This window comes from Bos taurus, chromosome 6, assembly GCF_002263795.3.
Source record: "Bos taurus isolate L1 Dominette 01449 registration number 42190680 breed Hereford chromosome 6, ARS-UCD2.0, whole genome shotgun sequence".
NCBI classification, from domain to species: domain Eukaryota; kingdom Metazoa; phylum Chordata; class Mammalia; order Artiodactyla; family Bovidae; genus Bos; species Bos taurus.
This window is the reverse complement of record NC_037333.1, coordinates 114,767,843-114,837,704: the sequence shown is the minus strand read 5'-3', so window position 1 is coordinate 114,837,704 and position 69,862 is coordinate 114,767,843. Positions and strand designations below refer to the sequence as shown.

At 57.6% G+C, this 69,862-nt stretch overlaps 2 protein-coding genes across 3 annotated transcripts; both read right to left on the bottom strand.

Moving 5' to 3' along the window:
• Positions 1-22,295: 22,295 nt before the first annotated feature.
• Positions 22,296-45,740, bottom strand: CPZ (carboxypeptidase Z). 2 transcript variants are annotated; one of them, NM_001083486.2, is given in 11 exon segments: positions 22,296-22,745; positions 23,405-23,504; positions 27,034-27,173; positions 28,893-29,028; positions 33,458-33,616; positions 33,923-34,084; positions 34,611-34,807; positions 36,816-37,028; positions 39,192-39,566; positions 40,692-40,724; positions 45,605-45,723. In NM_001083486.2, coding segments are annotated over 11 exon segments (1,935 nt in total). In that variant the 5' UTR covers positions 45,690-45,723; the 3' UTR covers positions 22,296-22,410.
• An 8,098-nt stretch (positions 45,741-53,838) lies between these two features.
• Positions 53,839-68,932, bottom strand: GPR78 (G protein-coupled receptor 78). Its single transcript, XM_059887900.1, is given in 4 exon segments — positions 53,839-54,364; positions 54,366-54,495; positions 65,020-65,226; positions 68,880-68,932. Coding segments are annotated over 4 exon segments (909 nt in total). The 3' UTR covers positions 53,839-53,845.
• Positions 68,933-69,862: the final 930 nt, after the last annotated feature.

The window sequence follows — 69,862 nt, the reverse complement described above, 5'->3', positions numbered from 1 at the left end:
CAGGCTCGGGTCCGGGGGGACACTGGGAACTAGAAGCATGAATGCCGCCACGTGGAATGACCTGAGGGAGCACATGGCTGAACGCTTCCCGAGACGGCCGTGGGCCAGGTGGGGTGACCTCCCACCTGCGCTGTTGGAGGCAAACCGGGGCCCAGGGTTTACTGAACCCTGACTCTGCGTCCCCCGCCAGACACCAGAACACATGCACTCAGGGCTCAGTGGCTTTGGGAACAGGAATTCTGACTCTGCATCTCCACTAAGATGGTATTGGTAAGGTGAGAGTCTGGAGACCTGTGCTATTATAAAGTGCTGTCATGAAACCATTCTTCCCTCACTCCCAACCCACCAGGAGCCCCCTCAGCCAGGTCCCCTGATTTAGAAAACCTCAAGGCTGGAGAAGGAAATGGTAACCCTCTCCAGTGTTCTTGCCTGGGAAGCGTCCAGGGACGGAGGAGCCTGGCAGGCTGCAGTCCATGGGGTTCCAGGACTGAGCACGCGTGCGTGAAGGTGGAGGGACATGAGTTGGTAGCAATAAACTGGTAGAACTAAATAAAAGAAAAAACCTCAGGGTAAAGGTCCAGGGTGGTCTCTGGTTTCCTCTGCGGCGGGTGGGAGGGAGGGGCATTCAGGAAGGCCCGCGGACGCGGGCAGGCGGTTGAGGTCTGTGCAGCACTTACCCTCCCCTGAAGACTGGCTATTTCTGGCAGGTGCCAGGAAAGGCGTGGGGAGCCCTGCAGCATGGTGGGCTGGCCCTTGGGGGGCCCGGGTGGATCTTGTGGTCCCTGTGTCTGGCTTTCCCTCCGTGTTGGGTTCATCCCACCCTGACCCCTGCCCAGGGCTTCCTCCGCCTGCCAGGCTCTGTCTGGAGTGTGAGCAGAGTGTGTTCATGAGCCATTGCCTGGCCAGGCTGGCTTGCTGAGATCCTGCCATGATTCCTGCATGCGTGTGCAGGGGGCTCGGGGTGTGGCTGAGGTTGGGTTTGGCCCTGGAATGTCTAATCAAGTCAGGGGTGGCACCTGCCGAGCTCACCCTAGCCAACGCACCAGGACACCCCAGTTGGAGGAGTAGCTGCGGGCCGGCTCTCCCGGCCTCTGCAGGTGGGATTCCTCGCCACATTAGAACCCCCTCGGGACAGCTTCCCTGGTGGCCCCAATGGTAAAGAATCCGCCTGCAGTGCAGGAGACCTGGGTTTGACCCCTGGGTCGGGAAGATCCCTGGAGGAGGGCACAGCAACCCACTCCAGTATTCTTACCTGGAGAATCCCATGGACAGAGGAGCCTGGTGGGCTACAGTCCACGGGGTCGCAGAGTCAGACACGACTGAAGCGACCGAGCAGACAGCGCTCACGGAACAGCTCTCGGGACTCTCTGGACGAGCCTCCTTGTGTCGGGGCTGGAACCAGGTCTGGTTCTGAGTGGTGCCAGCCTCGGGCCAGCCTTGGGCCCCGTGGGTCTGCACAGCCCCTGCCAGCCGGCTCCTCCCACCCCCACCTCCCTCGGATCCTGGGCCCCCGATTCCTGCATCAGACCTCCCCCCACCCCACAGAGAACCCTCTGTTTCCCAGGGCTGAGTTGACACGGAGGACTGTGGTCTATGCTGGTCATTGGATCATCAATAAATCTTCCCTGAGCCCCCATAAGTCTCTCCTTCAGAAATATTTATCACCACGAGCAGGTCCACTCAGGGGTCTCCCTTTGGAGGGATGCCTTCCTCTGATCAGTCACTTCAGCCAGGGTTCATTCAGCAGTCAGACAGCTCATCAAGCAGAAGGTCCATCCCAGGCAGGCAAGAAAACCCAAGATCAGCAGCTTCCTCTGCCTTCTCCCGTGTGTGGGTGTGTGTGGAGAGGCTGCTTTTTGCTTGCAGAGCTGACCACAGCACCACGAAACGTGCTCTGTATGACGCGTGCTTGCAGTGAGGAAAGAGCTGTCGACTTCACACCGAGAGCCTAGCCAGAGGTGGTGACGCTTCCGTGGGGCTTTGGAGGATGTGTAGGAGTTCACTGGAGGAAGCATATCCTAGGAACAAGAATGGCAGGGAAGCACACTGCCTCTTGGGTTAATTCTCTCCTATAACAAACAAGCTGCTATAACAAACCACCACAAGCTTGGTGGCTTACATTTCTTATGACAGTTCTGGGGGTGAGAAGTCTTCCCGGCCTAAAATCTAAGTGTCAGCAGGGCTGCTTCCCTCTAGAGACTCCGGGGGCAGAAGTGGCCCTTGTCTCTTCCAGCCTCTAGAGGCTGCTGACCTGCCCCGGCTCCTGGTCACATCCCTGCAACCTCTGCTTCCACCGTCAGGTATCCTACCTGTGCACGATAATCAGGCCTCCTTCTTGCTGCTGTTTTTCAGTCACTCATCATGTCTGACTCTTTGGGAACCCACGAACGTGTCCTTCAGTATCTCCCAGAGCTTGCTCAAACTCACGTCCCCTGAGTCGGTGATGCCACCCAACCATCTCATCCTCTGTGTCCCCTTCTCCTCCCACCTTCAATCTTTCGCACCATCAGGATTTTTACTAATGAGTCGACTCTTCCCACGTGGTGGCCAAAGTATTGGAATTTCAGCTTCCAGTGACTATTCAGGGTTGATTTCCTTTAGGAGTGACTGGTTTGATCTTCTTGCTGTTCAAGTGACTCTCAAGAGTCTTCTCTGGCCCCTCTTATAAGGACCCCTGTGACTGTTAGCTTTAGGATTCACTCGGATAACTTAGGACAGGGGTCCCCAATACCCAGGCCCCAGACTGCTACCCATCCTCGGCCTGCTAGGAACCAGGCTGCAGAGCAGGAGGCGAGCACTGGGCCACGGAGCAAAGCTCCATCTGTAGTCACAGCCCCTGCCCATCACTAGTGTACTGCCTGAGCTCTGCTTCCTGTCTGATCAGCAGCGGCATTAGACTCTCATAGGAGCGCGAACCCTGCTGGGAGCTGCACATGCGAGGGGCCTAGGTTGCATGCTCCCTTGAGAATCCAATGTCTGCTGGTCTGATTCTGCATGACGGTGAGCTGTATGATTCATTATATATCACAAGATAATAATAACAAAGCGCACAGTAAAGGCAATGCGCTCGAATCACCCCGAACCATCTCCCCTCCCAGCCAGTTATGGAAAAATCGTCTCCCACAAAACTGGTTCCTGGTGCAAGAAAGGCTGGGGACCACTGTGCCAGGATCATCTCCAAATCTCAAGGTCCTCGACTCCACCTGGGAAGCCCCCTTCTCCGCCGGGGTAACTCAGGTTTCAGGCACTGGGACCCGGCGTCTTTGATGGTCCTTATTCACCCCCCACGCCAGTTCAGGGGAAAGGGTGGGAGGGGCTGGGGTGGGAGAGAAGCCTGGCCAGGACGGGGCTTGGTCCAGGCTAAGCCTGCCCGAGGCTGGTGCTTCTACACAGCAGGGTCACAGCAGCTGCCTCCCCTCCCAGCTGGCGGGGAGGGGGGCAGTTCTTGCTTTACCAAAGCCCCCCAAGGTGACAAGCATCCTGGGACTCTTACCTCTTGTGGCGTCCAGAGTCTAGGGCTGGGGATCCTTGCTCTGCTTGGGCCGGTGGCCCCAGACCCAGCAAGAAGCCAAGTCAACTTCCAGATACAGAGGAGTCTCACCTACTGCTGCCAGGGCTTCCAACCTGCAAGAGTGAGCAGAGGAGGCTTGTCCTGCAAAAGGGGGACCATCCTACAGGGGCCTCTGCTCCCCTGCCGCCCGGGAGCTGGTGCCAGGGACGAGTCCACCTCTCTGCACCACACTGCCGGCAGGTCCGCCCCAGGCAGCTCTGCCCCTGTGACGTGTATGTTACTCCCAATCAGGACGATGATCCCAAGGGGGAGGAAAGGTCCCCTGGTGCTCACTCTGCACCACTTCCGGCTTGTGTGCATCAGCTCGTTAGTACTCTCAGCACAGGTAAGGTCAGAAACACAGAGAGGCTGAGCTCCTCTCCTGAGGTCACACAGGACTAACTCTTCTATTTGCCACTGTGAGGATAATGAGCTCCCAGACGGGGGCTCATCTTTCCACTCCAGATTTTTGGGAGCCACTTGTTAAATTGCCGCAATGGCCGTGTTGAGAGCGTTTACTCCATGAAAATCTGCAAGTATTGCCAATCAGAGTTGGCTTGTTTCGGTTTTCCTTTCTGGGGGGCAGGCAGGTTGTTAGGCGTCCCCATCACACCAGTGCACACACGCAGACCAGCCAGCCTGGCTCCCAGGGCCAGGCGCCCTCTTGGGGGCTGGCTTTGCACGTTGAGAATCATTCGTCCTCAGATCAGCACTTCCCAGCGTGTACCCGCATCACCCAGCCCGCTGCACAGAGCGGTAAGTGACTCTGCGGGCAGTGGACACAGCGGAGCCCAGAGCTGTGCCTGGCGGTCAGACTGCGGAGGGCGCGCTCTCAGCCACCACCCACCAGAGCTGTGCCTGGCGGTCAGACTGCGCAGGGCGCGCTCTCAGCCAGCACCCACCAGCTCTTCAAGGCAGCCTGCGGACCCCTGAGACAGCGGAGACCACAACTGCTCGCTCCAGGGGGGTCTAGCCCACGTCCCAGCCAGCATGGCCTCAGCTCACGTCACTTGAGGTCCACAGGCAGAGAGGACAGAAGTGAGAGGGCAGGAGGTCTGGCCTGCCTGCAGACGTCCCTCGGCAGACAGCCAGCAAGTGCGGTGGTTCTGGAAGGCTGGCTCAGGGGCCTGGCTCCCCAGCCCTGAGTCAGTCCTCCAGGGCTGCAGAGAGCATCAGTTCAGATCAGTCTCTCAACTGTGTCCGATTCTCTGAGACCCCATGGACTGCAGCACACCAGGCCTCCCTGTCCATCACCAACTCCCGGAGCTTGCTCAGACTCTTCCAGCGAGCCGGTGATACCATCCAACCATCTCATCCTCTGTCGTCCCCTTCTTCTCCCCCCCTCAATCTTTTCCAGCATCAGCATCTTTCCCAGAGAGCGTGGTGGGACGCAAAGCCCAGGTCCCATCTCTTCCCCAGTGCATGACTGGTGGAAAGTGAACTCAGCTCCCTGGCCTTGCCCTCCCTGTCTGCGGGAGCCATATTATCCACCTGAAGGTCAAGTGGAGCCCTGATACTGCGTGTCTGGCTCCCAGGAAATGCTACTTGGCTCTGGATGGGGCTGAGACCTCCGGGCTGAGCCTAAGCTTTGGAGTCTACTGCCCCATGGGTCGTGGGAATCTCAGGTCTCCTTGCAGACCAGCATTCTCCCCGCCTGATGCCCCGGAAAGAATTAGGTGCCTCCATCTTCTCCAGGAGGCTGGGTTTTATTTGTCTCCTCTCACCAAGAGCTGCCCTTTCAGGTTTTCATCCTGCTGGTCCAGACGTGCAGAGGAAGCCTGCTTTCTATTCTGGGGGTGCAGGAGCGAGCTGGAGGCTGAGGAGTGTTCTGGTCAGTGGTCAGGAGGTGTTTGTGCTCAGCCGCTCACAGCCTGGTGGGCAGATGGCTTTGATGTATGCTGGGCAGGGCCAGGCAGGACAGAGCATCAAGGTGGGGAAAGCTGTGAGTCAGGCTTCCTGGCCTTGACCGTCCACCTCCCTGGGCCTGGCCCCTCTCCTTCCTGCTCCCAACACCAATAGCACTTGGCCAAGGTCTCAGCCTTTTCATACTGTTCATGGGGTTCTCAAGGCAAGAATGCTGAAGTGGTTTGCCATTCCTTTCTCCTGATGCTGGGAAAGATTGAAGCAGGAGGAGAAGGGGACGACAGAGGAGGAGATGGTTGGATGGCATCACCAACTTGATGGACACGAGTTTGAGCAAGCTCCAGGAGTTGGTGATGGACAGGGAAGCCTGGCGTGCTGCAGTCCATGGGGTCGAAAAGAGTCAGACACAACTGAGCGACTGAACTGAACGGAAGGTCTCAGCACTTCCCGGGCACTGAGGTCTGGACTCCAGGCTCTGTCCGCCCCCTTTAACTCTCTCCAGCCCCTGAGAGTGGGTCAAGGAGTGACGGCTGGATGGCTCAGCTGCTGGGCACCCCTGCCAGTATCCAAACCCCAGAGCCAGGCCCCAGCCTCTCCCTGTGAGGGAGGGCTAGAGGAGCCGCGACTGTGGTTGAGAGTCATGTGATGACTGAGTCCCTGAGGCCGAGCACCCGTGTGTCTGTGCTCCCCATGGCTGGGGTGGTGATGCAGCCAGCCTCGATTTCCTGCAGCTTCCTGGGGGTCGTGTGCAGAAGGGGGCCCTGCTAGGTGAGAGTGAGCTGGTTTCCTTATGCAGGACTTCTCGTGAAGTCCTTGCACGTGATACCGTGCACCAGGGATCTGCAGGTTAAGCCCAGATTTACTGGACTGAGGGTCCCCCTCCCCAGGCCTGGGCTCCAGCTGACACAGTAGGGCCTGCACTCCACACCTCAGCAACTCCTCCACTTGCCCCTCGAGGAGCTCTGATTGTGCCTCTAAGATCCACTCTGGGCCTCTTCCTCTGGGAAGCCCTCCCGGAATAGCCCACCTGCCTCAGACACACCGAGGGGGTGCACACTGGACACAGAGGGGACAGGGCGGGGCAGAGGGGAGCAGAAAGCGCACAGCACGGAAGGGCCACCGAGGGAACCAGGAGGGGCCACGGTCAGGGCGTAGCTCATGGGCTTTTTCTTGGCAGGAGACCTGGATGCACATTTCTTTGGGAGGATGCTGGAATGAGTATATGATTTAAAAGCCTTTCTGGGACTTCCCTGGTGACCCAGTGGTTAGAACTCCGTGCTTCCACTGCAGGGACTATGGATTTGATCCCCAGGGAAGGAAACTAAGATCCCACATGCCACACAGCATGGCCAATAAATAAACTTAAAAAAGAAAAGCCTTCCTTTGTCTTGCCCATTTCCATTCCAAGTTAGCCCGTGTCTCTCGGTCCAGCAGGCAGACCTGGGCTGACTTTTGTCTGTGGGGTATTTCAAGGTGGTTTTGAGCAAGACTGAAGATGGTTATCGGAGAAGGCAATGGCAACCCACTCCAGTACTCTTGCCTGGAAAATCCCATGGACAGAGGAGCCTGGTAGGCTGCAGTCCATGGGGTCACTGAGGGTCGGACACGACTGAGCGGCTTCACTTTCACTTTTCACTTTCACGCATTGGAGAAGGAAATGGCAACCCACTCCAGTGTTCTTGCCTGGAGAATCCCAGGGATGGGGCAGCCTGGTGGGCTGCTGTCTATGGGGTCACACAGAGTCAGACACGACTGAAGCGACTTAGCAGCAGCAGCAGCAGCAGCAGAAGATGGTTATAAGCAGCTGCTGTTATACTAGTTATCCCCAAGGCTAAGACGCAAAGGTGAGGAACCAGGCTAATTTAAATTTTTATACAAATTGCAGGTTAAAAGGAGAGAATTCCGACAGGGGCCGCGATCACCTGGAGAAGGGGCTCCCATTCCGCCCCATCTGTGTTCATGGGCGAGCAAGCAGCGACCCCCTCCCAGGGTAAGTGGCTTGCCCAAGACCTCAGCTATGACACCCCGAGTCCCACCCAGGAGGCTCTGACCCCACATGGGAAACGGCCCCCTCAAAGGGGGAGCAGGAAGAACGCAGGGTTGTCACAGGGTACCACCATTCCCCAGAATTCTCTGTGAGGTAGCGAGCTCCCCGTCACGGGCTGGGGTTGGGGGCATCCTTCGGGACTTGGCCCCCCAGGACCCCACCTCCCGGCCCCTCCCCCTCCTCCTGGCCCCTGCCCTCCTCGTGGCCCCTCCCCCTCCTCGTGGCCCCTCCCCTCCCCCTGGCCGCTCCCCTGGCCCCTCCCCTCTCCCTGCCCTCCTCCTGGCCCCTCCCCCTCCCCTGCCCCCTCCCCCTTCCCTGCCCTACGTCCTGGCCCCTCCCCTTCCGCGAAAAGTCTGGAACTGGAGCCGGAGGGGTGAGGGGCTGTGGGCCCCCCGGGGGGCCAGGCGAGGAGCTGACACTGATGTGCTCGGGCAGCCGAGAGTCGGCCTCCCGGAGTAATGAGTCCACTCCGGCCGCCCTGCCTCCAGCCGCAGCCTGGGAGCCGCCAGCCCGTGGTCAGCCTGTCTGGCTGCACACGTTTGACCCCGGTCCCCCCACAATCTTTTCTCACACCTAAAGAGCAGACCTCTGACCTGGGCCGGCAGAACTTGATCAGCGCCTCCAGGGTCTGTTTATCTTACGTATTAATTCTGGCAACGTGGGCTCGGCCCGGAGACAGCCTGACCCCTAATTCTGGGGGCAGCAAGGGGCGGGGGTGGGGGAGATGGCAGGCCCTGCTTTTTGACCATCACTCAACCCAGGAGCCCTCTGGTCAAACCGGATGGGTCGGAACCAGCAGTTCTTTTCCTTCTTTCTACGGTTCACCACGAGTCCGAGGGATGCGGCTCTGGGCCAGCGGGTGCTGGCGGCTTGTGGGAGAAATTCTGCACGAAAGTGTCGAGGACTGAAGCCTCCAAAACCCAACTGCTCTGTCTCGCACATTCCATTCTTGACTTGAGCAGGATCAGATGGAGTGTTGGAATCCAGGTCAGGTCTGAGTCCCCTCCAGGATGACTTTTCCAAACTCTTTAGAGTCAGAAGCATTTGGATCAGAGAGAACGGGGAAGCCTCTCCCCTGGGTCGTTCGGGCTGGGGCCTTGTGCAGAAACACCGGTGGGACGGAACCTCCTCCAGTTCTCCCACCTGCCGTGAGGCTTGGCGCAGGAGACACGTCACCTGTCAGGTAAGACTGGCGATCTCTGCCAGGTAGGATGGTTGCAGCAAGGGTTAGAACGGCGGGTGGACGTGAACAGCACATGGACCACAGCATCCCTCCCATCCACACGCCATCCTGATAGCTCACAGCTTATCCCCAATGCCGGGCACATCAGAGGTCCTCGGTAAACATTTGCCTGATGCAGTCATTAATTACCTACTTTAGCCAGTTTCTTTAGCCAGTGTCTCTCAGACCCTGCTACGAGGATGCTGTATCTCTCCCCTGAATAATTGACATTTTAAATCTTGCGGACACGGAACCGGGCGATGATCCTATTCCCGTCTTTAGTTCCAAGTCCAGGTTTGAATTTCCAACACCCCTCAGGTGCACACGGGGGCTTCTGGCAGCATTTTGTGTGGTATCCTTACCTCTTGCTTCTTATTCTTCGGTTCATATTTTCCCTTTGTCCAGATTCCCTCATTGACCAGTTCCACCCTGCTTTATGATAGCGTTTCTATCAACGACCCCAGACATCTGGGGAGAGGTAACAGAAATCCTTTTTTATACGCATGGATACATCTTCAGTGGGCAGCTAGGTCTCCGTCATCAACTTGGATAAAGGGAAATAAACACGCAGCGGAGCGTCAGGTTCCTTCTCGGGCCCACGCTGGGCGGTCATGTTCCTGGGGGCCCAGCATGCTGACAACAGACCGTAGCTGCTCGGTTTTGAGGGTCTGCTGTGCGTCATGCTCTGGGTGACTCACCTCATGAGTGGACACTACGCCCGTTTGATGGGTCAGGAGCCTGAAGCCCAGAGATCTTGAGCACCTTCTCCAGGTTACCCCAAAAGGGAGCGGAGGGGTCGGGATCTGAACCAGAATCTCTCTCCTATGCCTGAATTCTCCTCCAGTGTCATCAATGTCTCTGAGGAAGACTGAAACCAGGGTGAGTCCCTAGCTTTGCAGGGGACAGACTGACCCACCATCCTGCTCACAGCTCCCACTCAGAAACAAGTTATTTTCCACATGAACTCAAGATAAACTAGTCATTCCTCCTGATGTGAACTAGAGTACACGTCTACCATAGAGGAAGGCTGAGCACCGAAGAATTGATGCTTTTGAACTGTGGTGTTGGAGAAGACGCTTGAGAGTCCCTTGTACTGCAAGGAGATCCAACCAGTCCATCCTAAAGGAAATCAGTCCTGAATATTCATTGGAAGGACTGATGTTGAAGCTCCAGTACTTTGGCCACCTGATTTCAAAGAGCTTACTCATTGGCAAAGACCCTGATGCTGGGAAAGACTGAAGGCAGAGGAGAAGGGACGACAGAGGATGAGATGGTTGGATGGCATCACCAACTCGATGGACATGAGTTTGAGCAAACTGTGGGAGTTGGTGATGGACAGGGAAGCCTGGCGTGCTATAGTCCACAGAGTTGCAAAGACTCACACTACTTAGCAACTGAACAACTGCCATAGAAAACTGGGAAAGTACTGGGAGCAGAGATGCACACGGTGAGCCTCACGCTTCCAAGCAGTGCTGGGAGAAGTGCCGGGGCCACGCCGCCGTGGGCCTTCTGACTTCGTTCTGTGCGTTTCACGTGGCCCCTTCGTGCTCTGCTGTCTTCTTGCAGAACAAGTGAAGAAGCTCTGCCTCGCATTTCTTCATGTGTTCCTTCTGGAAAACAGAGGAGCCCGCGTTTGATGGGCTCAGTGGCCAGCACGGAGGTGGGGCTGGATCAGAACCACAAAGAGCCTGTCCCATGCCCACCCCTCCCAGAAGGAGGAGTGCGCTGCACTGACCCACTCCCTGCCGTTCGCTGTCCTTGTCCTCTCTTGTCAACCGTGGCCTCTGGAGGTTTCCAAACCATTTCTGTTCTTTGAGAGCAGTGCCTGGTCCTGCCCCACGGCAGCGTCCTCTGTATCACCTCCCGCAATGGTGTCTGTCTGCCTGGAGCCCAGAGCCCAGGTCAGGCCAGTGTGTGTGAATGCTCCTGCTGCTCTGGGGCCTTGTCTGTGGCCTCAGCACGCACACACACACACACACACACGTGCTTGGCTGGGCTCAGGCCTGGACCAAGGATGCAGCAGCTCAGGAGAGCCTCCCCCCAGCGGGTGCGGGCCCCACGGCTCACGCCACCTGCTGCCCCCCAGAGGGCTTACCTGGCGCGGCCTGCCACCGCCCGCCCAGCCAGAGCCCACCCGTCCCATCCTCTAATGAGACAGCCTCCCCTCAGTGACGGCCTTTGTCTGCGTACAGATCAATTTGTCTCCACTGAGGGGAGAGAATTGCAAAGCAAACCAATTATGCACATTCCACTGCGCTCGGGGCACGCAGACTGAGGGGTCGGAGTGATTTGCTTCCTCCCATCTGAGCGGGATGACTGCTGACCACTGACCGCCCCGGGGAGAAACGTGATGTTCCAGGTCCTGGGGAAGAGCTGCCCAACTCCTCTTCCCTCGGATGGTCAGGTGGCCCCACTCGCAGATGCCGACAGAGGACCAGCCATGCCTCAGAAAGTGTCTGCATCATTTCCTGGGGTGGCCCTAACAGAGCACCGCAAACTGGACAGCAAAGAGGTCAAACCAGTCCATCCTAAAGGAGATCAACCCTGAATGTTCATTGGAAGGACTGGTGCTGACGCTGAAGCTCCAGTACTTTGGCCACTTGATGCGAAGAGCCAGTTCATTGGAAAAGACCCTGATGCTGGGCAAGACTGAAGGCAGGAGGAGAAGGGGATGACAGAAGATGAGACGGCTGGATGGTATCACCGGCTCGTTGGACATGAGTTTGAGCAAGCTCCGAGAGATGGTGACGGACAGGGAGGCCTGACATGCTGAGATCCATGGGGTCTCAAAGGGTCAGACACGACTGAGTGACTGAACAATGAACAAAGCCGACAGAAGCTCCTCTCCCTCAGGCTGGAAGCCAGGAGCCTGAGACCTGGGCGAAGGCAGGCTGGACCACCTCAGAGGCTGTCGGGAGAGGTCCTCCGAGGCTCCTCCAGCTCTGGGCCCCCAGGGTCCCTCGGTTCATGGCTGCCTCCCTCCCTCTCTGCCTCTTTCATCACGTGGCCTCTCCCCGTGCGTCTGTGTCTCTCTTCTTAGAAGGACACCAGTCACTGGACTAGGGCCCAGCCAGTCCTGCACGACCCCACCTTAACCTGACTACACCTGCAAGGACCCTTTTTCCAGATAAGTACCTGGGCTCAGATGTCCGCTAACTTCCGTTGGCGCACACTCCCACCACCCACGAGAGCCAGCACCCTGCCCCCGTGGACCCTCCATGGAGGGAGGCCAGGTGAACACTGGGGCCTCTCAGGCATCACCTCCGCTGGGCTCTCCAGGAGGGCCGTGTGACCAGGGGCACAGCCAGGCAGGGCACCCGGGGCCACAGGGAGACCTGCACAGCTGACTCCGAGCCCTCGGGCGCCTCCAGTGCCCTGCAGTCCTCGCTGCCACCGCTGCACAAGGCAGGGGCCCCTCGGGGCCCGGTAGCTGCCTGCAGCACTCAGCTGGGAGCCTGACGCGTGGGGGCTGCTGACAGCAGAGGTCGACACCAGAAGATGCGTTGGACACTGGGCCAACTGGAGCTCAGCTGGACACTGCGACTGGAGCCCAGGCCTGTTTCCCCCCACACACAGCCTGAGGGATGGAAAGGACCAGGTCTGAGGCCTCCCGACATCGCCGGCTCAGGGGGCCCCAGGCCTGGGCGGGAGCTCAACCCACGCCCTCACCCCCGCGCTGGGACTCCAGCTGATGAGGGCTCAGGCTGCCTGGTGGCCAGCTCTGCCCAGGTCCTAGTGAAAAAGACGTGCGCCTGACACTTGTGCATGCAGAGGCCATGAGGCCATAGGGGTTGGGGTGAGGGGTGGGGCTGTCCATGCTTTTCTCCATTTCGTCCCGGAACAGCCCATAAGGTCAGTGTTATCATCATCCTATTTTCTGGATGAGTAGGCGGAGGTGGAGAGTCCCTTGAGTCACTTGGCCCGGGGTGCTCGTCAGGGAGGCCATGGAGCTGGCCCGACTCTGGCATCAGAGTCCAACTGGAAGGCTGCAGACGCGAGACTCAGCAGCCTCTTCCACTGGTCTCGGAGTCTCTCCGTCAGTGGGAAGCTGGGAGCCCTGCGGGCCGCTCCACTCCAACACTGCACCGTGGCCTCAGCCGTGTCCCTGGAGACCCCACTCCAGGCATGCTCATCCTCGGAACCTCTCACGGAGCCTCCTTCTGGGGCTGGAGGCAGCTGACAAGAGGCCTCCCTCTGCTGCAGATGCCCAGCACAGAATCAGGCAGGAAGACACCTCTGCCCCCAGCCCCGCTCAGAATGCACATTATCAGATAGGTAATCAGCGGGGAAGGAGAAAGCTGCTCTGGCTAGGGTGGTGGTGAAGCTCCGGAAGGAGGCAGACTCTGCCCCCGGTCAGGGTTTCACAGGCTGCCCGCCCCCACCACAGCCCCATTTCTATTGACTATTCTTCAGGAGTCCTGATTGGGTGCAAACATAGCCAGCCTCAGACATCTCCTGGCCCTTGTCTACATCGTCCTCCTCCCCGAATCCTCCACCTGAGGGAAACCAGAGCGTGTTGTAAGCACCAGCTTTGGAGACTGAGCTTCAGACTCCCAACCTCCCATCCTTCACGCCTGCGGTTCGGTTCATCACCGCCAACCAGGCGGCGGAGCGGGGTCACAGGTCTTGGTGGCGCTCATGGCCCGCACCGTCCCGTGGGCTGGACGGAGCCTGGTCATCCCGACACAGCTGCCATCTTGGTAAGACGTCATGGTTCTGGCTCAGCTGGCAGAGATGCAGACTGGCTGAGACAGACTTTGATTCTCTTTATTGAATTGGGTGCTATTGGATTTATAAAACTCAACTTTCCGATGACAAAAAATATTATCTGTGTGTCCCACGGAGCTCAGAGCTTGCTGCAAAGGCAATTTCAGCCACTCATCCAGCTCAGGGGCTGTTATCGCCCCCGGGGATGGTGTCATCTGCAGGGTTGGGATATAAAGTGCCCTTTTGGATTTTTCTTAAGCTCACATTAGAAAATTGTGGATAAATTTAATCTCAGCTAAAAGGTAAAGATAGTCCACAGCCAAAGGGCAAGGCTGGAATCACACGGCAATTGCTGTGCTTTATGTCCAATCAGACGCAAACTGAGAGAGGAAAATAGGGTTCTCCAGACTAATCAATTACATTTGAGTAATTGATCGTATATTATTATTGATGAAAGCCCATAATATGTGAGTTAGAAGAAAGTAAGTTCTCAAAAGATTAGATTTGTATACGAAAATGGAAGGGAAAAAAATGACTCTCATAAAACCATTTGAGAGTGGTTTATGGTTTAATGCAGAGTGGGGCGTGGAGACTGGCCCCAGATTGCTCTCCCCTCTCCCCGCGGACTGCCCACCTGGGAAGGAGGGAGCTAAACGTTTAGCAGAGGGGAGGGTGGTGAGCCTGCAGGAGCGGCTGGGTGGTGGAAGTGTCCTCATGGGAAGATGTGACCCAAGAAATGGGTCCCCTTAGAGGAAGTGCTTTTTCATCATGAAAACATCAAGACAGCAATGGCCTTCCTGTAAGGGGGTGACTGTCCCACCCCTCAAGGTGTTAAAGCAGACATTGTAAGACTGGCGGTCGGAGATGCTGGATGGGAGGTTCTGCTTGAGTGGAGTTGTCTCTAGAAGACCCCCAAGGTCGTTTCCAATTGAGGGTCTAGGACTCTGTTCATGTAGCAGCCTGGATGGGGGGGGGTGGTCTGGGGGAGAATGGATACACGTGTGCGCATGACTGAGCCCCTCCACTGCTCAGCCAAAGCTACCACCACGCTGTTAATAGGCTATACCCCGGACAAAACTAGAAGTGTTAAAAAGGGGTCTGGGATTTAGAGTGGAGAAGAAATGGCAACCCACTCCAGTCTTCTTGCCTGGAGAATCCCTTGGACAGAGGAGCCTGGTGGGCTGCTGTCCATAGGGTCACACAGAGTTGGACATGACTGAAGCGACTTAGCATGCATTGGAGAAGGAATTGGCAACCCACTCCAGTATTCTTGCTGGAGAATCCCAGGAACAGAGGAGCATGGTGGGCTGCCATCTATGGGGTTGCACAAAGTCGGACACCCCTGGCATCAGTGAAGGGCCCCCCCCACAGCCCTGAACCTTGCTCAGCCCCTGCCCCTGTTCCCAGGGCGAGTCTCCCACACCCTCTCCTTCCCAGCGCCCCTCTCCCACTGACCCCACAGCTTCTCCTGCTTCACAAGGAAAATAGAGGCTCTGCCGTTCCCTGGGCTTGAGGCTGCCCCCCAGCACACACACACCTCCAAGCCTGGGTGGGACCACGAGCCCTCAGCACCCGCTGCCCCGATCCCTTGCCCTGCCTTTTCCCCTCCTCCTCCCAGTCCCTAAGACAGCAACCGACAGGCCCAGAGGGCTCCGGAGTCGCTCGGCGTGGAATCAGGCCACGTCTCCTCCTCCTCCGGGGAGACGAGGCCCCTCGGATGACCCTGCTCCGTCCTCTGGCGAGCGCCGGCATCCACCTAGGCGGCCCAGGGAAAGCCTGGCCAGTGCCCCAGGGCACCCCCAGCCCTGCCCCACCCCCGCCACTCCCCAGGCACGTCCGGCTTTCGTCCTGTTTCCCATTCACTCATCCCTTGTTCCACGAGCATCACGGATGTGCTGGCCTCTCCCAGGGGCCTGGGATGCAGAGCTCACGGTCCGCAGGCACCAGAGGACATGTGACGGGCATCATACAACCAAGGATGGGTGTGCCCCAGACCCCCTCCCACAGACCGTGAATCCCCTCAGCGCTCCACGCCCACCAGTGAGCACTGTCCACTGGCTGTCACTCCATCCCACAAGCCTTCTCTCTGCCCTTTGTGAAGAACAGAGGCAAAATTCAGATACCATCAAATTCACCATTTTAAAGTGTACGGTGGGCTTTACTACGTTCCCAGAGTCGTACAAGCATCACCACTGTCTACTTCCAGGACATTCGCATCAGTCCTGAAGACCATGCTCCTTAGCAGACCCCCACCTCCACCCCCCCAGCCCTTGGTCCCCGTGTTTCCATCTGCGCTCTCGTACATGATCTGTTCAAGTTATCGACGTCTTCTTAGGTTAAGTTTTATAATTTATACTTATTTTATTTTATATGTTCAATTTATATGTTTTCCAGGACATCACCTCTTTTTCTCCAGGTCAGTTTTATGGCCATCAAGTTACATGAAACTTCTGGTAAAAAAAAATATATATATATATATATATTTATTTATTTAATCTCTTCCAATTTTTTAGTTATTGTCTTTTTCTCACTTTCAATCATGTCTCTCTTACTCTGTATTTCTTAATCAGGTTTGTGAGAAATTTATGTGTTTTTATTGGTCTTTTTAAAGAATCTGCTCTGAAAAAAAAAAACAAGAATCCGTTCTGAGATTTGTGTATACCTTCTACTCTTCTGATTTCTTTTCTTTATCTTTTTTCTCTATCATTTTCTTCTTATATTCTGGGTTGTTTTTTTTTTTTTTTTTTTGATTATACATTCTTCACGTGATAAATTTATCCCTGTATTTTTAGTCTTTCCTATTCAAGGATCAATGTACTGAAAGCTTACATTTTTCTCAGCTCTGTGTCCCATTGATATGCTTTCCTTGTCCCCTCTCTTAGATGAGTTATGAATTTCAGTTTTCGTTTCCATTTTCCTCTAAGGATGTAGTACAGAGTCTAATAGTCTTCCAAAATTCTTCTTTCTATGGTAACAAAGCTCTCCGTTTTTACTGGACACATCCCCACCCAGGATAAAAACTACAGCTCCCAGCATTCCCTAGGCTAGGCAACCACGTGACTGGCTTCTGGCCAATGGGATGTGAGCGGAAGGGATGCGGAATTTTGGGGACCAGGCGGACGAGGGCAGCCCTTGGATGGCCGAGCATCAAGACTGTGGGGCCTGAGACAGAGTGGACTGTCCTGCTGTCTGACCACCACCCAGCCCAGACTTTCAAATGGCTCTTCTGTTGGTTCTCTGCTGTGCAGCTAAATCCATTCTCTAAGATAAAGCATAATTTGAGTGTGCTTCTTACTTTCCAAGGAATAAAGGGTTGGGATTTGTGGGGGCGGGGGGGGGGTGACAAAATTTTATAGATTATTTATAATTTTTCTAGAATATGGCTAGAGAAAATCTTAACTTTTCTAAAGGTTTCTAAAGGTTTACTCTGTGACTAAGTACATATCAATTTTCATAAATGGTCAGTGGCTCTTGAAAACAAAATATAATCTCTACGTTAAGCATGAAATGTTTTGTATACATCTGTTACATTGAGTTTGCTGATATTTGATTCCATTTCTCTAAAGCTTGGTTCCTTTTTTCATCATCTGCTAGCTTGGTCTGATTTTGAAATGGTGCACTGCAATTCCTATTGGAATTCATTACGTTGTCGTATTTTTAAATACCTTGGTTTATACAGTTAGCTGCTAAGTTGATGAGTGTAGAATACAGATTTGATTACTTTATCTTACTCGTAAATTGTTCTTTTAATCCTTCAAAATGTCTCTTTCCCATTTAATGTTTTTGATTTTCAGTTCCACCTGCCCTAGACTAAAAATGATGCCCTTGCTCTCCTTTTATCTGCATTTCTTGGAAGCCTTTCAACATCTCTTTATTCTCAAATATTCTTTACCACTCGCTTGAAAGATGCCTCTTTAACAGAATGTAATAGAAAAAGAATATATGTATGTACACATATGCATGACACTGAATCACTCTTCTGTACATCTGAAACTAACACAACATTTTAAGTCAACCATACTTCAATTAAAAAAAAAAAGTTTAAAGAATAAGCAAAATAAAGTACATGCGGCCTTTTTACAGCCGGGATTGGTGGCCTCTGCCCTTTAGCGGGAGCTTAGCCCGGGCGCAGTTTGGGGTCTGCGTGTCTCGCCGTTCGCTTCCTCTGCGCTGCCCTTTCCCTCCCTGTGAGCTGTTTTGCCTTTTCCTCTCTCTGCTGCTGTCCACCCCACATCCTCTTCCCACCAGGGGTCCCCTTCTTTCTCCTGCCTCCACATCGAACTCCTGGTTCTGCGTTAGCACACAGAACCAAGACCCGCCAACAGTAGCCCCAAACTGCCCGTTCGGCTGCCTTTGGAGCCTCTGCTGGGGCCCCAACCCCATGCAGGAGAGGCAGGACCAGGTCTCACGGCCAGGAGCTACCGAGTTAGCCCTGCAATGACTTTCTCAGGTCTCCTTTTTCTCACTGAAATCCCAGGTCCCCCTGGCGCTGACACGGGCTTCGGCCTCACGTGACCACGGCAGGAGGACCCCTGCTTTCAGTCTCCACTATGTCGGGGCTCTGTCTCAAGTGGGTGATGTGTTCCCTTGATCCTCTCCAGATCGGGGAAGCTCTCCTCTGTGACCCATGACTTCTATCTGCAGAGAATGTAAGACGGGCAAATAGCACAGGCTCATCCCAAGCCCTGGCTGCGTGCCTGTGGGTAAGTTACTTAACCTCTCTGGGCCTATAAAACAGGGATGATTCTAATACTCATCAGTGAGAGGTGACGAATTAAGCTCGTACACATAAGGCTGTTTGAGCATCACAGCACAGGGAAAGCTTTCTGTGGGCATCACTATTATTATGATCATTGATTACAAGTATCCATGTCGCATCATGGCACAAAGAGTGGGACATGACTGAGTACAATTATTCATTGTGGGGGAAATATCAACAACCTCAGACATGCAGATACCATCCTAAGGGCAAAAAGTGAACAGAAACCAAAGAGCCTCTTGGTGAAAATGAAAGAGGAGAGTGAAAAAGCTGGCTTAAAACTCAACATTCAAAAAATGAAGATCATGGCATCTGGTCCCATCACTTCATGGCAAATGGATGGGTGAAAAATGGAAACAGTGACAGACTTTATTTTCTTGGGCTCCAAAATCACTGCAGCCATGAACTAAAGAAGCTTTCTCCTTGGAAGAAAAGCGATGGCAAACCCAGACAGAGTATTAAAAAGCACAGACATCACTTTGCTGACAAAGGTCCATAGAGTCAAAGCTTTGGTTTTTCCAGTAGTCATGTATGGATGTGAGAGTTGGACCATAAAGAAGGCTGAGTGCCCAAGAACTGATGCTTTTGAACTGTGGTGTTGGAGAAGACTCTTGAGAGTCCCCTGGACTGCAAGGAGATCCAACCAGTCCATCCTAAAGGAGATCAGTCCTGGGTGTTCATTGGAAGGACTGATGCTGAAGCTGAAATTCTAATACTTTGGCCACCTGATGTGAAGAATTGACTCATTGGAAAAGATCCTGATGCTGGGAGAGGTTTACAGCAGGAGGAGAAGGGGACGACAGAGGCTGAGATGGTTGGATGGCATCACCGATTCAATGGACATTACTTTGAGCACACTCTGGGAGATGGTGAAGGACAGGGAGGCCTGACGTGCCGCAGTTCATGGGGTCGCAAAGAGTCTGACACGACTGAGCGACTGAACAACAACCCGGGTGGGAGTGCCGAGCGGAGTCCTCGCCGTTGAGCTCTCTGCAGACACTGGCCCACCGTCTTCTAGTGTCTCAGAGTGACGGATGAGAAGCCCAAGGGCAATCTGATGCCTTTTCTTTTTTTTTAATTTATATAGCGGCACCGTTCTTTTTTTTTTAATACGGCTTCGCTGGATCTTAGCTGTAGCATGTGGGACCTTTGCTGCCACGTGTGGGGTCTACGTTTCAGCATGCAGGATCTAATTCCCTGACCAGGAGTTGCATCCAAGCCCCCTGCACTGGGGGCACAGAATCGTAACCACTGGACCACCAGAGGAAGTCCCCGCCTTTTAAGACTTTTTTTTTCCTCTATAGAAGCTTGCAAGACTTTCACTTTTCCCTGAGAATTCAGACTTCATCTGACTATATCTGGCGTGTTTTCTCCACCAGTCTTGCCTTGAACCTACGAGCTCCTTCAATCTGCCGTCACGAATCCATCGTTCGCTCCATTTTTTCTCTACTCCTTGGTTTTCTCCCCTAGTATTTGCGCACGGGGCTGCTGGGTCTGTCCTCAACATCCCTTTTCCCTGCGGCTTTCTCTCGGTGATATATTTGTCCTTGGCCTTTCCAGACACTAATTCACAACCAAGGCTCCTGATCTCTCTCAGTTCAGCTTAAAGTTGTATTTTGGCTCACGAATCATGGCTTTAAGTTCCAGATACTTTGCCTGCCTCCTTGAGTCTCTGAGCCACGCCGCCCTCAGCCCCACCCTCCACATCCTTGGCTGAGTCTCCAGCAGACCAGTCTCCCGCCGTTTCAGAATCTGCCTGCCAGTCTCTGCTGGCCCTCAGCTGCATGGCCTCAGGATGAGTAAAAGCTAATAATCTGACCTTGTATCTTAACAGGTTATTTCCCAGCACAAAAGCAACAGAAAAAGAAGGAAAATCTCAAACTGTTTTCCGTCATCACATGGCCAGTGGAGCGGCGGTGTTGTCTGAGGTTAGTGTGTATGCATTTGGAATAAAGCACATGATTGATTATAACAAATACAGACTTGATCTCTCCCATCGCTGTGGAAACCAAGGGTTCTCGGGGTAGCACGGGGGGCCAAGTAATCCTGAACTTGGATTGGAGCCAAGCACATGAACCCATCCATGCTCCCCCTACAAAGGAACCCTGTTTCCAGCTCTGTCCTCTTCAGGGTCTGGAAGCTGTGATCCCGCCCCCATCCCCCATCCCCATCGTGGAGAAGAGGGCAGTGAGCACTCGGCTGCAGAGTTGACATTTTCCAAACACCGTTTCCCACATTAGAAACCAGGAGACTTGAAACGACGGGAGGGAACCTGGCTCAGGGCGAGGCCGAGGACTCCTGGGCTCTCTGAAAGGACAGAGGAGCCACTGTGGGGTCTCTGCTGTCCGCAGACAGTGTAGGCACCAGTTGGGGGCTGGGGCGTCTCTCAGAGGTCAGTCTCCCTGCCCTTGTCCTCACCTCCAGTGCCTGAAGCGTGAAATGGGCTCCAGGCAGAGCTGTCTCCGCCTCTCAGACCGACCCGGGAGTTGGCCGTGACCAGTGGAGCCGGTGAGAGACGTGGGGCGAGCAGGAACCCCACACGGGGTCCTGCAGGAGGGACTCAGCTGACACCACCCATACACCACAAGGTCCTGAACTCATCACAAAAGCTCTCTGGGTGGCACCCATATCTGTGCAGCAAGGATGGGGTGCCCGGTACACAGTGGGACCAAATACACGCTGCTCTTCGGGACTGCTGGCACAGGGGTGAATGTGGGGCAGAGGGACTCCACGAGCCGTGGTGTTTGACCAGAGCTCCGGATCACCCCCAGGACGCACACACGTGCCTTGGCTGCAAACCACGAAGCGCTGCGTGGGGCCCAGACTGTGTGACGGGAGGAGGCCCGCGCCCCCTCCTGCACCCCGCCACACACCGCCCTGCACCAGAAGCATGCCCCCTTCTGTCGGCTTTGGTCCAGGTTGGCAGGACGCGCTCCCACAATGCTGATGGGCAAGGGCAGCGGGGTGGGGGGCAGGCTGATATTCATGAAGTGAAGCCACTGCTCTGGCAAGATACACCCCCACTTCTGTATGGGTCAACCCTGCCCAGGCCTGGACTAGGGATGCAAGGGACCTCTAAGAACACAGCCAGGAGCCAGCAAGGAAACCATCGAGCTGTGGCCGGTCCTCCTCTTAGGGGTTGAATTGTGTCCCCCCAACCCCGCCACCCCCCACTCCCCAGAATTTATATGTTGGAGTCCTAAGCTCCAGTACCCGCGAACGCGACTGTATTTGGAGACCGCGGTGATCAAATCAAATGGGGCCCTCAGGGTGGGCCCCCATCCAATAAGACTTATATAAACAGAGGACACTGGGATAGAGAGACAGGCGTGGAGGGAGCAGGATGGGAAGACAGGGGGTCAGGACGGCCGTCTAGGACACAGGCCTGGAGCAGAAGGAGCCTGCAGACACCCTGACTCGGCCTCCCAGCCTCCAAGACCAGGGGACGAATGCGCGTGGTCTGCGGGGCTTTGCTATGCAGCCCTAGATGACTAGCACACCCTCTCTAGGGGCCTCCTCTGTTAGGCTTCCTCACTCCCCATCCGACAGATCCCAGGACGGACAGACGCACTGAACTTCAGAGGTGGACCAAGAGGGGGCCCTGAGGGGCCCTGAGATGCTTTCATCACAGGATGAGGAGGGGGCTGAGGAGGGAGACCCTTCCTCCTGGAGTCAGGCGCTTCTGAGGGTGACTGCTGGGCCATGCTTCTTGCCGGCTCACCTGCCCTAGAGACTATGATGACCTTGTCACCTGCTGGGGGCTCAGCCAATTCCCACTCCCCAACCAGGCTCCCCCCAGCTTCCCCCCACCTCCCACCTGCATCCACATCCTCCCAGACACACAGCCGTCAACCGCAGGACCCTCAGCCTCAAGTCCCAGCCCGGCATCACCCTCTCCGTGTGGCCTTGGGGCATCACGCCCCCTGCTGAACCTCGGCTTTCCGTCTATAACGTCGAGGCCCCTCTGGCTTCAAGGCCTCCCTTTCCGGGAATGGGCTGCGCACAGAAGGGTTGGCAGAGCCGCCCTGGGATGGCCGCCTGGGGGACAGAGGAGCCCATGCGAGGGACCCCGGAGGCGGGCAGGACAGGCAGGCCTCTCTCCTCCAGCAGCCACGCCGGCCCGCGCACACAGAGCCTCTCATCGCAGTGGGAGGGGAAGAGAAACACTTTAATGAGACGGAGACGGCTTCGTGGGACGCCTCTGGAAGACGGATCAAGAGCAGGAGACGACGTGGCCTGCGCGTCCGGCAGGGCCGGGGCACCTAGTACTTGAGCAGCCAGCGTGGCTGGTGCTGGCCCAGCGACGTGAAGTAGGACCACCACCAGGGCTTGCTGCCGCCGGTCGTGGGCTGTCTCCGGGCCCCCAGGGGCTCCTCGTCGGGCTCCTGGGGCTCCCCTCCGAGCCCACCCCTCCGGGACCCGGGAAGGAACTTCTGGGGTCCAGTCCTCAGTGGTTGGAGAATGAAGTCCACGCGGCCGGCCCTCTTCATCCGGGCAGGGATGATGACTTTCTTGATGACCTTGGAATAGCCAGGGGCTTGAGCGATGACGATGTGGGCCCCCGGGGGCAGGAGTCTCCAGTAGTCACCATCTGGGGCTGCAGACACATGGAAGGGGAATGGCTCTCGGAGCTGGGCCCACACAGCCTTGAGACAGTGGGCACTGGGGGTCGGGGGCGTTTGCCTGCAGGACAGCAGACTCCAAGGGTGCACTCGCCTCTGTGTGGGCCTGGAACGTCCTTCCCACCGCCTCCCTCTGTCAAACTCCTATTCATCCCGCAAAGCCCTGCCTAGCCACACCTCCTCTCTGAAGCCTTCACAGTCCATCCCACCCCACCCCACCCCACCCCTGTACACACACAGTTAACAAGCCCTCCTTTCTCTGGACTGTTTCCTCCAGGAGCACACGTCACAGGGTACGGTATTTTTCAAACCAGCTGTGAAATCCCTGAGGGCACCCAGAGCCCACAAGGACACACAGCTGGTCAGTGGGATAGAAGCTCTGGGACGTGAACCCACAGGCTCCGTCTATAATGGTGGTGTTCCTTCTTGAGGAACACAGGATCCACATCGATGGTCATCAGCAGTCAAGACCTGCATGTGTCCCCACCCGCTGGGCTCAGTGCTGCAGGAGATACAGCTCGAGGTGGACACAGACCCCCGGGGCTCCCCAGCCTCACCCTCCCCCGAGGCCAGCAGTGGACGGATGGAGCAGGGTCACACTCTGAGCACTGCAGGAGCCTCAGGAATTGCTCACCAGTGGTGATGTCGTGGCGGATGCCCTTGACTAAGATCCGGGCGTTCTTGACCGGCTTGCCAAACTTGTCCATCACCATGCCTTTGATGCCCCGGTGCACCTGAGGGGGCCAAGGACCGGGTGGGGATACGGTTTGTACCCGCTTGAGGGCCCGGCTATTTGTAAGGCCTCCCCAGACAGCCACTTTGCTTTTTGCATTTCTTTTCCATGGGGATGATCTTGATCCCTGTCTCCTGTACAATGTCACGAACCTCCGTCCATAGTTCCTCAGGCACTCTATCTATCAAATCTAGTCCCTTGAGAGTCCCTTGGACTTCAAGGAGATCCAACCAGTCCATTCTGAAGGAGATCAGCCCTGGGTGTTCTTTGGAAGGAATGATGCTAAAGCTGAAACTCCAGTACTTTGGCTACCTCATGCAAAGAGTTGACTCATTGGAAAAGACTCTGATGCTGGGAGGGATTGGGGGCAGGAGGAAAAGGGGACAATAGAGGATGAGATGGCTGGATGGCATCACCGACTCAATGGATGTGAGTTTAAGTGAACTCCGGGAGTTGGTGATGGACAGGGAGGCCTGGCGTGCTGCAATTCATGGGGTCGCAAAAAGTCGGACACGACTGAGCGACTGAACTGAACTGAACTGAACTGAGGGCCCGGCAGCCCACCCAGGCTGTCTCCAGGGAAACCCTCGTCTGTGAGGTGAGGGTGAGCAATGAGGAGCCCACCGCCGGGGTCCTCCCCCAGCAACAATCAACCCCATTCAGGGTTTCCAAATGGCCCACAGTGCCAGCTCAGGGGGTCAGGCCGACAACATCTCCTGAGCCCTGAGCGGCACCTGTGACCCCTTGTGCCCACCTGTGAACACATCTGAGCCCCCTGCCTGGGTAACTAGGGCCAGTGGGGCCGGGGTCCCGAAGGCAGTGGGGAGGCAGCAGGAGGACACAGGCCTGAGGGTTGGGACCCTGGTGTCAGTCCCAGCCGGGCACCAACCGGCTCTCTGACCTCAGGCAAGCCACCTGGGCATCTCGGCCCCTCTCCCCATCTGTAACAGAGGGTCACTGTGCCCGCCTCAGGGAATAAGAATCAGTACAGCCGAGCTGGAGGCAGGGCGGCCCCACCCTCTCCGTGGGCTGGTCCTAAGCACGGGCGGTGTCCGAGCAGATGCCCCACAGCTCACGCACACGTCACCATCAGGCCAGGAAGCCTTACACTTGGCAAAGAAAGCACCTCCCAGAGCCTCTGCACAGTTCTCCTAAAATGACGTGCAAGGCACAAGCTGAGCACCCTAGCTCCATCGGCAGGAAACAACCAGAGGTCGATCCTCCTCACGTCAGAGGAGGCCGGGACTCCGGGTGGGAATGGCAACTCAGCTTGGGGGCTGCTCTGTCCCTGAAGGCTGCCCCTCCCTCCTCCAGGGCCGCCCAGGACTGCCAGCCTCCACCCCGCCCTTCCTCTGCTCACAAGGCCTGACCTATCCCTCTCCCCTTTCCAGACACAGCTCACACTCCTCTTCCTCCAGGAAGCCCTCCCTGATGACTGGTCACACCGGGGGCCTCCTTGGGGAACTCACAGTCCTGGTTCCCTTCTTCCAGCTCTGACCTCACTGCGATGTCACCGTCTGCTTTTTCCCTGCCCCCTAACCCTAGAGCAGAGGCCAGACACACAGAAGGACCTCCAGCGAGCGCTTGGTCCATCCCTGCTCTCAGGCGGACGGTAATCATCCTGCAGAAGCAGGCACGTGGAGCTCTCAGGCAGAGGAGGAGAGATGGCCCCCGCCGCCACCTCAACCAGAGGGAGGTGGATGCCACCCCCCAGGCCTGGTCAGGATCACTTAGGGAAAGGCCTCAGTGGACATGACAGACAGATCCTTATCAGGAGGCCCGGGCAGCTGTCCTGGGGACCGTCCTGGGGGGCAGCCAGGCTCGGCCACAGGCTGCCCGGCCGATTGCAGTATTAAATCTTTATGCCCCAAGCCTTCACATGCAATATCCACAGAGCAATCCCAGCCCCGTTTAAGGCTCCTTAAAAGTCATTTCCACCAGACGGCCGTAAAGCGTGACGCGCGAGGAGGCCTGGCCATGAGCCATTATTGATGCTGCCCGGCCCCGAGCAGCAAGGTGGCTGGCACAGCCTCCAAGAAGGACCCCACGCTGACAATGTCCAGTTGTCATCCGGGGCCTTGCTCCTTCCCCACTGCTGCAGCTGCTGGCCCAGAGGCTCTGCTCGCTCCCCACCGGGAGGAAGTTCCTGATCTTTCTAGAAGGGAGGGGCTTCGACAGTGGAACTGGGGCTTGGGGCAGGCAGATCTGAGTTCGAGAGGCCGATGACATCGGACCAGCGCAGTCACTCTCTGACCCTCTCTGTCTCCTCCTCTGGCTATATCAGAGCCCCCGTGATCCTGGATGGGAGCCCAGGGTCCCCCAACTGGCACGATCCTTCCCCAGCACCCTCATTCTTCCAACTGAAAAATGCAGCAGCCCTGTCTCCCAGCCAGGCCTGGTGGCAGGATTCGAGGCCGTGTGGCTGGGGCTGGGGGCAGGGGGCACCAACTGTAAAGTTCTGCACGCTCACAGCCCCTTGCTGTCTCCCTCGGGCAATCCTGCTTCTCTCTTCGGACCTGCTCCTCACTGGCAGCAACATGCGATTTTTATGATTCTTAAAGATGCTCGGGAAAAAGGAAAAAGCAGAGGCTTCTCACAAAACCCCCGTTATCATGCTCCGTTTTGAGTTTCCGTGTCCCTCACATGAGCATTACCCTATTCAGAACAGCATCCCTTGGGAGGGGTGGGGGGCACGCTGCGGAGCCTGAGGGCTGGGGCAGGGCTGGAAGGGGTGGCGGGACCTCAGCACTGGGTCCCCACATGGTCACTGGACCACCGGGAGTCTCGGTTCTCTGGGTCCGGTGAGGGGTGACTTTAGACACGCTCTCTGAGGCCCCCCGCTCACGGTACGCTTATTTCTGGAGGCTCTTAGCCCACGATGAGGAGGTCACCCCTCAATCCTGTTGCCCTACTCCCACCCCAGCAGCCCGTGTCCTCCCCTCCGAGCCTAAGGGGAGGACAGGCCCTGCCTGACGACCCCGCACCCTGCTGCCAGCCATGCCCTGCAGGCGTGCTCCCAGCCAGGACTCACCTCTTCCCAGGGCCATGCCCCTCATTCTGGCCACGGGACCCTCGGTGGTCTAAACACCCCCACGCCACCCCCTCTGCCAGAGGGTCCCTGTCCTGTGGCATGACCCCTACTTCCACTTCAAGACACATCCCAGGTGCCTCCTTCCTCCAAGAAGACACCTGGCCTCCAAGGCTGGGTCAGGGGCTGCCCTGGGCTGCACTGCCCCCTGCACTCCCCTCACAGAGACCCCTGCTGCACTGGGGACCCTGATGTGTGCCCCCCTGGCATCCCCAGCCACCCCGAGGCTGGGCCTAGGGGAGGAGAGACGTCTGGTGAGCCTTCACTCATGAACACAGATGGTTAACGAAGAAGCAAGTGCAGAATGACTACGTGACCGCGTGGACGCCGAGCCCCGCCGTCCGGTGTCCCGTCCGGGGGTCGCCCGCCGCGGGGCCCGGGTCTGGGCGCCCCTCCGCATGCCAGGTCCCGGGCGGGGTCGGGCACAGCACGCAGAGCTCACCATCTCCATGAAGTTTAGCAGCGGCTCCTTGTTGTGCTGCCAGATCGTGTAGAGTGCCTCCTCCGGGGGGAACTTCATGCAGCCCAGCTCCACCGTGATCTCAAAGCAGTTGCTGTGCAGGTAGTTGAAGTCGGACATGCCTGCAGCACGGTGGGGGTGGGGGCAGCTGAGCGAGCGGCCCTCAACACCAGCCCCCGCGGGCCCGGGCTGGAGAGCTGGGAGAGGCCAGTCCTATCCCGGCCTCCCAGCCAGACAGATGGAGGCAGACGGCTCCCACCCAAGGTCCCAGGGGAGGGGGAACTGGGCTGGGGAACAAGTGGTCTGGCGCCCCTGTCCACAGACTCCCCTACCATCTGTGCGGCCTTCGGGGGAGCAGGAGCAAGTCCACCTCCAGCAGAGAAGCTGGGCTCACGCTGGGCCCACAGGTGCCCCTGCCCCAGTGCGGTCACTGATAACAGTGTCCATTTACAGGACAGTCCTGAGAACGATTCAGAGAGGAAGGTCCTACAAACTCCATCTCTGGGGGAGCCCAGCTCAGGGGGGCTGACAGCCGGCCTGGGAGGCCACAGAGCCTTTGGAGCAGGTCGGGCTGACCACCGCTCCCTGAGCCTGCCCTCCACCCCAACTGCTTGGGAGGTCTTGTCCAGCAGAAGCTTCTAGGTGGCTCTGGGGCCTGGACCTTCAGAGCTTCAGGGCCTCCTCCAAGCCCTGGCAGCCAGCAGCCACCCTTCATGAGTTACCGTTCAAGTCCGCAGTGAGGCCACACCCTCCACACACAGATGGCCCCTTGTCCCTGGCCATGGCCCCTAACCCTCCTGAACTCATGCCCGGTGGGTGGGGAGCTCGGCTCACCTCTCCCAGGCTCAGCACCCCAGTGGGCTCTTTACAGACCCCACTGAAGGGTCATGATTGAGACTCGAAGCCCTCCCCCCGAGGGTCAGGGGACCCATGTGTCTGGGTCCTGGCGAGACAGAAGCTGCACTGCCCCCTCCGGGGAAAGACCACATGTGCCACCGTGGGCAGCAGGGGCGCTGAGCAGAGGAGAACACGTCTCTGGAACAGGAGCTGAGGGGCCGCCCTGTCCACCTCCCAGGAGAAGTCGGGGGACAGGCAGGGTGAGTCTCAGCTCTGCCACAGGCTCAGGCCCTCGAGCTGGCCCTTTCCTTATCTGAGTCCAATTTCCTTATCTGTCAAGGGACATGAACATTCAGCGTCATGCCAGCGTGGAGGGGTGGCCAGCAGCGCGTGGAGGCCTGTGGGCTCAGCCTCGGGGCCCCAGTGACACAGGGAGTCACCTGCTCCCGCATTTCAGAGAAATAATGAATATAGTTTTAGTGTAAGAACATCCCACATGTTTGGAGTTAGTATTTATATAGTACTCAACACCCTTCCTCACTTCTCTAAAACTCCGGCTTCACTGACAATCCTGTACTCCATCAGGCAACCCTACAAAACCCCCAAAAGGCGAACTGGTCATGGGTCGGATCATGAGATGGTAAGTGACCATTAAATAAACCGCAGAAAAGGCAACAGGAAGTCTAGCCCTTCCCGGATATAGGAACTTTCCCTCCCTCCAGCCCCAGTTCAGCTCGGACCCGAGCCTAGCCCTTCCCCTGCCCAGCTGCGCCCTCCCCCAGCCCCGGCCGGGCTTCGGGCCCCGCCCCGCCCCAGGACCCGCCCCGGACTCTGGCCCGCCCGGTCCCCGCCCCCACCCCAGACCGCGCCCCGCCCCCAGCCCACCCTGTTCCCAACCAAAGCCCCGCCCCAAGCCCAGCCCCCACGCAAGGCCCCGCCCCCACCCCGGGCTCCAGCCCGCCCCCGGCCCCGCCCCCCAACACCCCCTCTACCGGCCCGCGCACCTCCGGTGAAGCTGTACCAGTCAGCCCCATTGATGATGCTGCCCCTCTTCAGGAAGTTGCCCCCACACCTGTTCTCCGACCTGTCCATCATCATAGGGTGCACGTCGGCGTAGGCTCGGGCCAGCAACTTGAACATCTGGAAGGGAGACGGAGAGGTCCCCACGAGGGCTGTGGTGGGCGCCCTGCTGGACGCCCTCTGAGCTGGGGGCAGAGGGTGAGGCGGGAGGTGCCTCGTGGGCGGGGCTGCCTCAGGGAACGCCTGCAGCTCAGGTGGGAGGGGGGCAGTGTCTTTATAGCGGGCCCAGCATGTGCAGAGGAACGGAGGTGGGTACACGGGCACGTCAGGGAGCCCTGCACACCTGGCTAGGTGGTGTGGGCTTCCCCTCGAGAAGGGGGCGTTCCGGAGGTAGGTCGGCATGAAGCATTTCTTGCTATTGAGCAGAGGGCAGGCCTTGGGGGGAAACAGGTGGGGGGGGATGGGGGCTGGGATGGTCCCATTTTTACTGCCTTCATCTCTCACGTGAACGTCCATGGTATTCACCACTTTATGTGCCCAGGAACACCAGCCGCTGCAGGAGCCCACCCGCCTGCTGCCATAACCTGTCCCCAGTTTCCACTGCGTCTGGTGGTCCCACACAGGACGCAGCTCAGGGTCTGCCACCCCCTCGGAGGGGGGGAGCCTGGGGGCAGGGCCTGGAGGGTGGCCCCAATTCCTAGGTGGTGCAGAGCCCCTCCCCCACTGGCCTCCCCCAGCCCAGAGCTCCCCTCATGACACCCCTCACCCCTGCAGGCCCCAGGTCCTCCTCCCAGACTGGACTCAGCCACCTGTGTGTCCCAGGACCGGACACAGGTCTGACCCAGAGTGGAGGCTCCAAGCAAGGTCCAGATGGATGAGGGGTGCGCCTGCCCTGGGCCTGTTCAGGGGCCCCGGGCCCCAGGAGAGGGTGTCCCTGCATGAGGGCCCTTCTTTAAGAAAAGGGGAGGTGGACAGGTGGGGCCAGCAATGAGCGGCTGCTCCAGGCCAGAGTGAGGTCTCTCCTGACGACTCAGACCCAGGACCTGTGGTTTGGAGAAGGATGCGTCCAGTTTCTCAGGGTAAGGCTGCAGTTTCAACTTGGTCCCACAGACACAGCCCAAGTCCCCAAATACAAATCCATGGGTGTCCTGCAGTCACCAAGGTCAGCAGTCAAGGACCGCTATCCTGCCAGCAGCCGCCGCCACCTGTGGTCAGCATCAGCCCTTTCAGGCAGGCATCCAGGTGCTGACGGGGTTGTTTCTGGAACTCTGCCTGGGTCCCCACCTCTCTGGTACCCACCACCCATCTGAAGAGTGGGACCTAGGCTGGTTAGGCCCAGAAGGTTAGGCTAGCCCCTCTCCAAGGTGTGCCCCCCCCAAATCCTCTCTCCTGGTCTCTCTCCATCCTGCCCTGGGGCCGCCTCCTGTCACCTGTCAGTCAGCCCCTCAGGAGAGCAGAGAAAGTCCCCACCACCCCAGGGTGCTCGAGCCCCAGGCTGGCTGGGATCAGGCCTGCCCTGGGGGCGGGAGGTCTGCCCAGGTGCCGGGTGTGGGTGGGTGGGGAAGACACAGGGATCATGACCACTCCCAGAGAAACAAGGTGGGGTGTGGTGGGCTGCTAGGAGGCGCAGACGTGGACTGGCTGCAGCCCAGGAGCACGGGCCAGGGTCAGAGGGAAGGGCCAGCCGGCCAGGGGCCTGCATAAACTAGCTCCTTCCCACTGGGGGCTGGGCCGGGCCAGGGAGGGCCTGGACAGCAGGACGGAGCTGGAGCCGAGCTGGGAGCAGGATTTTGGCAGAAGGGGCAGGTGTGTAGGGGGACAGAGGGGCGAGGCAGGCAGCCCTGGCTGGCCTAGGAGCCTTGAATGCTGCCCTGAGGCACTGTGGCACCATGGAAGTCTGGGGGTGTGGCTTGGACACCCTGCTCAGGCCCTCCTCCTGCTGCCCCACTCCCCAAGCCTCTCCTGGGACCCTGGTTTCCACAGAGACCACCGCTGGCTGCAGGTCTGAAGGATGATCGATCGGTGATTGATGGCTGGTGGGGAAGGCACTCGGTGTTCTGACTCTGTGGGGACTCGTTGAGGTGAACTTCCCCCCTCGAGGCATCTTCACGCATCTGCCCCTGAGAGCCAGAGAGTCTGAGCCTGGTGCCCAGGGGCTTCACCCAGATGCTGACTTTGCCCTCTGATGGCACAGCCACAGCGGGCACAGGCCATGCACAGGGGAGACACCCAGCCACTCCAGAAGCACTTGCAGAGCCCCAAGCATAGAAGCCAGCACCTCTCTGGGTCCCAGGCATGTGCTGGTTGTAGGAGTCAGTGAGTGAGTGAGTGACTGAGTAAGGGAGTGAATGAGGGAGGGAGGGAATGAATGAACGAGTGAATAAATGGGTGAGTGGGTGAATTAATGAGTGAATGAGTGATGAATGAGTGAGGAAATGAATGACTGAGCGATGGATGAGTGAGTGAATGAATGAGTGAGCAAATAAGTGAGTGAATTAGTGAGTGGATGAATGGGTATGTGATGAGTGAGTGAATAAGCGACTGAGTGACTGAATGAATGACTAAGTGCGGGAATCATTGAGGGAGGGAGGAAATGAATGAGTGGATGGTTGATAAATGACTGAGTGGGTGAATTAATGAATGAGTGAGTGATGAGTGAATGGCTGAGCGAGTGGGTGACTGGGTGGGTGGCTGAGTGACTAGGTGGGTGGCTGAGTGGGGATGTGCTGAGTGAGGGAGGCAGTGGGCACCAGAACGAACGAGGGCAGGGCCAGTCAGCGGGGACACACAGGTGACGTCCGGATGGTGCAGCTCCCGGCGCTGCAGGGGGCGGGCTCAGCCCGTGCCCGCTGGGCCCCCCAGCTCCCACTGCCCACAGCCCTGAACCTCACTCCTGGGAGCCTGGGGGAGTCCCCACCTGATCCTCCGGCTCCACGGTGGGGCTGGCCCTGGAGGACGCCCTTTTCAAAGTCCACCCTCAGGCTGCGGTCCACACACACACAGACACGCACGCACCCCACCCCTGCTCGTCCCCGGCCTCCCGGGCAGCTCCCTGCCCTGGCCGAGGCCGCACCTCCTCGTCCTTGCTCGAGTCTGACTCCGTCTCCCCCATAGACGAGGGCCCGCAGCTCAGGGCCCTGTCCTCGTCACGGCGGTAGGGGGAGACCTGCCGTGGGGAGGTGAGGAGGGGGTGCTGGGTGAGGCAGGGGGACCCCTGAGGGACCACAGAACAAGACGGGGGCCGGCCCGGGCACTTGTCCATCCGGGACCCGCCCCACGCTCTCTGCCCTGCCCCCAGTACCAGGGGAAGGTCTGAGAAGGCGGCAGCGGCCAGGCCCGGCCCTCCGCCCGAGTCTGGGCCTCCAGGGGGCCCGCTTAGTGCCCAGGCCTTAGTGACCCGGTCAGACCCTCCGGAGCCTCCCCGTGCTGGTCAGGGGAAGTCCTGCAAGCTGCGGCCTCCTGCGAGGGTGGGAAACTCCTGCTCCTGGCGGGGCACAAACGGCCCTGGGGGATGGGGGCCATCAGGGCAGTTTGCGCAGCTCAACTCCAGGGGGTGACCCAGCAAAGCTCACCCCCACTCCCTGGCCTTGGTCTCCTCAGCTCCCATGCCCTTCCAGAAGGCCAGCTCTGGTGTCCATCAGGGCAGGGGTGCCCCCGGAGAAGGGAAGAATGCAGCCAGAGAAGGGTCCGGCCAGCATCCCGGGTCTTATCCCCTGCTGCTCTGACCAGTGGGGAAAACGGGCCTCCTCTGGGCCCAGGTGACCAGAACTCCTAGTTGGACCCCACTGCTTCCCAGGGCACCTGAGAAGTGAAAGAAGTCGCTCAGTCGTGTCCGACTCTCTGCCACCCTGTGGGCTGTCCATGGGATTCTCCAGGCCACAATACTGGAGTGGGGAGCCGTTCCCTTCTCCAGGGGATCTTCCCAACCCAGGGCCCAAACCCGGGGCCTCCCGCATTGCAGGCAGATTCTTTACCAGCTGAGCCACCAGGGAAGCCCAAGAAGATGGAGGAGTGGGTACCCTTTCCCTTCTCCAGTAATTCTCTGGGATTCTCCAGGCCAGAATACTGGAGTGGGGAGCCTTTCCCTTCTCCAGGGGATCTTCCCAACCCAGGGATGGAACCCAGGTCTCCCACATTGCAGGCAGATTCTTTACCAGCTGAGCCACCAGGGAAGGACCTGACCTTTAGCAAGCCCGCCCTGCCCACAACCGGGGAGGCGCCAGGAGCCGCCGGGCGCCATGCGGAACGCAGCACTGCCCTCTGCTGGCACCGCCCGGGGCCGCGCCCTCCCCTGGGGTGGCCTGTGTGGGGAAGGCACTCAGCCAGGGTGCCCACCCCAGGAGCTCCCAGAGGAGACACTGATGGAAGGTGGGGTGGCCAGAGAAGGGAGGGGCGGAGCTGGCTGGAGGGCTTCCTGGAGGAGGGGGTTTGGAGCTGGGTCTGGAAGGCTCCGAATGGTTCAGAAGGCTGGAAGGCACTCGCCTCAGGACCTGAAGGACTTCAGGCCCCCCGAGGGCACCACCCACAGCAAACCCGCCCAGCCTCTCACCTTATCGTCGGGCGTGGGAGAAAACATCTTCTCCTCCTGGGGATGCTTGGAGAAGTCGAAGGGATAGGACACCACCAGGTCACCCCCGTGGAGGCTGGCTGAGAGCACGAAGGGAATGGTTCGCATCCACTTCATTATTGCCTTCGTCTCGGGGGCCACCTGCCCAGGGTGGGTCGGGGGGGAGGAGGAGACGGTCCTCAGGGCCAGGCGCATCCCTGCTGATCACTCAGCCCCACGCCTAAGCTTTAGGATTCCGCCCCGGCCCCACCCCACCGGGTGCCCCCAAGTGCCCATCCTGGGCCTGGAACTCTCCTCCCCCACCTCCTGTGGACGCCACCTCCTCCAGGCAGCCCTCCCACGCACCGTCACCAGGCACCTGCCAGGCTCTGGGTGCTTTCAGTAGGGGCAGGACCCCCCAAGGGTCCCGGAATAACCGGAGCCCTCGGTGCGGCAGCGGGCTCCTACCTTACCCCACCAGTAGTGCTGGGGGATGGCGATGTGGTCGCTGCGCGCGCCGCGGACCGAGGCCAGGCGGTAGTACTCGGACGTCAGGTCGGGGAAGTTTCGGTTCAGGTCCAGGTTTTGCGCGTTCTGCCTGCCGCTGGTCCACCCGTTGTAGCCGGCGCCCTGAACCACAGGATGGCCCCCAGCCGGGGGTCAGCACGCCCACCCTGATCCCCCTGGTGGGAGGCCCAAGGCTGGGCTGAGAGTCACGGCGGGCGGGGTTCTCTCTGGTTTCATGAGATGAACTCTGGAGCTCATCCGCCACCTCCCAGACCTCCGGGCTGACCCTCCAACCTCCAGGCCCCGAGCCAGCCGGCTGTGCCCTGCCTGGGGTGCCCCACGTCAAGGATGCACAGCTCACTGCCCACCCGCTGAAGGCCCTGCTCAGTCACCTCCTCCAAGAGGCCCTCCGCTCCTGGCTCCGCCACCCACCCCCATTTCATCCTGTCTCCACAGCGCACGTCACCTTTTAAGCCACCACAGCATTACCAGCGTTGGTCCCCACACCAAGCAGGGCTTTGCCCGTATGGGTGCCCGCTGAGTCCCCATTACCCAGGACGGCAGGGGCACAGACCCTCCACAACCGCTGGTGGCTGAGCGGACGGGGCGTGTGGAAGGCAGCAGCCGTGGGGCGGCATGGGGCCCTCACCTCTGCGGCCGCCACCTCGTAGCCGTCGGGGTTCATGGAGGGCAGCAGGTGGATGCGGGTGGTATTAAGCAGACGCTGGATTCGGGGGCTGCCCAGCAGGTACTCGGAGCACAGGTACTGCGCCAGGTAGATGAGCATCTCTCGGCCCGCGACCTCGTTACCATGGATGTTACCGATGAGCTTCACCTCCGGCTCCACTGTGGGGGAGGGGACACAGTGACCTGGGGGTCGCCTCCGGGGTCCCGGAAACCTGAGGGCCCACGTGGCAAGGGCAGGCTGTTGTTACGGAACCTATTCACGCTGGTTCTGGCCCAAGTGTCTCTGTGATTAACGAGGTCTCATCAAGGCCACCACTTCCGCTGAGCTCGTCGGTGATGTAGAGCCTTAAATACCAGCGTGATGGATCCATGATAACTGATTAATAATCCTAGGCACTATCGTCGGTCTGTGTGAATTTCATTCACGGCCACTCCCCGTGCTTGTGCGGTGGAGGAGAGCGGACACTGGTGCTGAGACGGGAAGACAGGGGAGTGAAAGGATGGATAGATGGAGCGATGGGTAGGTGGAAGGAAGGAAGACAGGTGGAAGGATGCATGGGTGGCTGAGGGCCTGGATGGAGGGAAGGTGGGTGGTGGAAGGATCGCTAGGTGGAAGGAGGGAAGCAACGAAGGAAGAGAGAAGGACGGAAGAAAGGAAAGAAAGAAGGAATGAAGGTGGCTGGAAGGGTACACGGATGGAAGAATGGGTGGCTGCATGGACGGGTGGATGCGTGCAAGAGTGGACCAGGAGCCCAGCGGTCTTCCTAACATGGACCCTGCACGAGTCGCCTCTCCTCTCTGAGCCCCGCACTGCTCACATGGAAAACGGCATCTCCCTCCCAGGCTGTGTGCAGCCCCGTCCCTCCCACAGCCCCAGCACACAGATGCCCCTGAGGCTGTCACAGCAGTCACTGCCCATGGCCCCTCACAAAGGACATGGCCCGCCCCCGTGTTCCTCAGCTGCGCCCCCTCAACCTGAAAGCGGGAGTCCCGCCTTCAGCCCAGAGCTGGAGGGGGAGCCGGGCAGGGTGGGCCCTGGAGGCAGGGGCGAGGCTCAGTGACCTCCGACCCCCGATGGGAGACAGGGCTTTGGGCACGTGAAGTCCACGCTGCAGAAGCCACCCGGACGGAAACCAGGCTGAGCGCAGCTAGACCAGCAACGGGGGCCAGAGCCGCTTGGCCAAGACGAGGGCCACGTTTGAGTACTTGGTAAGGACCAAGGCCAAATGGGATCCAGACGGATCCTGTCCGACTCGCAGGGTCTCAGGCACAGACGAGCTGAGGGGCTGGGGAGAAGGCCTGGGACCCTCTGCCCAGCTGCTCTCAGTGCCCCGGAGCCAGGCTGGTGCTCATCTTCGCCTCGCTACCCAGGAAACAGGCCGTCCAGCCAGGGTGCTGAGTCTTTGTCAGAACATCGGGGTTCTGGGGCCAGACCCCCACGCCCCAGCCCCGGAGCCCAGCACCTTTTCCTTGACCTGCCCCTGACATGGCTTCACAGTCATTTTTCCAGCATCTGCGCTCCAGGCCGGAAGGGCCTTCCCCGTCACGGCAGGTGAACCAGGACTGGGGCAGGGCCCGACCGCCGCTGAGCCCTGCAAGAGCGCGGCTGCAGGCACAGTGAGATCCAGCGCTTCCCACGTGGGGCCCCAGCTCCAAACAGGACGTAGCCTCCTAGGAGCTGAAATGGACTTGGGTTTTAAATAAATGGGAAGACGCTCTGGGAATCACACTCAAAGGAGGAGCTGTCAGGGTCCAGGACCCAGCGCCCACACACCTGCCTGGCGTCCAGGTGCACCAGGGCAAGGCTGCAGCAACAACACAGTTAGGGTTTTCACTAGAGACGCACAGGTCTGACGGGCCTGTGGTCACCGTGCACCCCTCACCTCAAGGCCCACGACGTCTGCAGCCCCCAGGGCCGTAACCCTCCTGGCCGCCTCCTCCCCAACTCCCAGCGTGGCTGTGACGGTGGGCGCACATGCCTGGTGGGAGGTGGCCAGCACCCCAGTGCCCCCAGCACGCCCCAAATCCCCACCCACCCCGTCCCCCAAACACGGGGGCTTTGATTAAGACCGAGGACCTGCTCGTGTACCCCAAGGCCAAGCGGGCCGGTGCCTTTTCCCAGCCCAGACCGCTCACCCCGCCTCCCCCGATGGCGGCAGTGGCTTACTCAGCTCGTGCTGGCCAGGCCGGCTCGAGAACTCGATGACCAGCAGGTCCCGGCCGTCGAAGCTGCGCCCGATGCTGTAGGTCTTGGAGATGTGGGCACAGCGGGCCGCCGTCCGCCTCAGCACGCGCACCATCTGGGCGTAGGAGTGATGGGTGAACTGAATGAAGGTGGGCGGGTGGCCTGAGGGCAGTGCCTCCTCGATGTCCAGGCCTCCTGGGGGTGGCGGGTGGGTGGACACGGGCACCAGGAGTCAGCTCGGGGCTGCCGCTGCCCTCGCCCCAACTCCCAGCCCCGCCCTGGGGAGCCCGGGATGTCGGGACCCACACGGGCCCCTCGGATGGCTCCCCAGACATGACTGCGTTTGTAAGTAAAGTTCCCTTTGTGAAACCTGACGTGGACAGCTAATCACAGCCCCCGACAGGTGTACACAGCAATGCAGCTCCTAGCGTCAATGAAGAACAGGCGTATGGGGTTTGTTTGGAAATTTTGTAACATACAGAGCAGCAGAATACAAAACAGACGCACGTGGACAGGATCCTCAAAGAAAACCGTGGTCTGGCTGCCTTCTGACTTAGGATGACTGTGTCCCCAGGCATCAGCGGTGACGGGGTAGGGAGGGGGGAGGGACGGGGGAGCAGAAGGTATGCTTTTAGCCCAAATTTGCAAAGCTTCCTCAGGAGACAGTCTGGGCTTCCAGGCATAGGTAGGCCGTCTACCACGGCCATCCCCAGACCAGCTGGCGGGCCCCTCCCACTCACAGGAGCACCCCAAGGCCAGCCCAGGGGCTCCCAGACCGCCTCCCGTGGTGTCTCTGCACGGGAAGACGCAGGTCCCAGTAGGCTGGTCTTGGAGAGCAGGGGCACTAACAGTGCACGCTTTTCCCAAGCGTCTCACTTGCCTTGTGGTTTCATTTCTGCTCAAAATGGTTTCTGAGGGAGAAGAAAGCAGACGGAACCAGCAATTTGGTGGCAGACTGGCCCAAAATAAACTCCCTCCAGCCCACTCTGCGGGCTTCCCCGGGGCCGGCGGGCCTGGTCCCACAGAGATGTCGGGTTCCTTTCCTCTGTCTCTCGGCCCCCACCCAGCCACGCTTCCTGCCTCTTCCCTGGCGGATGGCTCCCGTCTGCCTGCAAAGTGCAGCCCATGGGCCTCTGAGTCACAAAGAAGCTGCAGGTAGACGGCACCCTCATCTCCCTCCCAGATTCAGCTCCAGGATCAGCCCTGAGCTCTGCACAGCCAGTGACTGGCGGAGCGGGAAGCCAGGGCTCGCTGGGGGCCAACCCAAGGCACCCCTGGTTGCTACCTACCACCTCCTTGGTTCCCAGCTGGGAGCCGTGGACACAGCGGGCACCTGAGGGCCATCAGGCACGTGGACTGATCGACCCATCCGTCAGTGGCCGGCCTGGCTCACACCAGCCCCCACCCTGCTGCTGGTGGCCTTCCCAGAGCCTCCAGTCGGTCACCTGTGAAATGGCTGCACCCGTATTCAGGGTCACTGTGGGGTCTTAACGAGACAACACGTGTGTGACACTTGACCCCAGATCACGTGGACCTCCCTGTGACCTTTGTGACGTCCGCACATGAGACGCCGGAAGCCACCGTCCCGCACCGACCGGTGTCACGCACACTGGCCACGGGTGGCTATTTGCATTTAGGCTCAAATTCATTACAATCAAGGAAAATCAAAACTTCAGTCCCCAGTCACCTGAGCCATGCGCCCAGCTCTCAGGAGCCACGTGTGACGCGGGGGCTGTGGTCTGGACCAGATTAGAGGGCTCTCCTCACAGGCCACCAAGGGTCCCAGGGTCACTGGGACCACCCGTCTCACTCACTCTGGAAGCCTGGCTGGGGGGCAGGGAGGCCTGCAGAGGTGCTCGTCACCCATCGCCCCACCTCACAGCCATGTGGCCCCCAGAAGCGCCTCACACACCCCCTGAGACGGGGGGCTCACTATCACTCGGGACTGCCCATTCCAGCTCCACTCATTTGTCTGCATGAGGAACCAAAGCCCATCTCCACAGCCCCTCTGGGTGGCTTCCCTGAGCCCATGGGGTTCCACGGACCCCACTCTGAGGCATCTGGCTGCCGCTCCAGTCAATATGCCACGTGTGATCTTTCAGGAGCGGCCACAGGCGATCACAGGCTTTGCCAGGCAGGCCTCAAGAGAGACAGGCTCCTCACACCAGCACCCTGCAGTTCTCTGATGGGCGAGGGGAGTGCCATCCAGGACTCAGGCCCCCACACCTCTGCCCTCCCAGCCTGGCCCCTGCACCCAGGGCCTCCGGCTTGGCCAAGGCACTGCCCTCCCAACGCATGTCCTGTTGGCCCGCCCGGTCATCCAGCCGCTCACCACAGCGGGGCCCCCCTGGAGCCCACCTCGCAGCTTCTCCAGGGGGTCATAGCAGCCTTCCTCCGGGCCCGAGAAGTAGCGGCCGCAATCGAGGAAGTAGGGCCAGGCCATGTCGATGGCATCGAAGGCAGGCTGGCAGGCCTCGCGCAGCGCCCCGCAGACGTGGCGGCAGGGTCTCCGCACACGGCCGCCCTCGCAGCGCGGGGCCAGCACGGCGCAGCCCAGCAGGCGCAGGTCGGGGTTGCACTGGCCCTCCAGGAGGTGGTGCAGCACGCTCAGGAGGATGTACTCGGAGCTGGACTCCACGGCCTCCCGGGACCGGTGTTGCAGCAGCGTGGGGAAGGCCGTCCGGTTGTAGGTGACGTCACTGCAGGTCTGCAGCTGCAGGTCCACGCACATGGCTGAGGGCGGGGGGGGGACGGTGGGGTCACCAGGGCACTCCCTCCCACGATGACCCCCAGGACGTGCTCAGACGCCTGCCTACTAAGTGCCGCTCTGCCCAAGCTGACCCCACTAAGGACCACAGCCAGCAGGGACGGGCGGCACGGAGAGGCCCGGACAAGGCCCCCGGCAGAGGGAGCCAGAGCCTTCGGGAGGACCAGCGACGGCCCCCGGGCTGACCCGTGAGAGGGCCCAGCAGCTTCCACATCCGCAGACTGGGCCCAGGAAAGCCAACCTGGCCAAGGAGTTGCCTCGTTAAGGCATATGGTTGACTTCTGTTTGGCAAAAATATTGTCCTACTTAAAAAAAATAATAATTCTTTACCAGCTTCCCTTGTGGCTCAGCTGGTAAAGAATCTGCCTGCAATGCTGGAGACCTGGGTTCTATTTCTGGGTTGGGAAGATCCCCTGGAGAAGGGAAAGGCTACCCACTCCAGTATTCTGGCCTGGAGAATTCCACAGACTGTATAGTCCATGGGGTCGCAGAGAGTTGGACACAACTGAGCGACTTTCACTTAAAAAAAAAATCCAGTGCTTCTGCTCAGAATACCCCAATGCCCAAATCTGGCAGGAGGAGCCTTGAAGAAATGCCTGCTCTGAGCGCCTCCGATACACCAGATCCACGTCCTCTCCAGCATCACCCCCAGGAGTTCAGTGCTCCCTTCCTCACTTTAGAGACAGGAACTCGGGGCCAGGCGGGGAGGGGCTTGTCCCAGCCCCAGACTCAGCAGGTGCCAAGAACACACGGGGTGCAGAGCCAGCCAGCGCGGCACATGCACACCTCAAGTCAGACCCCAGACCTCCTCGAGCCCGCCTGGGGGGCCGCGGAGAGGGAGGGATGGAAGAGACCCCCGCAGAAGCCCAGGGCAGAGCCAGGGGTGGGAGCCCAGCTGCACAGAGGGAAGGGCCTCCCTCTCTTGTTTTGCCTGATTTCTAGCTCTTTTAATTAGGTCTGGATTTGATCGATGGGCCCTCTTAATCATCACCCATCGCAGAACCCCGGGTTCCTCCCCCTAAAAGGCTTTGAGAGCGTGGAGGGCCTGTGTTCACTCCCACAAAACAAAACCGGGCGGTCCGGGTACGTACCGCTGTCTGCAGCTGCAGACCTGGGGCATCCACCTGCAGAGAGAGGGGGCAACGCCATCAGGGGCGGGGACCCCTGCCCATCCCCAAATCCCGCTGCTCCTCATGGGGCCGGTCCCCCAGCCCCTCCCACCCTCCCCGCCACAGCCGCCCTCTGACATCCACGTGGCCGAGACCCCCATTCCCCGGGCGGGAAGACTGAGTCTGAGGTCACACAGCTTCCCTAATAGAAGGCAGAGCACTGACTCGGAGTGCTGGCCGAAAGCCATGGTGTGAATACATCCACTGGCCGGTTCCAGCTTTGGCTGGGGGATGGAAGCGCAGGAAACAAGAAATCAGGAAGTGGGCGCTGGGAGGGGGCCGGAGAGAGACAGGCAGAGCTGGACGAGCTGGGACCAGAGGGGAAGTGTCCTAACCCCAGATCTTCATCTGGAACCCAGGCCTGGACCACGGTCTGACGAGGATGGAGGCTGCTTCTAGGGATTCACCTTACAGCCTGGGGTCACGGAAGCCTACCTGAGCATACGCGAGCCCCCCAGAGGGGGGATATGGGTGGGGGGTCCTGTTAGGCTAGCTGAGCAGCCCCCTGTACACACAGTACCCCCGACATGGACCATGGTTCCCCCACTGAGGACTGGGCAGCCACAGCCCCTGACCCCCATGGGCCAGCTCCCTAAGCTGTCATGGGAAGGAGACATTCAAGGCGCCCTCTTGCCAAGGACTACAGGCATCCCAGCCGGCTGGAACCACTCGGGCAACGTAAGGGGCAGGAAGATAATCTTCCTGAAGCATCCAGGCAACAGGGCTGCCCCTCAACACAACAGAGAGGGCTGCAGCTGCCCGCCGCCACGCCCTGCACGCTGGGACGGGCTGGCAGTGGGTGAGAACTCCAGGTGCCCTGAGCCACCTTCTCTCAGCCTGGCAATTTCCAAGCACGTGCCCGGCTCCCACCGCCTGACCCCATCACCCGACTCCAAGCCCTTCTGGTCTGAGCTGTTTGCAGGTTGTGCCCACTGCCCTCTGCCGCACGAGGAGGTGTGAGGACAAACCAAAACGTGGGACTAAGGGAAGGGCGGGAAACCGCCCCAGGCTCTGCTCGGTCGCTGCGCTATCCGCCCATCTGCGTTCGGAGAACAGACAAATGGATTCACTCGGAGCAGGACCCCCCCACCCCCAGGAGCATCTGTGCCCAGCGCTCACACTCAGAATTCACACTCACCGACCCGTGAGATGCCACACCCATCAGCTCAGGAGCCCCAGGGCTCCCCGGTCCAATGGCTCCCGCCAAGGCCCCTTCCTCCCCACACCTGTGTCCCAACGCCAAGCCTGTGCCTGCCGCGTGCCGGCCCAGAGCCGAGCCAGGGCAGAGCTGAAGATGCACTCAGACTTGGTGAGCAGAACTCCCACTGGCCCTGGTGCCTCTGCTGGCCTCAGGAAAATGCGGGCGGAGGAGGCCAGAACACAGCAGTTACCCCCATGCCAGCTCCTTCTAAGCATCAGACCTACTCAGCTGCCTGGACTTGAGTGGATTTGACAAGCGGATCCCTCCTGGTTGCAGGCGGCTCCAAGCCTCCCCAAGTCACAGATGAGAAAGCTGAAGCTCGGGAATTAAGCGCCTCTCTGGGCCTCGGTTTCCCTGTCTGTAAAATGGGGGTGAGAACAGTAGTGCGCACTGTTGCCCCCAGGTGGCGCTAGTGGTAAAGAATCCGCCCGCCAGTGCGGGAGCCGTGAGAGACGCGGGTCCCGTCCCTGGGTCGGGCAGATCCCCAGGAGGAGGAAATGGCAACCCACTCTCGCCTGGAGAATCCCATGGACAGAGGAGCCTGGCGGGCTACAGTCCAAGGGCTCACAAAGAGATGGACACGACTGGGCGGCTTGGCACCATTGCTGGGGGGTCCCACGAGCTGGTGCTGACACGAGGCTCGGGTGGCACAGGAAGGAGGGGGCCGGGCCCCTTGTGACCCGCCCACAAGATGGCAGTGCCCGTCGCGATGGACAGGAGGGCGGCATCTACTGACGTGGACCGATGCTTCCAGCGTGGCTACCAGGAGCAAGAGAGAGACGGCGGACTCACCTCCCGGGACGGCTGTAAGGAAGACCCACAGGTTGGTGTAACAGGCCTTGATCCTCTCCCGGTTCTGAAGGCCAGACGCCCAAAACCAAGCTGCTGGCGGGCCACACCCCTCCGCAGGATCAGGGAAGAGTCCTCCTGGGCTCCCAGCAACCCGCAGCTGCGGCCACGTCACCCCAGTCCCTGCCTCCGTTACCCCGTGTTCCTTCTGGTGTGCTGTGCCCAAATCCCCACCTTCTTCCAAAGACACCAGTCACGGGATTCAGAGCCCAGCCTGAGCCAGTGCGCCTTCGTCCTAACGCAGCCAAACCGGCAAAGGTCCCGGGTCCCGATCAAGCCACAGTCAGAGGCATGGGGGAGGGTGCCTAGGACTTCAACGTATCTTTGGGGGACACAAAACAACAGGCCAGCCCCAGTGGGGGCCTTCGGGGAGCTTGGGCTGGGGTGGGGTCGAGAGGACACACCGTCCAGGGTGGTGCCCACCAGCCACGTGCGGGCACTGAGCACCTGAAATGCTGCGACTTGAAAAGGATGTGTGTTTCGGGTATAAAGTACCAACTTGCAGCTAAGCTGCTAAGTCACTACAGTCGTGTCCGACTCTGTGCGACCCCATAGACGGCAGCCCACCAGGCTCCACCATCCCTGGGATTCTCCAGGCGAGAACACTGGAGTGGGTTGCCGTGCCCTCCTCCAGGGGACCTTCTGGACCCAGGGACTGAACCCATGTCTCTTGCATCTCCTGCCTTGGTAGGCAGGTTCTTTACCACTAGCACCAACTGGGAAGCCCCAATATTGTGTATATATTGGGTTAAGTAAGATTTGCCCTTAGGTTTAATTTCACCTGTTTCTATCTCTTTCGAGTAGCTTCTGGGAAATGTTAGGCGATGTTTTGAGGGTTGGCATTAGCGTGTTGGACAGCGCTGGTCCAAAGGCTGCTCTTGAGCAGTCCACACGTGACCGTTACACCTCTTGACCACAAGGTGTCAGCGTGTCTTCAACCAAGGGAGCAAGATGCCGGGGGGGGGGGGGGGGGGGGGGGGGGGGGGGGGGGGGTCGGGTGTCTTAGATGGGAACAATAACAGAATGAGGTCAGAGAGGTCAGCCCATCTACCCAAGGACACACAGTGTCCAGGGAATTCAGGATTTGAACCCAGACCTGTCCCTCAAAGCAAGGCTGCTGCTGCTAAGTCACTTCAGTCGTCTCCGACTCTGTGGACTGCCTCAAATTCCAGGCCGCTGATAAGAAGGCAAGGGACAGGCAGGGGTGAGGGTCTAGGCCTGCTTGCTCTGAGCCCCAGGACAGTAAGACAGGAAGGACAAGGACAGTCCTGGACAAAGCAGCCTGGAGTCAAGCTGCCCAGCCATGCTCTCGTCACTGTGTGGTCTGGAAGAGGCACTGGGCTTCCACGGACCACACATGCTCATAAGGAGATCCTACTGGAAAAAGGAATTATTCTAGAAAGAGGCACTGATGCTGCACAGAGGGGAAGACAGAGACCCTCCCTGCCCAAGCCTCCAGGTGAGGAAGGGGCAGCCTGGGTCCGGAGGAGGGTCTGCACTTCTCCCTGGGAAAAGGGCAGGTCAGGGAGAGCTTCCTGGAGGAGGGGGTCTGTGCTCCCTGACAAGCCTATAATAGTGGACACTTCCTGGGGTCTTGGGGGAGGCTCCATCCGTGACACCCTCTGCATGACCTTCTGCATCCCACGTGTGCACACAAGTGTGGGCACACACCCAGACACACTGCCTGGCCCCCGGCTTTTCTGTAGAAAGTGGGGGAGGAAAGAGGTGAAGGTGGGGCAGAGGTGGAGAGAAAATTCAACTTGAGCTGAGAGAAGAGGAAAGGGAGAGATGGGCTTGGCAAACTGCAGGGGCACTTTGCTCCTGGCACAACCTACTTGGCTGGTGCCAGCAAGTTCTCAGGTGTCCGCAAACCTCCGGCGCTTGGGAGACTCAGAATCCAACACGCCCAGACCCCAATGTGGGAGGGAACCCCCCCACCCCCCACTTCAGCAGTCCGGGTCACAGGTGTCTGCTGCTAAGGACCCCCCACTTCAGCAGTCGGGGTCACAGGTGTCTGCTGCTAAGGACCCCCCACTTCAGCAGTCCGGGTCACAGGTGTCTGCTGCTAAGGACCCTGAGGGTGGCGGACCAGACACACCCTCACCTTTCACTGCGAAGGGAAACTGAGGCCCACCCAGAAGGCAAAGTGTGGGGAGGACCACAGCCCGGGCCCCAGCTGGCCCCCATCCTCAGGTGCCTCCCATCACCCTCCCAGGTGCGAAGTCCCTGGACGCTCCCTGAGTGCCGCCATCCCCTGCCCCCAGAATCCTCCAGGAGCACCCCCTTTCCCTGGCACGGACCGCACCCCCTCCCTGGCCCTCTGCACCCACTTCCGGAGATGCTGTTGTCCACATCACGGAGTTGGGAGGGAGGGCTCAAGAGTCTGCAACAGGGTCCAGAGGCCGCCCCCTTCCTGGAAGGACTAGGGACCTCGAATGCCCTCTCTTCCTGCAAAATCCTGGCACCTGCTCCCTAGGACCCCACCTGCAGGGCACCGCCCCCCACCCCACCCCCGCTGGCCGTGCCCAGACCAAGAGGAAGCCCCTGCTGGAGCCCGCGGTGCTGAGAGCTGGGCACCTCTAACCTGCCTGTGCACTCCACGCCGGGGTCCCAGCCTGGATGCGCTCAGCGAGTCAGGCCCCGCCTCTGGTGCAGACCCCCAGGTCCAGGGTTCACAGGGTGCCCATTTGGGGGACGTTCTCTGGAGCCCCGGGTCACGCGGGGGAAAGTTGGCGGTTCCGGGGTTGCCGAGTTCCACCCCCGGGGCCGGGCGGTCCCGCCTTACCCTCGGGGTCCCAGGCGGGCTCGCACCCGGGCCGGGCGGCGGCGAGGACCAGCATGGTGAGGAGCAGCGGCGGCGGGGGCCGCATGGTGGGCGGCGAGCAGGGCGGCCGGGCGAGTGATGTGGCACTCGGGCCGGGGCGCAGCGCCGCTCGGCTCCCGCCCCCCGCGGGCGGGGAGTCGGGTTACAGCGGCCGCGCCAGGAACCGCGCCGAGCCGTGAGCGCGCCCGCTTCCGGAGGCCGCCGCTCCGCCCCCAGGGGTTAGAGCCCCCCTTGGGGCTGGGTGCCGCCTCCCACCTGACTTCCGGGTCCCCCGCTGATGCTGCCTACTAGCCCCGATTCCTGGACCGAGGGGGAGCCGGGGAGGCGGGGGCCCGGCCTGCCCTGGACCCGACTGGCAGGGGGGCCAGGCCGGCTACCGCCAGCTCCGGGCCTGGGTCCCAGCAGAGGAGCGATGGAGTGTGCACTCCTCCAGCCCTGTCGCAGGCTGGAGGATGCACCTGAAGGGTCTCTTCCATGACCTTGGGCGTCCCCTGCCCCACCTCTGAGCCTGCACCCTGCAGAGAAGTCCTCTCCCAACAGGACCTCAGCGGGGGGTCTGACACCCCGTTTTCAGGGTGTCAAACAGTGCGCAGTGAAACGTGGCAGTCCTCAACTGGGCACCTTAAAGGAGCCAGTGGACGTCCAGGTGGTGGCATACAGGTTCTCCGGGGTGTCTCCACCCGCCACACACTCCCCAGATGCGGGGAGCCCAGTACAGACACCCCAACTCCAGGGTGTTGGAGTGCACACGCCTGTCTGCACCTGCAGCTGTGAGACAGCCCCTTCCCACTCCCCTCCCCTCTCGCAGCCTCCTGCCTGCATCACCCAGAGCCATCAGGGCAGGAGGCCTGAGGGGCCTGGGAGGAGGGAGGCCCAGGACCTCAGCCCTCAGGTGAGAAAAAAAGGTGATCGCTAGAACCCCTCTCTACTCCCAGGGTCGGGACGGCTCTGGGGTTCAGCCAATGCCTTTGAGACCGCGCCCTCCACGGAGCTGGACAGGTGCTCACTCTGCTTTCCAGATGTGCACACATCTGCCCGCCAGCCGCTTCACACAGCCCCACCACTGTGGCCCAGCCAGCATGTGCATCGTGTGCTGGAGCCTGAGCGCTGGGGCCAGACACGGAGGTCCTCAGCCCCGCACCGTCCCCGGGCCAGGTTCCTCCCGAGCTGTGCCACTGGCTCAGGCACCTTTTTAGCCAGAGCCTCTATGGGTCTCCTTTACCAACTGTCCTGGTCGGCGGGGAGGCCGGACCCTGGAATCCCATGACACTCAGTCCTGAGGCTTGGGACGAGCAGCTTAGCCCAGAAGCTGGGGTGGCAGTGTGGTGCATGTGGGCAGAAGGCGTCGATCCATTCTCAGCTCAGAGAAGGAGCCGCTCACTCCAAGCACACCAGCACCTCCGGAGTCTGGGAGTCTCCACGCTGCCCTTGGCCCACCAGGACTGCAGCCTCATCCTTCCAGAAACCCCTGGCCTTGCCCTGCCAGTCTCTGCACACTTTCCTTTGACTTCTCCTCTGAGGTTTCTGGCCCTGGGTGAATGCTAGACCCCAGGCTTCCTGAGTGCCAGCTGGTGGTGCCTGTTCCCAAGGAGGTGTGTTCCCTCCCCCCATTCCCCTCTCCCACCCCCATGCGCCAACGTGGGCACAGATGAGTCTCCTGGCTGTCCCCTCCTGCAGGTGGGTTCACTTCTAATCCTGAGCCCTTAGCTTCACACCTCTGATTACAGCCTTCTTTTCGGGTTGGTTCTTCTGTCTGAGTGGTGCATAAAAATAACAATACAGCTTTAAACCAGAAGCATTTCAGATTGGATGAGAAAGATCAGTGTTAGCTGTTGTTTTTAAAGACCCAGAGAGAAGAATTTGGTAATCCCCTCTAGGATCACCCTCTTTCCTCCCCAGTGAAGTTGGAAGGAACAACCTCTTGCAAAATCTTTTTAGCCAAGAGAGTCTGACCCACCAGATGGAGCATCAGGGACAAGTCAGAGGCAAGGTTAACCCTTTCCAGGGGCCAAATCCTCCCCACCCACTGAATCCCAGCCAGCCAAGCCAGCCCACTGGACAGTGGGCCAGAGGCGGGAGACCCGCAGTTCAGAATGGGGCAGGTGAGCCAGCGGAGGCAATGGGGCCTGAGTCTGCAAGGGCCCGGCTGCCCGAGCCAGGGCACCAGCTGAAGTGGCTGCCTGTGGAATAAGACACCGTGTGGTGAGAAGCTGCACGGGGCCTCAGAAAAGAACAGAGCCTCTGTTCTCGATGGCAGCGAGCCGTCACTCACCCGCCACTTCACCGACTCTCCACCGACCCCAGCAAGGGGCTCTGGGTGACCAGGCGGGGTTGACCCAGCAGCCAGGAGCTTATGGGTGATTAGGGGCCACTCCCCAGTCAGTCTGGAGATGCTTTCCTGAGCGCCCCCTCTTTCAGTGCCTGGCTGAAGCATTAAGGTCTGGGGGAACCACCATGACCCCACTCCACCAGCAGCCCCTCCCACTGTGTCACTGTGTCTGAGACAGCAGTGAAACTTACCATGTTTAATTCAAGCAAGAGGACTCTCCAAATACAGGCTTGGGGCCACCCCTGTGGGTCCCAGAGAGACAACCCCACTCCCATGCAGCCCTCTGCCTGGAGTTGCTGGCAGGGAAGCCGGCAGCCTCCCCCCGTGCAGGGGCACGTGGTTCCTGCCCCGTGGGTCTCAGGTCCTCCGGACATCGGACATCAGAGAACTGAGTGCTCCTCCCCACACATGAGGTGCAGGGTCTGCTCAGGGTCATCCCGGAGGCCCAGCCAGGGACCTGCACTCTAGCTCATGGACAGCTGGCTTCAGTCTATGGCAAAGGCAGCGTCTTCTCCTTCCCAGAGAAGTGAGAGACCCTTTGAATCAAGTGTTTATTGGTTCACAAAGTTCTTGGGACAGGACACCATTTTGCAATACGTTTAAGCGCACGTGGAAAGGATCTTTAAAAAAAAAGACCACAAGCCCGGGATGGAAGACAGCACAGTGAGTAAGCCACATCAGCTGACAGAGAGAACATTCTAGAGTGCCAGGCACAGACATGACTAACAGCGCTCCTCCGGCAGGGGCCTGTGCCTGAGCGGCCTTCTAGACAGTTCCTCGGGGACTCCGGGGAAGGCAGAAGATGGAGAGGAAGACCCGCCCCCTCCAGTAAGTGCTGTCTCTTTCCAGCTGTGGCATTTTCCACGGGACATGATACACACATGTCCTCAAATGGATTTAAGGCTGTAAGAGCAGATTGTAACCTGGCAGGACTGTGCCCAAGTTGCATGGGGTCCAAGCCCCACCGGCTGGCATGTTTCTCCCACCCCAGAGAAGTTCCCAGGAAGAAGAGAGGGTTTAACCTGTAGGGTCACAGCCTGGCCGTGAAGCCACAGACAAGAGACTGCGCTCTCCTTTGCAAGCACTGGGGGGTTCCCCAGGGGGCCCCCAAGGGACTCTAGGTCAATGCACCTGCTGTGAACCAGGGCAGTGAGCTGGTCACCACCTCTCACACCTGCAGCCACCCCCACCGCCAACCAGCCCAGGGCTGGAATTATTATGGCTTTCATTGAAGCTCCTGGGGGTGGTTTATTTTTTAACTGCTCCCTGACCCTCCCTATCTATAGTTATTATTCCCTCAAATAATTTGCTTTATTTGAATTGTATCTTATAATTTACAAAGCACTTAAATATATCCTGCTGTGGGGAGGTGCTGGAGAAGCCAGCCGCCAAGGACACCCAGCGAGTTGGAAACGAACCGCAACTAACTAAGAGCCTGGCCCCACCAGGCTCTCAACTGTTACTAATGCCTGAAGCGGCCAAGAGTGCTGACTGTCGTGTGTGCGTGAGGAAGGGATGAACGCCCCTCCCTGGCCAGCACTGCAGGCTGTGCAGGGCCCGTGGATGAGGCAAACCGCCGCCCTCAATCACACCGCCACCCCTGCTTCTGCAGGGGAAGCCTGGGGCCGGGAGGAAGGAAACAGCGGTGAACAGGATTGAGGGGGAATCCAGCCCATCCTCTCACTCATTCGCTCACTTGCCCAGTAGAACCCCGTCCTCCGAGGACCTACTTCGTCTGAGCACCCTTCTCTCCTGGCACCACGAGCCGTGACAGATGGGCACTCAGCTCCTGGACACTGTGCCTTGGGTCCAGCTGGAAATGATGACGCAGCAGGTGGCTCCACCGGGGATGGCCCCCTGGACCACTGGGCCGAGGACGAGGCCGCCACTCAAACGAGTCCCACCCTCTCTGGGCTTCGGGGCTGAGCCGAGGGCCTGCAGTCAGGGAGGGAGGCCTCAGCTCCCCCAGCTCCCCCAGTAGATGCCTGCGCTCTACCCACTGCTGTAACTCTCCTGACCACCTCGCGACCATCACCAAAACAGGGGCCTTGAGAGGTGGGGCGGGGCCCACATGCTCTTATATCCTCATCAGGAAAGACTGGGACCCAGAATTTTTTTTTACATCCTTCCCCAGTCAAGACCGCAGAAGGAAATGGCAACCCACTCCAGGATTCTTGCCTGGAGAATCCCATGGACAGAGGAGACTGGGGGAGCTATAGTCCATGGGGTCGCAAAGAGTCAGACACAACTGAAATGACCACCAGTCAAGATGCTGATCCTTTGTAGGAAATAGACCCCAAAGGAGGCAGACAGGATGCAGGTGTGACCAGTGAGTCCAGCCCCCACGTGTCGCGAGGAACAGAATGGGAGCACAGGGAGCTGATGGCAAGACTTCCCAGGGGACCCCACCCTTGCCCTCACTGGAGCCTCCCACCATGACGTGAGGCATGGGAGCCCCAAACTAGACTCCACGGAATTAGCTCCTGCCCCTGGGCGATGTTAATAACTAGGCTGGCAACAGCAGGCAGCTCACCTGGGCCGCCCAGCAGACCCGGAGCAGGGGTGTCACCTTACCCGTAACGGCAGCTCTAACTCTACAGGAGGCCCACTGTGCGCTGGGCACCGCACAGGCTGCCTGCTGACCCACCACCTTGGAAGCATCACAACAGCCTCCGAAAGGGGGTAGGGAAACCGAGGCTCAGAGAGGGCAAGTCACTGCAGCTGTGAGCCCAGCCCGCGTCGTCGCCTCCACTCCGCAGCTGCCGCCCCCTACGACCTCCACCCCAAGCCGAACGGCTGTGTTGGGTCCCGAGCAGTGTTCCTGCAGCAGGACCCGAGTCTGTCTGCTGGGCTCCACGGAGGCCTGCCGGGCCCTCAGTCTGTGTCCAGAGAGCTGTGGTGGGTGGACGCTGGGCACGGGGGTCTCCTCCGCAGCAGCCCGTTGGGTATGCAGCCAGGACCTAGGGGGACTGCGGGCAGAGCGGGAGGTCCACAGAGGGGGTCGGCCACCTCGGAACTCAGGCACTTGCCCAGAATGTCACAGTGGGCACCAGTGATGGCAAAGTTTAAGAACTGATGGTGACAAAGAACACGTGCTCTGCTGGCCTGCTGGGCCGCTGAGTGGGTGGTCTGGCAGTGGTGATCACCTTCAGACACGCACATCCAGAGGTTTGGAAGCTTCTAGAACCACAGATGGGTACAAACGGCAGACTGGACAGTTGCTGGGTGAGTCACTCTGGGCCCCAACACAGGTGTCCAGGGAGCGGCCCCGAGGGACTGAGTCTGCGAGCAACACAGCTTAGCGTCTGGAAAGAGCTGCCGCCTCCGGCTGTTGAAACTCAAGCACCTGTGTTTAGTTGCTCAGTCCTGTCTGACTCTTTTCGACGCCACGGGCTGTAACCAATCTCCTCTTATCCGTGGGGATTCTCCAGGCAAGAAGACTGGAGTGGGTTGCCATGCCCTCCTCCAGGGGATCTTCCCAACCCAGGGATCGAACCCAGGTTTCCCACATTGCAGGCAGATTCTTCATTGCCCGAGCCACCAGGGAAGCCCGAGAACACTGGGGTGGATTGCCACGCCCTCCTCCAGGAGATCTTCCTGACCTAGGAATCTAATAGGGTCTCCTACCTTGCAGGCAGATTCCTTACCAGATGATTTACCAGGGAAGCCCACACACACACATACACACACACACACACAGACACACACACAGACACACACGCGTGCACCCATGCACCTGCACACATGTGCTTACACGCACGCACGCACGCACACACACACACACACACGCACGCACACACATGCACATGTGTACACGCACAGAGATGATCCCGGGTCAGATAAACCGCTAACACCCAGAGAAGCCTTCCTTCACCCACAAAGGCTCCCATGCAGTCTCCTCAGACTAGACTCCTCGCCAGGTTTCCTGTGAGGAAGCACAGCGCCGGGGGTCCAGGAGAAACCCACGCCACATCCCTGAGCCAAGAGCCCCAAGACTCAGCCCTGAGCACGGACTCTCACCGGGAGTTTGACAGGGAGGAGAGAGCCCACTGCCTGCCACAGCAGTCCACAGCCCCCCGGTTTGTGGAGAACGTCTACCTCTTCCGACAACGCCTCACAAACAGAACGGCCTGAGGAGACGGTCAGCCTGGACAGATGGACTGACCTTGCAGGAGATCCCAGGAGAACTGCGTGTGAACAAAGCCCGGAGCTGGGACCCACACCCTGACCTGCTGTCTCCCCTGGGGCAGCAGCCTGGGCATGGGGGACCCAGCCCCGTGAGGCTGAGGACCATCATCTCCTCCCGGGGGGCCTTGAGGACCACCCGGGGAGTCTGACCACAGCAGGGGCCTGACCTCAGAGTAAGAAGCCCAAGAACACAGAGCCACACGGCCCTCACCATGAGACTGTGACTGTGGTCCCCAGCTGGCCCCAAACACATCTCTTCCCCAGTCTCCTACAAGCTTCAGGCCAGGGTCTCCAGGGAACAGTCTGGGAGGAGGAGCAAAGAGACCACTCACCCAACCGGAAGAGTCTTGAGGTCCCAGCCCCGCCATCCACCCTCTTCCCTGAAACCTATGACCAAGGCATGCTGAGTCTCAGGCTGGGGTCGCTCCCAGTTTGCCTGAGTTTGAAAACTTCTTAGGATAAGAAAGAGCCAGGTGCCTGCTCAGACAGACCCTGTACCTGCCTGTACCTGGGTCAGTCTCCCTGGATGGAGACTGGTGACATCCCAGCCCCAGGGCCTGCATCAAGAGCTGAGAGGAAGGTATGGAGGAGGGGGCTGTGGATTTTGGCTTCCCATCGGGCCCCATCTGGAAGACCTCAGAGGCTGGTGAGCCAGAGGGCCCCCTCCCTCTCCCCCCAGGAACTCCCAGGTCAGGGCCTTGATAGCCAGGGTCCAACCTGTCCTAGACCCACAGCATATGGGGCAAAGCAGGTGATGCTCATCTTCCTAGCACCGAGGAAGCACCTTCCCCTGGAGGCTCCACTTCTGCTCATGGAGGCAGCTCACACACACACACACACACACACACACATACCCTGCAGGGCAAAGAGAGGGCATGGTCGGAGACAGGACTAGAGAGAAAAGCCTGACAGAAAGCTGGGCTTCTTTTGTAATGGTGGAGTAATGGAGGCTTGGGGTGGTGGGCAGAAAGGAGGGGCCAATCGTTGTTTCCCCCTTCCCCCACAAAGCCCCTCCCCACCTCCCTCCCACCCTACTCTTCCTTCTGCCCAGAAGGAACCAAGGTCAAGATCCCTGAGGGAGGAGCCTCCTGGACTGTCGGGGGCATGGGGAGGGGTGGCGTGCGGCAGGGGCTATGGGAGCTCTGTGCACGGGAAGGCAGAGGCGGCCCCTAGCAGTGACCCCAGCTGGAGAGTCAGTGGGCGCGGACATGCCAAGCAGTGGGCAGACAGACAGAACCTGGCAAGACCCCCCCCCCCCGGCCCACCAAGACTCGAGTCCATGGTCAGGAAAGGCACCAGCTCAGCAGAGCAGAAATGGGGCCTGTTCAGATCCACACCCAGGAGGAGAATCCTGATGGCCCACATCCAGATAGAAGGAAGGCACCCCCTCCCCACTGCCCTCTCCACCGGCTCCCTACAGACCTCACAGCTTGGCACAAAAGCTCCTCTCCACCTCAGATATGTATTTCACAGGCTCAGTGCTGAGAAGACTTTAGGTGTATGGGTGTACGGAGCGTACAAACAAGCCAGTGTGGAAACTCGTGAACAGCGTGCAGGGGAGGCCCGGTTCTGCAACGCCTGAGCTGATGAGGGTGCCCGCAGGCTCCTCTGGGCCACCTGCCAAGGGAGTAACAGCAGTTCGGATGCCACCATCCAGACCAGGAGGGGAGCACGGCTCTCTGCACCTAACCTGCGCGGCGAGGACGTCTCTGCGGGGAAAGTGGCCACACACCACCCGCAGCACCTTGGTGGAGGCAAGACTGAGCACCGGGAGCAAGCGGCGGGTGAGGTCGGTGGCATGGAGGCCAAGGAGGCTGAGGAAGCCAAGCGCCGCTGGCGTTGGGACACAGAAGGCAGGCGCAGCAAGCAGGACGTGAAGGTTCCAGCAGCCCCGCCACAAGCAGGGGGAGCGCGCGAGGGCCGCGAAGGCCAGCGGCAGTCCCCACGCGTGGACCAGCAGCCGGAACCGGGCGCAGGGCGCCACGCAGCTGGAAACCCACCGCCGGCCCCTGGTCCGCGCTCAGTGCCTCCACGGTCAGCGCCGCCTTGAAGGCCAAGAAAGTGTCCAGGAGGCCGACGACCTGGCACGCGCCAGCCTCCACCGGGGACGGCCCGCGCAGCCCGCCGAGCAGCAGGAAGGGCAACTCCAGCGCCGCCGGCAGCCGGTGGCCCAAGAACGGGCTCACCAGGAAGACGCCTGAGGTGCGCGCGCGCCCGCAGTTTGGTTCTGTAGGCGCAGAGCAGCACCAGCGCGCTGGACAGCGGCGGTGCCGCCCACACCGGAGCCAGCAGCCCGGCCGGCAGGGCCTCTCCCCGGCCCTTGGTGTTAGCAGGTCTCCGGGCAACCCGCAGGCGCCAAGGGCGGCAGGGGATCGACCCGGTGCGAGCCGGAGAAAGCGCGGCGAGGGAGCCGGAGCGCCCAGGGAGTCCCAAGATATGGACGCGCGCTCGGAGCGGCGGCAAGCGGCGTAGTCATGATGTGACCACCAAAACCCAGCCCAAAGGACACTCGCTTCTCTGGAACACACAAAGCCAATGTAACTAATGGTATTGCGTCATGTGGATGGAGTGTCCAAGCAGAGTGGCACCCTGCCAGAGATGAAATTTGTGAGGTTTTGTTCTGTTTTTCTTTTCTGTAGAGAGAGAATTTATCTGCTTCTTCCAGATATGGAGCATGATGTCAGGTTTTAAAAAAGCCTAGAAAAATTTTATGTAAAAGAAACATAAGATTTAGCAGCGCTGCGGAGCTGGGCGCCTCCCGGGAGGCGGAGAGCACACGCCGCCGCCCTGGCCACCGCCCGCGGCGCTGTCCGTGGTGCTGAACGCTCTCGCCATCCCCGCGCCTGGCACCATTCGGGGGCGCTGAAGCTAGGCGGGAGGGCGCGGGATGCAAGGGGGCACAGAAGTCTCATGGTTATTGCTTTGTCTTTCCTCCTCCCCTCGTGGAGTTGGTGGGAGGGGGCTCTGCGCCTGTCTGCTCTGGACCAGGTGAGTCCCTGCCGTGGTCACACCTTCACAGGAGGCTCCACGGTGACTCACGCACAGCTGAAGCGCTAGCCAGCCGGTCAGCCCCTCCTCCAATGCCTGTCACCATGCGCCTCACCCTCCTCTGAGCTGACACCAAACTGGAGGCGTTTGTGGGGTGCTCTGAGCTAGGGAGAATGAGGGGACAGGGATCTGTGCAGGGCGGGCAGAGGGTGCTGCATGGAGGGAGTTAGAGAAAGCACTCAGTGGCTGGGTCATGTTCCCCTTCCCCAACTCCCACCCAGCTCAGGGTCAGAGACTGCACCCTTGCTTGTTGAATCGAGTAGCGTGGCAAAACGTGGAAACAGGATTGGAGGAGCAGTGAGGGAAGGAAGGAGATGAGGAAGGGAAGGTAAAGAGGAGGACCTTAGGAGACAGAGAGGGGAGGGAGAGAAAGGCGGGGGGTGGGGCGGTGACAACTTGGGAGGGGCGGCGCCCACATCCTGCGACCTGGAAACACTTTTGGAGCTGCTTCTGTGGCTCTTGGAGCCCCTGGGAGGGGGCTCCTTCTCTCCCCCCATCTCCTCTGACCCCTGTCGGCTTCTGAACCTAGTCACCCTGTGGGAATCTTCCAATCACTTCAATGGCCAGTTAGCAGGGCAAGGATGAGGGAAGGTGTGTGGAGGCCGCCGGCTCCAGGAACCTTCTTGGCAGCTTCTCTGCAGTGGCAGCTCCAACTGAGGAGCCAGAAGCCAGACCTTGATCTCAGCTTTCCCCACCCCCTCTTACCCTTCTTCATCCCGAGGCTCTGCCAGCCTAGCCTTTTCTGAAGAACAAAATATGGCTAGTGGGGAGGGGGCTCACCCTCGTGGGGGAGACCCTGGTGCCAGTGCTGTAAAGCCTGGAGAGAAAGCAGGGGCTGAAGGAAGCAGCAGGGCAGACTGGTCCCATCGCCCCACCTCCTAACCTCGGCAGGTCACTTGACCTCCTGGGCTTCCTTTTCTCAGGTGTGTAATGAGTGTTGACAGCTAGTAATTGCATCTGCTTTGTTGCTTTTGAACGGTGGTGTTGGAGAAGACTCTTGAGAGTCCCTTGGACTGCAAGGAGATCCAACAAGTCCATCCTAAAGGAAATCAGTCCTGAATTTTCATTGGAAAGACTAATGTTGAAGCTGAAACTCCAGTACTTTGACCACCTGATGCAAAGAACTGACTCATTTGAAAAGACCCTGATGCTGGGAAAGATTGAAGGCAGGAGAAGAAGGGGACGACAGAGGATGAGATGGTTGGATGGCATCACCAACTCGATGGACATGAGTTTGAGCAAACTCTGGAAGTTGGTGGTGGACAAGGAAGCCTGGTGTGCTACAGTCCATGGTGTCACAAAGAGTTGGACACAACTTAGCGACTGAACTGAATGGAACTGTGTGGCTGCTATTATTAGCAAATTAACAAATTGGCATAAAGCGCTTAGAATAGTGCCCAGCACACCACAGTGAGCACTCAGAACAGTGCCAGCCTCTGTTAGGATCCCCACCTTTCCATTGGGCAAGGAAGACTCAGGTAAGTTCCATGTCTTTTTCAAGGACACATAACTGGAAACCAGGGGTGCCAGGAGTCACCATCTGGCTCCAATCCCAACGCCCTTGTCATCCCTTTGCCCAGAGAGGCCATCAAACCAGCTCCATGCCCAGCCTCCACCCCTTAAAAGGAGCAGCCTCCTCTCATCCCTTCCCTCCTGTCAACCTGCCTTCAAACCCAAGAGGAGTTTTCACCAGACGAGAACTTGCACAACCAAGAATGGCAATGTAAAAGCCTTGATGACTTCCTGGGAAGAGCAGGCAGCTCTGCCACCCCTGGCATCAGTCAAGGGCACAGGGAAGGAGCTGCAACAGGCTCCTCCAGACTCGAGTGACCAGCTGAGGCTCCGTGGATCAGCAGAGGCATTGGTACGTTCACAGGGAGACTCCAGTCCAGCCACTTTCAGCAACTGCTGTCCCCTTGGTGTCTCCAGGGAGAGCCAGATTCCAGGGAGGTCAGTCCTGGGAGATGAGATGTGAGGAAGGAGAGCTCTGCCCAACAGGATAATGTAAAGAGAAGCCATTCACTCCTTTACAAGGACTTATTGGGCTCCCAGCAGGTGTGCTTTTGTGGTGCTGGAGAAGACTCCTGAGAATCCCTTGGACTGCAAGGAGATCAAACCAGTCCATCCTAAAGGAAATCAGTCCTGAATATTCATTGGAAGGACTGATGCTGAAGCTGAAACTCCAATACTTTGATCACCTGATGCGAAGAACTGACTCATTGGAAAAGACTGTGATGCTGGGGAAGACTGAAGGCAGGAGGAGAAGGGGATGACAGAGGATGAGATGGTTGGATGGTGTCACCAACTCGATGGACGTGAGTTTGAGTAAACTCCGGGACTTGGTGATGGACAGGGAAGCATGGCATGCTGCAGTCCATGGGGTCGCAAAGAGTCAGACACAACTGAGCGACTGAACTGAACTGAACTGAACTGACCGTGGACTTTAACCACATCTGCAAATATGTTGTTCACAGCAAAATCTAGATTTGCATTTAACTGAACAGCTAGACCTTTTCATTATAGGGGACTGGAATGCAAAAGTAGGAAGTCAAGAAACACCTGGAGTAACAGGTAAATTTGGCCTTGGAATACAGAATGAAGCAGGGCAAAGGCTAATAGAGTTTTGCCAAGAGAACACGTTGGTCATAGCAAACATCCTCTTCCAACAACACAAGAGAAGACTCTACACATGGACATCACCAGATGGACAACACAGAAATCAGATTGATTATATTCTTTGCAGCCAAAGATGGAGAAGCTCTATACAGTCAGCAAAAACAAGACCAGGAGCTGACTGTGACTCAGATCATGAACTCCTTATTGCCAAATTCAGACTTAAATTGAAGAAAGTAGGGAAAACCACTAGACCATTCAGGTATGACCTAAATCAAATCCCTTATGATTATACAGTGGAAGTGAGAAATAGATTTAAGGGACTAGATCTGATAGATAGAGTGCCTGATGAACTATGGAATGAGGTTCATGACATTGTACAGGAGACAGGGATCAAGACCATCCCCATGGAAAAGAAATGCAAAAAAGCAAAATGGCTGTCTGGGGAGGCCTTACAAATAGCTGTGAAAAGAATAGAAGCGAAAAGCAAAGGAGGAAAGGAAAGATATAAACATCTGAATGCAGAGTTCCAAAGAATAGCAAGAAGAGATAAGAGAGCCTTCTTCAGCGATCAATGCAAAGAAATAGAGGAAAGCAATAGAATGGGAAAGACTAGAGATCGCTTTAAGAAAATTAGAGATACCAAAGGAACATTTCGTGCAAAGATGGGCTCGATAAAGGACAGAAATGGTATGGACCTAACAGAAGCAGAAGATATTAAGAAGAGGTGGCAAGAATACACAGAAGAACTGTACAAAAAAGATCTTCACAACCCAGATAATCACGATGGTGTGATCACTCACCTAGAGCCAGACATCCTGGAATGTGAAGTCAAGTGGGCCTTAGAAAGCATCACTACGAACAAAGCTAGTGGAGGTGATGGAATTCCAGTTGAGCTATTTCAAATCCTGAAATATGATGCTGTGAAAGTGCTGCACTCAATATGTCAGCAAATTTGGAAAACTCAGCAGTGGCCTCAGGACTGGAAAAGGTCAGTTTTCATTCCAATCCCAAAGAAAGGCAATGCCAAAGAATGTTCAAACTACTGCACAATTGCACTCATCTCACACACTAGTAAGTAATGCTCAAAATTCTCCAAGCCAGGCTTCAGCAATACGTGAACCGTGAACTGCCTGATGTTCAAGCTGGTTTTAGAAAAGGCAGAGGAACCAGAGATCAAATTGCCAACATCCGCTGGATCATCAAAAAAGCAAGAGAGTTCCAGAAAAACATCTATTTCTGCTTTATTGACTATGCCAAAGCCTTTGACTGTGTGGATCACAATAAACTGTGGAAGATTCTGAAAGAGATGGGAATACCAGACCACCTGATCTGCCTCCTGAGAAACCTATATGCAGGTCAGGAAGCAACAGTTAGAACTGGACATGGAACAACAGACTGGTTCCAAATAGGAAAAGGAGTATGTCAAGGCTGTATATTGTCACCCTGATTATTTAACTTATACACAGAGTACATCATGAGAAAGGCTGGACTGGAAGAAGCACAAGCTGGAATCAAGATTGCTGGGAGAAATATCAGTAACCTCAGATATGCAGATGACACCACCCTTATGGCAGAAAGTGAAGAGGAACTCAAAAGCCTCTTGATGAAAGTGAAAGAGGAGAGTGAAAAAGTTGGCTTAAAGCTCAACATTCAGAAAACTAAGATCATGGCACCCGGTCCCATCACTTCATGGCAAATAGATGGGGAAACAGTGGAAACAGTGTCAGACTTTATTCTGGGGGGCTCCAAAATCACTGCAGATGGTGATTGAAGCCATGAAATTAAAAGACATTTACTCCTTGGAAGGACAGTTACAACCAACCTAGATAGCATATTGAAAAGCAGAGACATTACTTTGTCAACAAAGGTCCGTCTAGTTAAGGCTATGGTTTTTCCAGTGGTCATGTATGGATGTGAGAGTTGGACTGTGAAGAAAGCTGAGTGCCGAAGAATTAATGCTTTTGAACTGTGGTGTTGGAGAAGACTCTTGAGAGTCCCTTGGGCTGCAAGGAGATCCAACCAGTCCATTCTAAAGGAGATCAGTCCTGGGTGTTCTTTGGAAGGAATGATGCTAAAGCTGAAACTCCAGTACTTTGGCCACTTCATGCGAAGAGCTGACTCATTTGAAAAGACCCTGATTTTGGGAGGGATTGGGGGCAGGAGGAGAAGGGGATGACAGAGGATGAGATGGCTGGGTGGCATCACTGACTCGATGCACATGAGTTTGGGTGGACTCCGGGAGTTGGTGATGGGCAGGGAGGCCTGGCGTACTGCGGTTCATGGGGTCGCAAAGAGTTGGACACGACTAAGTGACTGATCTGAACTGAACTGAACAGCTAGAATCCATATCCTTGCCAAGACAACACTAACACTGACCATCACGACAGACACCAAGTTTAGCCAATGATGAGAGGTTACACGCACCTCATCCGAGTCAGAACAGTCAAGGCACTGTCTTTGTTGGCCCAACTGTCTCCCTGACCAGCCCCTCGAGGCTGAGGTTTGCACCTGGTTTTCCCTCCATTCTAGGAGGCGAGGGGTTCCAGGAGACACTGCTGCCCTCAAATGTGTGTGTGGCACCTGCCAGGCCCAGAGCTCTGGGTGGGGCCCCAGTACCCACAGCAAACTGGGAGAAGCTCAGGTCTCTTAATTTGTCTTAATTGCCCCATTAAGGGGTGGGCCATATTCCCAGGTGCCCTGTGGCACCACTCCATCCGTCTCTGAGCTCCAGTGATATCTTTTTCCTTCCATCCCCCCATCAAAACGTGCCTGCCTCAGTGGCAGCTGACGCAGAGCGCCCGTGAGCCCTCCCCGCCCACTTTCTAACACGGGGTCCCAGTGCGATGTCTGCCTTCTCAGGGAGCTTCAGGGTCCCGACCCGCACGGCAGCCTGAGCTGTGGAGTGGGTGCTGGGCTCGGAGCTGCAGCCGGTCAGGATCCCAGGAGGCCTTCCCAAGAAGAGAGCCCCCCCTCCTTCCTGTTTGTAGAAAACCTTTAGCCGCCGCAGCCTTCCTCGAGTTCCAAACAGCAAACTCAACCAAATGGTGAGACGACACGGCAACTAAGGGGCAGAGTCAAGCAAGACAAAGAAAAAAAGTTTAGCTGTGAAAGCAACGGCCCTTTCGTTCCTCCGTAAGGGTCACAGGTAACATCCTGAGCTGCATCCTTGAGCTGTTCTGCAGACGCTGAAACCCCTCCAGGGGAAAGAAGTGAACTGCAGGCTGCCCACCAGCCGGCAGACCCCAGACTGTTTGGAACCCGAAGGTGATGCCTGAGATTCCCGAGGTACCTCTTCATCAACCAGTCAGAGGATTGTGCACAAGCTGATCACATACCCCAGGACACGCTTCCTCAACATGAGCAGCCTGTTTGCCTTTCGGTCAAAAAAAAAAACAAAACCAAGCCAAACTCTGTGCTGAGCTAGTAATTCCGGGAAGGTCTCGTCCATCCACACTCACACTGACTAACCACCCACTGAGCCCGCTCTGGGCCAGGCACCCTCAGGGCCCCAGCGTCTACACAGCAGTGTTGACCTCGGGGTCTACACCAACACATCACAGAACCGTGGCTGCCGACTTCCCTCCAGGAGGGGCAGAGACAGATCCCAACCATGCAGTAAGGCGCCGGCTGGAGAGGAGCGGACGGGGCATCAGGGCTAGTCCTTAGAAGGAGGGGCATCTGGGTCAGGGCTTAGCCAGGTGAAGACGTAGGCGTGTTCTCAGTGAAGGGCAGAGCGTGCCCACAAGAAACTGTCCGAGAGGCACCATAAAGTGAACGTGAGGTCGCTCAGTCGTGTCCGACTCTTTGCGACCCCATGGGCTGTAGCCCACCAGGCTCCTCCGTCCCTGGGATTCTCCAGGCAAGAATACTGGACTGGACTGCCATTTCTTCCTCCAGGGGATCTTCCCGACTCAGGGATCGAACCTGTGTCTCCCTCATTGCAGGCAGACACTTTACCCTCTGAGCCACCAGAGAAGCCCGTAGCTTGTCAGAAATCGGGCTTGATATCCAGAGTTGGGAGGGGTCTTGCTTTAAAGGGCTCCTTCAGTTGTGGTGCCGAAGGTGGGTTGGAGGGGCACAGGGGAGCACCCAAGCTGGTGAGAAGTGACCCTACCTGGCTGGTGAGAAGAAAGGGCCTGAGAGCTGGTGGAGAAAGAAAGTCATGAGTCCCATTTCACAGATGAGGGAACTGAGGCCAGCAGGACCCCCTCCCACACACACCCTCCTGGCTTCCTTTCCATCGTACTGGCTCTGGGACACGTCGTTTCTCTCTATATGCATCAAGACGGCCTGACTCTCTGAAAACCTTCTGGAGACTTGAAGTTCTTTTCTGGAACCCGCTTTCTGCCTCTTCACAGAACGCAGTGGCCATCCCCGCCCTGAGGAGAAGGGATGCCCGGACTCCACCCAGCAGCAAAGTGCTCCCATCGCTCCCGCCCTCTGACCCTGAAAGCCAGCCTAGTGAGGAGGCACGCTCAGAAAGCTTCAAAGGGATGAAAAATACTCAGAAAATCTGGCAGCAAACAAAGTGGAGTGAGAGAGAGGAGATGCAAACACAAACGCCAGTAAAGTAACTCAAGGCAACATTGTCCCAACTTCCTCCTGAACAAACTTACACAAGGAAGAGGAAAGACTGCTTCCTCATCACTGGTTGGGAAAATCGCTTCCCAGAGGGATGGGGAAACTGTGCCACCAGAGGTTATAAAGAGGCTTTGTCCTTGGCACAGAAATCCAGGCTTTTAGTGCCAGGAGACAGTGGTGTGGCTTCGGAGGTGCAGACACGCAGAGGTCCCGTTCACCACACGGACCTGGAGATGCTCCTTCCCACATAAGCGGAGGCCGGAAGCCGGAAAACCACAGTGCGGGCTGACACTTAGGGCTCTGGGAGTCTGTCCAGGCTTCTCTCTGCGTTCGCAGGAAGAGAAGATGCGGGGTCGAGTATCACACACTATGGCAGGATCTCACTGTGACCCGAGGCCCGTGTGCGTGGGTGCAGGCAGAGGTGCGTGGGGGCGGTGATTCGTCTGAACCCAGAGAACACTGACGTTTGAGGTTCACTGGAAGTTTTTCACGTTGATTTCTCTAGGAACTGGACACGGTCTGGTTTTTAAAATCCTTTCTAATCTCCTATACATTTCACTTAACGTCTTATTTTTTTAAACTTCTATTTAAAAACAAAACCAAAAATGTTCTTTTCAAAACAACTCTTTACAAAATCACCCACAGAGAAGCCTCGGGAGAATATGCATCCGTTCTTTTATCGCCTGCGTTGAAGCACAGCTTGAGGTCGCTTCCTCTGCAGCCCAGGTGATGGGTGGCCAGACGCCCCTGCCCAAGGCTGTTTCTCCCAGCAGCCCCCTCCCGGTGCAGGCCTGCCCTGGGGGTGGGAGGCGAGGGGTAGGGGTCGGGGAGGGAAGTGCTCCAAGAATTGGGCAGTTCTGAAAACTCAGTCCACAGAGCTCGGGCTGGGTGGGGGTTGGGGTGGCCTGGAAATGAGCCGGTCCCTGGGGTGACTCCTGCGAGGATGGGTGAGTGGGACTTCATGTAAACAGGGGCTTCCAGGCCCTGCTTAGTTACATGCTTGTTGCCTGCACTGCCTAAGAAATTGTTGCTGGTGCTAAGTCGTGTCTGACTCTTTGTGACCCCATGGACTGCAGCACGCCAGGCTTCCCTGTCCTTCACCATCTCCCAGAGCTTGCTCAAACTCATGTTCATTCAGTCAGTGATGCCATCCAACCAGCTTATCCTCTGTCATCCCCTTCTCCTCTTGCCTTCAATCTTTCCCAACATCAGGGTCTTTTCCAATGAGTCAGCTCTTTGCATCAGGTGGCCAGAGCTTCAGCATCAGTCCTTTCCATGAATATTCAGGACTGATTTCCTTTAGGATTGACTGGTTTGATCTCCTTGCAGTCCAAGGGACTCTCGGGTCTTCTCCAGCAACCCAGTTTGAAATCATCAATTCTTTGACACTCAGCCTTCTTTGTGGTCCAACTCTCACATCCACGCATGACTACTGGGAAAACCACAGCTCGTATCCTCATCATCTCCATCTCAGTGATGAGAAGTCCAGGCAGGGCTTGGCTGGGTCCTGGGCTCAGAGTCTCATGCAGCCAGAATGTGGTCCCCCCTAGAACACAGGGTCCTCTTCTGAGCTCACAGGGCTGTGGACCAGGGGGCTCACTCTCCATCCTGGCCACGTGGTCCTCCACCTCCAGAGCCCGTTACACAGAACATCCCTCCCGTAGAAACCCTCTCTTCAGGAGGAGCCTTGATGAAGTCAAGCCCAGCTGGGTGCACTCCATTTCTTGAAGTCAGGAGTGAAATCCCAACAGATATGGGCCCGGCCCACATTCCAGGGGAGTTGATGATCTTGGCATGCACACCAGGGGTGGAATCTTGGGGCCACCTTAGGACTCTGCCTTCCTCACCCACCACTCCCGCATGCAGCCTCGTCCTCACCCCAAGCACTAGGCAGGGATCACAGCCCCCGGAGGGGCCTCCCCAAGTTCTCAGCCACTTAGGCACGATCAGCAGGGCTGTGGTCAGTGCTCATCTTTAGCCCGGCCCTGCAGCACTGGCTGCTGCCCTGACTCCACGCAGCTGCCTCCAGTGCTGACCTGGCTTGGGTAGGCAGGGAGGTCAGGGCCAGGAGGTCAGAAGGCAGTGTAATTGCAGGAACCTGGGCCCTGGGCCCCGGCTGAGGAGAACATGGTCCAAGATCCTCACTGCGGGCCACCTGCACCCCTGAGACCACATTGACGGCCTGGAAGGCTCCCAGAACCCCTCCTCTCCCATTTTTCAAGGGCCGGAGGCCCTCCTGGAAGGGGTGGCTAATGCAGGAAACAGCTGGTCTGGAGGCTTGGCCCCACTGGACAGCTGAGGTGGCAGCCTGGCCTGGCTCCCTGGGGCTCACTCCAGCCCAGCTGCCCTGGAATCTGGGCCAGGTCCCAGTCCTGCGGTTTTGGATGTTACGGTGTGCCCTTGGCTTTGGCCCATAAAACAATCCCGTCTTCGTTTTATGGGCAGGACACAGGGGCCTGAGGGTCTTTTCCTTACATGTACTTCTCACTCAATCTTTACCAACACCCTGGAAGAAGGGACTCGTCCCCTTTCAAGCCCCAGAAAGCAGATCCCCTGGGGGCAATGGGGAGAGTGGAGGCCTCGGGCGAGTTACTGGTGAGTCTCGGGGTCTCACTTGCGGCCAGGCACTGCCCCCAGGCTGGCCACGGCTGGGCCCTGGGCAGAGAGCAGACCCACCGTGTCTCCCACCCTCAGGCACTGACAGCAGAAATGCTGGTGCAGCTGGAGGGGCTGCAGGGCCAGGGACCCCTCCACCAGCAGCAGGTTTGCCGACGAGCAGCCCCAGACTTCACTGGCCACTTGGGCACCTCTCTGTACATCACTTGGAGGTAAAAGGCACCCCAGCTTGACAGATCCGGTTCCCTGCAGGCCAGATAGATCTCGTCCTTTGTGTTTCCTGGAGACCATCCCACCTCTAGGAGTGAAGACCCCCAGAAGTCTGCCTCTGCTCACTTCCAGCCTGCTTGGGCCCTGCCGGGAGTGGACTTGATAGATGGCACTTCTCAGCTGAGCCCTGACCCTCATCCTCCCACCTCCCCTGCATGGCTCCTTCCCAGTGGCCACCACTGAGGCTCCCCCAGAGGCTCCCCTGAGTCCCTCCCATCCAGGGCAGCCCCATCCTCCCACCACCCCCGAATCCTCAGAGCACCTGTGTGTGGCTCCTCCCACTCCCTTCTCCTTGGACATCAGCTTTCACTTGAATGCCTCCAGGTGTGGGGAACTCACTCACCTATAAGGGAGCTCACTCCCTAATTTGCATGTTTTGGAACTTTTTCCTCTTATCCTCAAGTCTTTGCACATGCCAGGCCCTCTGCCAGTCCATTCCAGGTTCCACTGTTGGACTGGCTGTGACCTTCTTCAGGTCTCACCTCCCGGAAACCACAGACCCTTCCTCAACCTAGAGGACGTTGGCCAACAATCCCAGGCACCCGCCCCTGCCCTGTCACTGCTAGGCAATCACCTGCTCACACGAGGCTCCCCACTAAACTCTGGGCACAGGCTTCATATCTTAACAGCACCGTGCCCCATACAAGGCTCCAAGCTGCCCCCCCAAACCCCAATCATTAATTCACATTCTCCCTGTGAGAGCCACACAGAAAGTCTCAAGTTTTGATTCCCAAGCAGAAAATAGCCAGCTTTCCTGCATGCACACCCCTCCCCTTCCCAGAGGAACTGGCATTCATAAGCCAGGAGCCAAGCATGGCTGGCCGCCAGCAAGGCAGTCTTCCCAATAAAAGAGCTAAGCGGACATACACCGCCTCCATTTTATAGACAGGGAAGTTGTGTCTCAGTTTTTTACTTGATAATGAAAGTCAAGACACCAATTAGATTTTGCTTAGCTGCATAAGAGAGAAACCCATGTCAATAGCTCAACAAGAGAGAGGTTTCATCTGTCCCAAAAGAAAGTCCAGAAGGAAGAAACATCAGGGGCAGTAGGCAGCTCCATGGTCACCATCAGGGACCCAAGCACCATCCTTTGTTTTGCTATCCTTAGAGAATGACTTACATCGTCAAATCTCCTCCTGGCCCAAAATGACTGCTGGAGCTCCAGCTATCGCATTCCGATTCCAGGCAGAAAGCAGAAAGAAGAGGAAAGGAAGGAAAGAAGATATAGACAAATAGCCTGTACCCTTTTAAAATTTATTTATTTTTGTCTGTGGGTCCTTATTGTTGTGCAGGCTTTTCTCTAGTTGCAGAGAGCAGGGGCTACTCTCTAGCTGTGGTGCACAGGCTTCTCATCGTGGTGGCTTCTCTTGGTGCGGAGCATGGGTTCTAGGGTGTGAGGGTTTCAGTGGTCATGTCACGCGGGCTCAGTAGTCGCCCAAACTGGGCTCTACAGCACAGGCTCAATGGCTGTGGCACGCGGCTTTGTTGCTCCAAAACTTGTGGGAGCTAGGAAATGGAGTATTTTGATAGTATGTTACCACTGTGCTGGGCACTTGCTGTTTTGCTCCCAGTCTCACTCCTGCTGTGTGTGACGGGGACATGTCTCAGGTCCCCAAGCCAGGAGGCCTCCAGGCAGGCCCCAGCAGTGGGGCGAGTGGAGAGGGGAGGGCAGGTGGAGAAGCAACTCTGTGCTCTTCCGGTTCCACCCAGTGTCTCTGGGCACCTGAGGTGACGGCAGCGACAGCCTCAGCAGCGGTTTGCACACGTCAGGCAGCACTTCTTCGGTGGACCAGAGCTGGCTGTGACGGCATCTCCACTGCAGGCAGGGACTCGGGGCTCAGTCCAGCCTCTGATCCCAGGCATCACCCCCTTCTCCCCAGCTCCTATAACCCTTCCAACACAGTGACCAGCACCTTGCCTTCAACTCCTTCTGTTTGAATACCTGACGGGCTTCTGTTTCCCAGACCAGGAAATTACAAATCAGCTTCTCACGACAACTGAGGTTGTTTTAGGTGCAGACAGCTACAAACAAGGGCTCACAACGAAATTAGAAAGCTCCAAGTGTTGCTGCGTGCCTGGGACCTAAGGGAACCAGGAAAGCCCAGAGGCATCACGAAGAGGAAGGAACTTCGATCCTGACACCATAACACTGTTTCTGAACCCCCGGCTCGTCCCTAGACTGCATGTATGTGGAGCCGATCTACCTCAAGTAGTAGGTGGATGGGATGGACAGTGAAAAAGCTGGCTCAAAACTCAACACTCGAAAAGCAAAGATCATGGCATCCGGTCCCATCACTTCATGGCAAATGGATAGGGAAACAACGGAAACAGTGACAGACTTTATTTTCTTGGGCTCCAAAATCACTATGGACAGTGACCACAGCCATGAAATTAAAAGACACTTGCTCCTTGAAAGGAAAGCTATGACAAACTTAGACAGCATATTCAAAAGTAGACCTGTCACTTTGATGACAAAGATCTTTATAGTCAAAACTATGGTTTTTCCAGTATGTATGGATGTAAGAGTTGGACCATAAAGAAAGCTGAGCACTGAAGAATTGAAGCTTGTGAACTGTGGTGTTGGAGAAGACTCTTGAGAGTCCCTTGGACTGCAAGGAGATCAAACCAGTCCATCCTAAAGGAAATCAGTCCTGAATATTCATTGGAAGGACTGATGCTGAAGCTGAAGCTCCAATACTTTGGCCGCCTGATGCAAAGAACTGATTCACTGGAAAAGACCCTGATGCTGGGAAAGACTGAAGGCAGGAGGAGAAGGGGATGACAGAAGATGAGCTGGCTGGATGTTATCACCGACTCAATGGACATGAGTTTGAGCAAACTGCAGGAGTTGGTGATGGACAGGGAAGCCTGGCGTGCTGCAGTCCATGGGCTCCCAAAGAGTTGGACACGACTAAGCTACTGAACTGACTAATTGACTGCCTCTCAGGTCCCGGATTGGCCACTGGGCGGTGCACACACAGGGTGAGTCACTGCAAAGACTGAAAACAGAACTGATGTTAAAACCATGACCTACAGAAAGCTGGCGGATTCTTGTGAGCTGGACCCAGCTGCACCCGTTGCCTGCTATAACAAAAATTATCAACATTCTGTACAGGATTTAAGCAAGACCCAGAGTTTCATAACATAGTATTCTAAACGTCCAGCATACAATCCAGAATTACTTGGCATACAAAGAACCAGGAAAATTTCAGCTTGCCTAGGAAGAGACCACTGACAGACTATGAAGATTCCAAGATGTCATAACTGTCTGATTAAAACTTCAAAGCAAGTATTGCAAAAAATAACTCAAGAAGAAAAGAGGAACACTACTGAAGTGAAAGGAAAGAATACAAACCTAGACAAAGAAATAGAAGATATAAAGAAGAACTAGATGAAAATATTAGAGCCGAAAGAAAAATCTGCAAAATAAAAAACTCACTGCACGTGCTCAGTAGGAGAATGGACATGATGTGGAATACGTGAGTTAACCTGATATTAGAGCAATGAAAAGTATCCAGTATGGACGAAAGAGATAACGGAGATTTTAAAATGAACATAAAGTCCAGTTCTCTTCCATGATGAACTCACTTAATGAGCTGGGACACACCTGAGGACGTGTCTGAGGCAAACACGGCCATCATCGTGCTCAGTGGTGAAGACTGAATGCTTTCCCCCTGGATCAGCAACAAAGCAAGCGCATCGCCTTCACTGCACATCATCCTAGAGGTTCTAGCCAGGGCAATCAGGCCAGAAAAAGATAAAAGGCATCCAGACTGTAAAAGAAGAAGTAAAACTATCTCCATTCGTGTATGACATGATCTTATATACAGAAAACCTCAGGAATCCACAAAAACATCTATCAAGGTAAATAGAAAGCTGAGCGAGGTTGTAGAATATGCCATCAACATACAAAAATCAGTTGTATTCTTATACATTAGCCATGGACAATCCAAAAAATTAATTCCTTCAATAGCATCAAAAATAATAAAATACTTAAGCATAAATTTTGGAGAAGGCAATGGCACCCCACTCCAGTACTCTTGCCTGGGAAATCCCATGGACGGAGGGGCCTGGTAGGCTATAGTCCATGGGGTCGCTAAGAGTTGGACACGACTGAGTGACTTCACTTTCACTTTTCACTTTCATGCATTGGAGAAGGAAATGGCAACCCACTCCAGCGTTCTTGCCTGGAGAATCCCAGGCACAGGAGAGCCTGGTGGGCTGCCGTCTATGGGGTTGCACAGAGTTGGACACGACTGATGCGACTTAGCAGCAAGCATAAATTTAACCAAGCCACCAAAAAGTGTTGAAAGATATTAAAGACCTGTATAAATGTGAAGACATCTTGTGTCCATAGATTGGAAGGCTTAATATCTTAGGCAATACTCTCCCAAATGATTTACAGATTCAGTGCAATCGCCACCAAAATTCCAAATGTCTGTTTTGCAGAAATGGATACACTAATCCTGAAACTCATTGAAAGGAAGGCCAAATAGCCAAAACAACCTTTAAAAAATAAAAATAAAAAATTGAGGGACGCACACTTCCCAACTTCAAAACTTACAACCAAG

What these genes read in the sequence shown, in the direction of transcription:
- CPZ (XM_059887592.1), bottom strand. Translation starts at nt 45,689, where the DNA reads ATGCGGCCCCCGCCGCCGCTGCTCCTCACCATGCTGGTCCTCGCCGCC. An exon ending in GCCCGCCTGGGACCCCGAGG is followed by an intron (nt 39,567 to 45,604) that starts GTAAGGCGGGAC and finishes CCCCGCCCTCAG; the next exon opens with CCATGTGCGTGGACCTGCAG. An exon ending in AGCACTACTGGTGGGGTAAG is followed by an intron (nt 33,617 to 33,922) that starts GTAGGAGCCCGC and finishes CACCCTGGGCAG; the next exon opens with GTGGCCCCCGAGACGAAGGC.